This window comes from Acartia tonsa, chromosome 3, assembly GCF_053477335.1.
Source record: "Acartia tonsa isolate MP-2025a chromosome 3, ASM5347733v1, whole genome shotgun sequence".
NCBI lineage: Eukaryota > Metazoa > Arthropoda > Copepoda > Calanoida > Acartiidae > Acartia > Acartia tonsa.
In genome coordinates, this window is record NC_137262.1 from 14,609,478 (window position 1) to 14,681,566 (window position 72,089).

A 72,089-nucleotide genomic window follows, 5' to 3' on the forward strand; every position below is an offset into this window, starting at 1 on the left:
AGGAACTGGTTTAAATTAATGGATAAGCTACTGAAAATAAAACTCTATGGAACGGCCAAACAACACGAGGAATATCTCTAAGGATTTTTTTTACAAATTATAAGAGAACATATTTTTATAATTATTATTTTTTTACTACAAAACTAAGTAAAAATCATTTTATTTTACATGATTTAAATATTTTTTTTACAAATCATGAAAAAAATCAGCTCCAAATAAAGCATTATCAATTTTGTTAATATAAAAAACGTTATGTATATTGAAGATGGTATTAGTTATAGTATATGTAAAGTATGAATAAATGTGATATGTCAAACCCTGGATGAATTATTATTCTTAAAACAAGGATGACAACATCAGTAAATTCAACAAATCACTTTTGTATTGAAAAAACCCGAATAAAACAAAAATCTTGAGTAAATCTTTCGCAAAATCGACTACCAACATTTTTAGACTTTAATATAAAAATCACCATTACAGAATATAGCATATTCAATTATGACAAAAAAATCAAAATGTGTCAATATAGCTGAGGTACCAACATATTAAAAATCGTCTTAAAGTCTTTCTGCAAATGATTATGGTGTCGCTAAACTTTATAAAACACTTTATCTTCAAAAACCATGTTGCAGGAATTATCATGCAAGATTTGAAATCAATAGGATAATTTTAACTTGACCAAACGAAAAGAGTTATACGATAGGAATGGACGAACCTAGTTATAATGTATAAAAGTTTTGCTCTAAAAAACTCGAGTAAGAGAGGGAAAGAAAGAGTAGCTGAAAAATGAATAAAGATGTTTCAATCATGACAAGAAAGAAATATAAATCCATACATAGATATCAAAATGCTTAAGCTTGCAAAAAAATATATTTCAATTTCAACTTTAGATTTTTAGTTCTTAATGAAAAACTTTGAAATAATTTTATTCCTTTTCTTTTCTTATGTGTTCTAAAATCCTCACCTAAATTAATTATAAACAAGCAAAAAATTGAATTTTTACTTCCCCCCCTTGCGCTTTACTGAATTTGACAAATTTCTGTAAAGAGTTAACAAATTTTTTTTTGTATGAAACTACCGGTTACGCCCCTAGAGGCCTCTAGAAAGAAGAAAAATTGGAGGGGGAGTGGAATTTTAGAGGCGATTTTCTTGAAAGGTTAGTGGTACCTAAAATAGTTTTAAACCCTAACAGGACATATGATTAGATTTACTATAAAAGAGAACCATATCGGTCAGTGGTTAGCGAGATCCTTTAGTACACACAGACAAACACACGCCCTGTTACTTTTATATGAGGATAAAAAAACCCAGGATATTTTCAATAATTAATAATTCAAAGAAAAATCAGCAAAATATTATCATGTATATATAATGTTATATTTAATTCCACAAATTGAAATTTGTTGAGTCTTAAAGCTGGGTTTAATGGATTCTTTATGAAGAGTGAACGAACAATAACAAAATACAAATACCTCATCTACTTTCATTAGAAAGAATCAATTTTTTAATTATTCTATTTTCAATAAGTCAATTTTCTTTTATAACATTTTAACAAAGAAAACCATTGAGATTGTAATTATAGTTAACAAAGCTTTCTGAATAGGAGAAAAAAAGCCAATAGAATTCTAACAAATAAACAATAAAGTGAGTAACGTAAAACATCCACTTTAATTTTATTTTTAAAAAAGAAAGTAAAAATAATTTTTTCGAATGTGACGGTACCCTCCCTTACCTCCTGGATCTGTAATAAACTTCACTGTAAAGGAGAACCATATTGGTTAGCGAGTTCTTACGGAACAGACAGGCAGCAGCAAAACTTGTTACTTAAAATATGGATATAATCTACATAATAATAGCAAATCTAAAATCAACGTTCCCTAATTGATATTTTGTTCCACGCATATTGATGAATTTTCTTAAAATCCTCCAACCATTCATAACAGGGAAAATATAGAACAAGGAGGGAAATTCTAAACCTAAAATTGTATATATTCATATTAAAATCGTTCCTCCATTTTTTTTTTATCTTCTAGAAATGTGCTTTTGGTAGAGGGTTATAGATTTAAATTTATAAGACCAAAATATACCTTATAATATAAGATTTTTTTTCATAATTGTATAACAGCTTTTCCACTGTTTTATAGTATTTAGAAGAATATTATTGTTACAAATGAATAAAATTGCCCTTTTTTCAAACGCTATGATAAGGTCAAAATGGTTTAGATTTGAAAAAATGTTATAAATTATTCTTAAAACAACAAATTGTTAAAAGCATTTTTTTTGTTTATATAACAAAAGTATTTAACCAATTAATTAAATAGAAATATTACTTAAAAATTTGAAGAAGAAAAAAAACTGGAAATGTTTGATGTAAAAATTCATTTATGTGGAGAATAAATTATTACTGATGAGTGAACTTGATCAAAGCAACATCCAAATTATACATATCAATATTATTATTCTAAATTTTCATTCCAAGACATTTGTATATTTTCTTTTTTGATGTTTACGGGTTTTAATCTAAAATTTATGCAATATTTTTTAAATTTTTATATTAACCTTATAAGTCAAACAAGGATGATAACATCTATTGAAGGGAACTCATAAAGAAGAATCAAATCGACGGACGGACGTAGGGACTGTTGTATTATAACTCATGGATCATAAGGAATGGTGAGTCTGTTATTTGAAGCCAACCAATCAATATCTAATAAGAATATCCAAATATCCGATTCTATTTTTTAAAAAAGCTCAAAATTAAATAAAAAGTTATTGAAGATTTATATGCAAATTAAGGATTATTTATCATTTTAGTTTAGTTTAGCATGTTGAAATTTAAGGGATCTTTAAAATCATTAGTATTATAACTAAATTATGAAAATAGTTTGCTCATGAATAAAAATTGCATTTTCTTTAAACCAAACTCTAAATCACACTCTAAGAAGAAACATTAAGCAAAAATAAAAAAATAAAAAAAACACGATGGGATAATATTATATGTAAAAAGTACATAAGAAATATTATGAATAAAAGAACTCCAAGTTTAAAGAAATTAGATTAAGTACGTTGTACAAACTTAAATTTTTTATGTGAAATTTCTAAAAATTATTGACATATGAAACTTCTAAGAGTGTAGACTAGAAAATATTCAAACAAATTGATTTTAAACAGGGCATAAAAATATCATATAAACCAACGTTTTATTTTTCATTCAAAATTTTCCCCTTCTCCTCTTAAACTCATAAACCCCGGGGGAGGGGGAATTAAATGCCCCATCCCTCATTAACCCCTATATGGTTTCTGTAAATCAAATATAAAACAAGGGGGTTCATTTTATTATTATTCCCCCTCACCCGACCCCCAGAGGGCTTCAGATTATGATTTCAAGGGGGTGATAATGGAGGGGGGGGGGGGGTGGTTAATTTCAGTTAAAGATGTTTAAATTTTCAATCACGTATTGTTAGAAACGTATGAAATTGTTTGTAGCACGAGTTTTTATACAACTTTGTATATTCAATACAAAAGGGGGGTCTATGTTGGCAGTTAGTGGGTGGGTTCGGCAGCCGCAGATGCAATATGTCGACCATTAATTTGGTAAATGTCAGTTACAGCTACAGCAATCCAATAATTGCAGCGGAATTTGTAGCTACAGCCAAAAAACGTGGTTGTTAAATAACAAAAATCTACAGAAACAAATGGATGTTGAATATACGTCGATATTATGACAGGAGAAAAATTGTTGTCAATTTAGGTTGTTCACACTCATTTATTGGCCAGTTCATCCATCCAGTAGAAGGGGAGGGATGGGATAAGGGGTTCATGGGGGTTATCATTATTTTTAGCCCTATACAAGTTTCACTTTATTAGAGAACATGAAAATCGGATGTAAGATCTAAGTAAAAATATATATATCCATTTAGACTCAAGAGCCGACAGTATCGCAACTAAAATGATTCCTTTTTAAAAATCCGCAGCTAAGAATTCATAGATATAGGCGGCTGTCGAGCATTGTTTCGTGGGGTGGGGAGCAATAAAATGGGGGTGTATTATAACGTATAGTTTGTATGTATGATATAAAGAAGGACACACTTTTTGCTAGCACGAGCTTTTTTATCCCTTTGCGAGCTAAAACAATAGGTTCTAGTGGGGTCTGAGCAAAATTTTAATTATTTGTGTGTGTGTGTTTGGGTGTGTTGATAATATTTGGCGGCAATTATTAAGGGTGTGTTAAAAATGACATCAAAATTATGAAAATTGAATATATTTATTTTGATGGGCATGTCTTGCAAGCAAAGTTTGGCTACAGTGAATGCGACAAAACACAATCAAAGCATATTAAAATGCAGTTAAGTATTTTTTTACTGTTGCATGGTGGCAGATTGTCCATAAATGATGGATCTTGAGTATTGTTTATTCCTACTTCAAAAACTGAAAACCTATAAAAGTTTGCTTTCAATGCTTTTAACTTATGTTGAAAATCATAAGATGGTCGTTAAGAATAAAATTTACACCAAAATAATTTGCAATGCATAGAAAAATATTCATCTTTCATGGACTAATTTATTCTTGTTTATCCTTATTTTTAAAACCCCTGAAGTTTGGTGGTTCCATGTTAAGGAGTGGAGGTTTATATGAAGAGGATTTAGAACCTAGCACCATCTGGCCTTCCAATTTATTCAGTCCATATTCATAATTAATATTTAGCTAATACATTTATGACAAAATAAGAAAAATCATTGAAAAATCCAAGAACATTTTTATAATCTTTATAATTGTCAGGAAATTGTTTAATTACTTGGGTGCAAAATAATTCTAAAATATTCGTTTCCCTCACTCTCTAATTCTTACTTGCTTTTTATCAGCTTATACCAACAACAAAATTAATTCGAAAAAAATCATGAAATCTACACGTAATTTCAGCCATTGTTGGGGGCCAACACTTATTAAAATTGACGACCTTTCATCTGCCCCCCAAATATTATTTTAGATTTATTTCGCTTGTTGGTTATACCTTATGCCTTACTTAATATCAATAAATCATTCAAAAGAACATTAACAAATATAAATTAACAAATTATTTAATATTAAATATTATTTAGAAGTTTGAACAAAACTTCCGTACCAATCTAAACCCAAATTACTTTTGTTTGTTAAAAAGGACAAACTTTTATTTAAAGACTTGATTATAGAGATGCTTCGATTACAATGATTAACCAAATCGTCCGAGTAATCTATACTATAAAAAGGAATGGGATAATCATATTAAGCAAAATTTTAAAAGTAAAAAAAAATTACTTTTTGGCAATAATTATAGAGTTGCTACGCTGTTTAAATAATACCTTAGTATAACAGGAATTATCATGCCAAATCGATGGGACAATTCAAACATGCCTGAATCAACTAAAAGAACTATCTGTTACGGACGGACCTAGCCTAAATTTATAGAAGCTTCGCAAGCTTCTAATAATTCTAATGAAAAAAAAATATTTTTTTAGCGGATTTTTTAAATTTATGCAAACATTTAATTTAAACCTTAAATAATTTTGACAATGTATCACATCAATTATAATGTCTTTTAAATGATAAAGGCAAAAATATTAAAATTATATTTAATAAAACTTGAACAAGGATGACAACATACAAAAGTGGCAAAGCACATAAATTTGATTTTTGAATTTAATTAAAAAAACTAAACGGGATTTGCTCATATAGATGTAAAATGTATAAATGATTGATAGCAGGGATCGGAAGCCTCACGTAAGCCGCGCATAAGCCTCAGTTTTAAACCTGCTTGTGAGCAGAAAAAAAAATTTAAGAAAGAAGGATTGTCTGCTAAAGAGCCGTTTTATACATCCAGCTGAATTTTATAGTGATAAAATCACGATTTCACTGAGGCTTACACGCGGCTTACGTGAGGCTTCCGATCCCTGATTGATAGTAATGGGAATCATCACAAAAAATACCAGACGCTTTATATATAGCACTTCTGATGGACAGACGAATTAAATGAGTTGAAAAGTGGATGATAATTGGTCAGGGGAATCAATAAAAGAACTTTTAAAGTTTTATTTAAAAAAAGAACGTATCCCATCATCACAATATTTGTACAAGCGGACAGACAGACATAGAATATTAAGAAGCTGCGATACTTAATAGAGTGAGTGAGAGAGAGAGAGAGAGAGAGAGAGAGAGAGAGAGAGAGAGAGAGAGAGAGAGAGAGAGAGAGAGAGAGAGAGAGAGAGAGAGAGAGAGAGAGAGAGAGAGAGAGAGAGAGAGAGTGAGACAGAGAGAGAGAAAGAGAGGGAGCTGTCAGTTGTTTTTATTCCTATTCATCAACATTATGTTACTTGATTAGACCTTAGTTTTTAAACATTTACAGATTATTCTATAAGTTTTAGATTCCCTTCTTTTACAAGAGAATTTAGAAGTAAATTCAGCTTGGAAAGAAAATAAGTATAATTTCATAAGACATGGAATTTAAATAGTCTTATTTTTCGTTCTTTTAACTCAACAAAGCCTTTATTATAGCCTTTGTTATATCTTAGCATCTTTTTTTCTTTTTACATGTTTAGCCTTTATATGGACAAATGCATCCTTGTTTACTTGTCTAAATTTTCACCGAGGGGCAAAGAGGATCCCGCCTTACAATTTTCTCTCATGACAAAAAGCTCACACTAACCCCGGCCCAGGAAAAAAACTATCGCTGGGTTGGGAAAAAAAAGTCAGGGATGTGCATTCTTAAATTTTGCTTGCAAATATATGTATCTTTGGTAGGAGTTAAGGTTGGTGGAAAAAAATTGAAATATAGGCTTAACCAACAGTCTTCAGGTTCTGTGATTTTGAAAGCAGGTGGTTTATAGAAATAGCCTTAACAATCTCATGATTAAAATAAGCCTCCCCCAAATGGCATTACCGTAGAAAAAGAAACAATTTAATAAAATCAAATTCGACATCTGCTTACTAAAATATATACTTTTAAATTTATTTTTAACTTTAACCTTATGACTCCCTTCTCCCTTAAAAGAAGCAAATTTTATATTTGAATTAACTAGAAAAGATGATGTTTTTGGGGAGGGGCAGTGCAGGCAAAAAACAATTTCCCATATTAAGGCACTGACTTAAATATGTAAATTAGGCTCAACAAGCTTATTCTTTTACACAAAGTTAGGAGCGCAGCTACTATTAAACATACCAGAAATAGGAAGAAAATTGTTTATTTTCGCATTTTGGAAGTTGGCTTAAACTGCACCAATTAATTGCTACAAGGACTAATATAGAGCTTCCTTAGATCTAGATCAGTCAATTTGAATAAGATATCTACTACTATTTTTAAAAGTATGGCTTCAAAACTGATTAATAACTGCTGGATTAAAACCAGTTCAGAGCGATACTGAAAAATCATGTATCGTATAGAATTATAGAATATCTGCGGAAGCTTTCTATAATAGGATAATAACTATTTCTTTGCATTTTTTTGATATTACCATACTTGTTTATTCCCCTGACATAATAAACAAAAGGTTAAATTTAAAATTTAGAATTAGGCTTATTATTTTCATATTATTTTATTCAATTGTTATAATTTATTTTTGCAAAAATATTACATTCATCATGTTAAAGTGGCATGAAAAGGCAACTTTTTTTGTATTCAAATAAAAAACTTTTTATTTTCTTTTGTAATATTTTTGTTTCTTCTCTTAGGGCAAAGTATACACCCTGATTTTTTAGGAAGGCTAGCTGAGGCTGCAGATTGTTGAAGAAATGGCGGCTTAGTTGCAATGTTTCATACCAGAGGTCAGCCGTGCCTTTTTCCGCCTAACGGCTTATTACAGGGTTGCGGCTACGGTTGGCTGTGCCCGAATGCAAGGTCGTGGCTGCGGCTTTAGGTGATTGTGACTGAGGGTAACTTTAAGTACTTCCGGCTGAGAGTTCCTACGGCTGGTGGCGGCTTAGAGTAAGATTTGATGGCTGTGGCTGTTGGTGGATGAGGATGGTTGCTGCTGAGGATAGCCGCCGCTGAGTGAGGCTGATTCTTCCTCCATTTAAAATGTAGGTTAATTATCTTTTTTCTTATTCAAATAATTTTTCTATACTTCCCTCTGAATGTGTCTAACTATATTTCACTTTCCAACATCCTTATTTCTCTTTCTTACTTTCCAATTAAAGAATTCTATATCTTGCACAGATAAAGCAAAAAGTAATTTAGATTAGATGAATCTTATTCTCGTAAGCTATAATTTTAAAAAGGATAGATTTTAGACTATTGGTAGTAGAATGCGAAGCGACTGTTCTCGAAATGACACAACGAAAACTTACATTAGGGTGGGTCGATTTTGGACATTTTTTTCTGAGGCCAAAGCGGGGATCTGCACTCAATTTATATAGATATAATACACCTCTGGGTGATTTAAAATTTATCCTAAGTCTTAAAACCACTGACGACCAGACATTCAATTGTATAGCTATTTGTAAATGGGAGTCAAAAATTTTTTGAATCAGAACTATGGCTTCATGGTGCTCCCTGGAAAAATGCCTTGAGGAGCTGAGTCAGGAACTTTTGTCCGTTTAAAAAAATCTCGTTCCTAGCCTGAGAAAATCTAAAAAAAACTCTACAAATTGGACAATTCTCAATAAACCTTAAAATTTTTTGGTTTTTTAGTGATTTCTAAGGCTAGGAACGAGATATTTTGAAACGGACAAAAGTTCCTGATTCAGCTCCTCAAGGCCTTTCCAGGGAGCACCATGAAGCCATAGTTCTGATTCAAATTTTTTTTTGAATGTCGTCTTTCATACAAATAAGTAATGAATTATATTTTTAAGTGGTCGTGTTCTAAAAATCAATTTTTTAAAATTCTTTTTCGGTCAGAAATGTTTTTAAGGTTAATTTTATCTGTTGCATATCCCCGCTTTGTCTAATTCCGATATGAACCCACCCTAACTTACATGCCTCCTCTTATCTTTTCAAAATTCACCATCCTTTGGGATGCAATCCCCAAGGCTATGGACGAAGCAGCTAGTAGTTTAAAACAGCAGTTATGTTTTCATTTAACCAACAATTTGTGAGAAAGTAAGATCAAATTTTTTTAATGAAAAAATTGATTTTCCTAAATTAAGACAAAAAGTGTGTTAAAACATGGTCAAAAAACAAACATTTTATTTTTTCAGCTTGGAGGAAGATCTATCTATCTGTCCTTAACCTATTCTTGTATATGAAGAATAAAGAATAATTTTAAGGCAATTTGCCTATCCCTGACATAAAGAATATTCCTCCTCTCTTTCTGTTCTAACTGTGTTATCCAAATTATCTGCTCCTGATTCTAAAATCTTTTCAAAATGAAACAAAAGATGAATTAAGTTTGTCAAAGTTTGTCCCCCCCCCCCCTTTTATTTACTTTGATATTCTTCCCCTTATATTTTCTCTCCTATATTTCTTTCATTGTTTAAAATGCTAAATTACTGGATGTGTCTGATATTTCAAATTTTGAGTGTGAATTTTGCTAAATAAGTATATTTATCTAGCACCCCCTCCCTCTATTTTGAATTTAATGAGAAGAGTGGGCGGAATTAGTTAATTTTTTTCCTTTGCCCTTACCTGGCGGGACCTATTCTTGCGGTGCTCTAACCCTGCGGGACTACCTAGTTCCTAATATTACCTAACATGATTCAAAATAATAATAACCAATACCAAAAATTAAGTTTTGGGGGGTTAAGTGCTTATATTTATTTTCTTTCTTTAATTCATTCCACTAGAAAATTGTGTTTTAGCCTAGTTTTGTCCCTGTGTGTGTGGTTTTGTTTGTGTATGTGTGTTTGTGTGTGTGTGTTAGCGTGTGTGAGTGTTTGTGTGTGTAGTCAATTCTTTCTCATTCACAATTATTTAGTTTTCTAGCTTGGAAAAGTCTTTTGATGATAGAAATGTAAATTTTCATTCTCTTTCTCTATTAGTATTATTGTTTTTTTTTTATGATATATTAAAGTAATTATTAGAGTATTAGAGGGGGAAAAGCAGGGGCGTCCAAGCTTTTTTTTTTTTGGGGGGGGGGGGTAATTCGGTTTTTTTTGGGGGGGGTAAAATTTGCTTGGGGGGGGGGTAATTACCCCCCCTGAAATCTGTTGGCAGGGGTAAAATTTGTTTACCCCGCCCCCAAAATTTACCCCCGGGGTAAAATTTTTGGGGGGGTTAATTCAAATTTTATTAAAAATTTAGTATTAAATATGGTAATCGCCCCATTATCCCCCCCTTGGACGTCTATGGGGAAAAGGTCTTTGAAAATCAACCAATAGCGTCGTTAATATGAACACAGCCAAGTCGCTACAAAAGAGCTGTATTCAATTTTCTAGCAGACGAAAATGATTCCCAACAGAGGGATCCAGGTATAGTTATAATGGTTATACAATATACAATAAATACATCTATATTAATAATTTTATTAACTAAATAATTAAAATTTACAGAATTAGAAATAAGCAAAAAGGCACATTAAACTAATTAAAGAGGAAAGAAATACTATAAGAAAGATATAAAAATCTGTAGAGAAGCTTTGCCGCTAAACAGATATAAATGTAAGATAAATATGAAACATTTATCAAGAAATATTTACATTTTATTTGTAAATATATATGTTACAGGGGTGAATAAATACATTAGCAGCGAAGCTCACGAATTTAAATAGTTAAAAAATACAAAGGCCTAGACAAACAGATGTAAATTAGAATTTCAATTGTCAACAGATTCTTCACAGCAGAAATCAGCCTTTTACCTTTAATAACAACCGAGAAAAATAGAAATATTAAAAGGAATTTTATTGTCAGCGTTTTCTCTGGCATGACCGTTAAACTAATAGACGAACTGAGTTATGTAATGAACGAATGCTAATTGCCGAAAGGTAAAGAATCCTCAAAAAAGTTCAAAATTTTATTTTAAACAGCAGTTGAGTAGATCCCAAATTTCCATGTGGAAATGACGGACGGATGGACGGACGAGCAAAGTGAATAAGATAATAGCTTCGCTACTAATGATAATAAATGTTGGAAAAAGTGTTATTGAAATGTATTTGTAACACCTGCATTCATTTTTACACATTGCCAATCATCATATAAACATTTATCCTAACACAATGGATTAAAAAAGGATAAGAAGGGACGTCACAGGGGGAAGGGGGGGGGGGTAAAGGGATGATCACTCACCCCCACCCCCAAAATAAAAAAAAAGCTTGGACGTCCTTGCCTATATGATATAAATATAATCCCCCCCCCAAAAAAAATTCTTTGGATCTACTGCAGTTATTGCTGGTAACGAATATTGCCAAAAATCTATGAATTTTAAAGGCTGCTAGCTGCCAAACGGCTGAACGTACAGATCATACCCGCACACCATTTTAAGCGGAATAAGAAAGCCTACAAATAATCCGGAATAGCCAAAATCCAAAGATGCACAGGGAAAGCTTCACTGAAGAAAAAACGCGTAAAATAGGCCTTTTTCGTGCATTTCCTGCACTGCGAGATAATTATGCATTATTGATTTATGGCTATTCCAGATTATTTGTAGGCCTTCTTATAGCGCTTAAAACAGTGTGCGGGCATGATATGTACGTTCAGCCGTTTGGCAGCTAGCAGCCTTTAAAATTCATAGATTTTTAGCAATATTCGTTACCAGCAATATTTTACCGTGAACTGCAGTAGATCCAATTTTTAATGTTAAACTTTTTAACCCCCCCCCCCCCACAAAATAAGAAAGTTTGGACGTCCTTGGAAGCTGGTAAAAGTGTCTACTAAAAACGTCATATTTGAAGGAAAAATTACGTAAATCTGAATACTTCGGCCAAAAGTTTTTAAATATGTCCCCTTTTTAAAGAACACTTTTACCAGCTTTTTTGATATCATAATTATGCTAAGAAATGCAACATTTTAGTTTGACTGTTTCTACATATGATATTTTAAGAAGGTAATTGAATGTGTTACTAAACTCTATTAATATTAATACTATTGTTCATTAAAATTTTACACAAAGAAACATAATCTAGCCCACTGTGTGGGTTGGGATCCATTTGTTATGCACATCAAATACTTGAAACGAAAAATGATAAAATGATATTTGTGTAAGTTATATTATATCTTTGGTTGTAAGGTGTTTGAAATTTTGTGTGTTGAGATATCATCCTTCATATTCTTTTTAGGAACAAAGCTACTCTTCTGCTCACTTTATCTTAAAGAGGAAATAATATTTGCCCGGCGGTTAATACGGCTATATATTTTGTGTGTTGAGATCTCGCTGACTGAAAGGATCTACTACATGACTTATTTGGTCCACTTGGTATGTATACAATGCCTTTTGGGACATTTCTTTTTTCCGATATTATCTTCACAATGACTAACTTTGCCTGTCTGTCTTTCGGTCAATAATGCTGTTATTTTAATTCTTAATTACCAATTCTTATTTAAATAATAATTGTGATCTTTGTCACAAAGCTATCATATACAGGGAGGGAGGGCTGGGGACATTGTGCTGTTTATCACACTAGTCCCCAAAGTTTCATAATAACGTTTCCTTATTCGTCGGCCTAACAACTTTGTGGACTTTTATTGAATTTTGCACTAATTGCAATCTGTAGAATGTTAATTTTGTATAATCATTGGGGATGTACATCAATTTATCGGCTATAGTCTTATCCCTGACCATATAAGACATTTTTCAACTTTACTTAATTATATATAAAAATTTAAAAAATTGTAATAAGTAATAAAGAAAAACTACAGTATTGATTTCAAAATATACCATGAAGTTTAAAAATCAATATAAAACCATTTTAAACAATTCATTTTGGTCTTTAGTTCCGATTATGAATTTTATGAATTCATAAATAAATGTCATTTAAAGAAAAAAATATACATTAAAATCACTAAACCTATTAAGTTCAATTTAACAGATAATTTCATAAAATCTTTATAGAAATGTTTATCATAAAGTCTACAGCCTCTATGCAGTTTCTCTCTGTTCTACAGTTTATTATGAGTATCCTATACATCTTTTAGTTGTGTTCCATGTATTTTATTTATTTTTTTTTTTTACTTTTGAGAAGGAAAAGAGAGAAAAAATTTTGGAAATAAAATCTATGGGTGATATTTTTTATTGTGTGTGCGTGTGTGTGTAATATATATCCCATCAGGGTTCTAAAGGGATAAGACAATGGCCAATAAATTGATGATTCACAAAGTTACCACTTCTGTAGATTACAATTATTGGTTGAAACGTTTGGACACTCAAATTAATGAACTAACCAATATAAATTCAATAATAGTCCTTAAAGTTGTTGAGCCGACGAATGAGAAACCGTTATTGAAATACTTTGAGGACTAGTGGAATAAACTGCCTACTGTCCCCTCCCTCCCTGATATCCCATGCACACTCACTCAGCTTGCAAAGAATTTAGAGATTTCAAATTCAATAACAGGGTTAAGCCCAACCAATTTGTTATAAAGCTAGCCAGTACACACAACAACATTTAATAGAATCATAGGAGAAAGGGTGCTTATTACACATGTACAATTTTTGATCTTACCTATTCCTTACACTAAAGCAGCAGAATGTGTGTTTGTCCGAATGTTGGGCTGGAAAAATGTTGACCCGTCTGGTCAACCCTAAATAATGATTAGCTAAAAATAGTAATCTGCAGTTTTATTTTATTAAACAGGGATGACATCCTCTTTCAGGAGCGAAAACGAAAAATCGTGTATTAAGGACAAACTGAGTAACTAAACCGTTGTCCAGTGGTCACATATAAATATGTGAGTTTTTTTTGTAGTATCACCGTATGACCATAGGACCAAGATGTACAAAATTCACATTCAGTTGATAACCTGTTTTTAAAGGTTTTTTTTCTTCTACTATCAGTTTTAAGAATGTGGTCATAAATAACAAAGTTAATTAAATTAATGACAACAATGACATATTTTTTCTATATAATTGCTACATGGTATTATGCAACGCTATTTGCGCAGCCGCTAGCTATAACAATATCAAACTTCAAAAGAAGTGGACAACAAAATACTCAGAGTTTGACTACTCTATGTGTATTAGTCTGAATTACAAGTGATATTTTAGGGAATAGGACATCCATAGACCAACTTTTAAATACAATACACAGTTTAGCATCAAAATAAAAACAAATATAAAAACACTTTTTACAAAATAATTCTATACTTTGCTTAAATTGCATGTACTCGGATATGATAATGAAAAATCATTGGATTGATTGTTTGGCTTATTTGTTACATGAGATTTTTCAAATATAGTGGCACATTTTTACGTTTCTGATTGACGGTTAGATATTTTAAACTATAGAATATCTCTTCTAAAAGAATTGTCCAGTCTCCACCTATTTATTCTGTGGCTGTATATATTTATTTGGGACACATGAATTATTCATTGCAAAAGGGGTTTAAACTTTTTTCTTCGCATTTAACAGCATTCCAGACCATTTCAGTAAATAGACCAACACATAAAAAAACCCAACACAATGATGGAGTCATAAAATATCAAATAAATCTGATTTGTTATAATTGAAACTGGAACTTTGGTGAAGGGATTTAGTTTTTTTTTCCTGTCGATATTTGCTTTGTTTGAACAGTTTTGGTGTTGTTACTTAACTTTTTAGGTTATAGAAAAGCGAAGCTTTTCTATAATTAGGGTCGGTCCGTACGTCCGTCCGTCACAAACGGAAAGCTTTTTTAGTTAATTTAGGCATGTTAGAATTGTCCTATCGATTTCAAACTTTGCATGGTGATTCCTTTAGAAGTTAGGTACGATTTAGAAAGCGTAGCAACTCTATAATCATTACAAGAATGTCCGTACGTCCATTTTTAACATGTTGATTTTTTTACTTTTTTAACAACAAATTTTTTTGTGATCTAATCATCCGATTGATCTGATTTTTGGTATGTTTATTCCTGGGACAACAAAGTATAATGTTTCAAGCAAAGCAACTCTATAATCAAGTCCTAAAAATGTAAGTATGTCCATAAACATTATCCTGTATCAAGCAGTTTTTCAACCAATTTACACTTAGAATTTTGCTTCAACTCTTATACATTTATATTCTGATTATTCAGTACTAACACTATATAAGTGTTAATGTCCGTTTGTCCTACAGTTTCAGTGCTTCGCTTTTATGGATGTTGTCATCCTTGTTTAAATGTTAGTTACTCCATGACTCCACAGTTTTCCACCTTTCCCATTTTATTACTTTAATGATTAGTTTCTATCCTATAATATAAAGTATTCATTGCTTTGGTTGTGCTATTTGTTTCCTAGAAGAAGAAAGTAGTAAGGATTTTTGACTGTAGCTTAAGAGTTTTGTAACCACTAATTAAATTTAGATATGAAATTAATGAATGCTTTTACATAGGTTCGGAAGTATTTTTAGTCTATTTTTTTGGATCGTATGATGGTCTTGGGTTATTTTTCTGCCCTAACCTACCCCTTCGCCAATAGAGCCCCTAAAAGCTGGGGGCACAGCAGTTAGTTTGAATAGAAGTAATAAATTATTTTATATTTCAATGGTATTCTAATGGTGGACATAATGCCGACATGAATATCAGTCAAAAGTTTTAAAATATCAAATAATATATAGTTAACCTAAAAAACTAAATTAATTCAGTGCCATCGGGGAACGTCCTAACCCTACCTAACCATTTTCCTATTTTATTAACCTATTATATTAATATAAAATATTAGTTTCCCTTGGACAAACAAACCATAACTGACCAATAACAGATAAAGATTTATCTTCAATTAGTCTATATACGTATATATCAGGACTCGGCATCCGAGTCTTGATATATATCCAGCCTTGGCTGTCTCTGCGGCAACGGTTGGTATCGGCTGGTAGTGAAGTGGATGTTAATGTGATTGAGAGCTAATGAAGTCATTCGGCTGCTAGCAGTTTAAGCCATTTGACTGCTTTGGTGATCACTGCACGCGGCTGAGAGTTTTGCTTTTACAAACCGCTTATGTAAGTATGGCTGCGACTGCCGAGCCCTGCAATATATATCTATTGGAAATATTTGTCAATCCAAATATTGTTAACGTGCGTCTATAATATATGTATATATTTCATAGACACTGTAGAATAGTTTATATTTATGTGATATTTTAAGTAATCTAAAAAGAAGAAAAAAATAACTAAAAAAACAACCAGTTTTAAATGAATAGATCCTGAGAATTTCTACTCTTTTAAGGTTTTACCTTATCATTGCAGGAATAACTTAACACATGGTTTGAAAAAGGAAATTAAATTCTTTTACTGTGTATTAATTCATATTATAATAATAATAATCCACGAATTAAAAAAGCTTTTCATCAAGTAATATGTCTAATAATTTATTTATCTATGGGTGTTGACTAAAAGATTTGTTTGACCAGCTAATTTGGTGGAACCATTTTATTTGTCCGACTAACTTCCTAACTACAATACACCACAAATATAACTTTTAGGGATTTCCCTCAAAGTGCTTAGTGAACACAGAAACAATCCCTCTTTGTTCTTGAAAAAAAATTGAAAATAAGGGACAAAGGGTAATATTTTGCCTATGCCTATTGCCTAACCCATTACTAACCCTAAACAAAATAACCTAAAACTAACCTACATCTATCAAAATAATCAAAAACATCAAAATCTAACTCTTCCTTAATTTCAACCTATTTTACAGTAAGAGGGAGGGCATTCCTTGCTTGACTAGGGACTTTTAGGGAAACTACCTAATTTTAATTATTTATATGCCTAATACACAGCAAAATTCTAGGGTCATTCCTTCACTTGTTAATTTCAAATTTAAATTGAATTTGTTGATTTTAGTAATCGAATTTTGATTTAAAAATTTTGATTTTAATTTTAAATACATCAAGAGTTGTTAAAAACATTAAAAATATTTTTCATAACTCTTAAATAATTTGTATAATAATGCTAATTTGAATATTTAAAATTTAAATATGATATTTTATTTATGTTTGAGTTGGCTATCATAATGGACATTAAGACGAAGATTAGTTCTAAATCAATTGTAATTGTAAATTAGTAGATTTTATTAAATATCATTTCATCTATGTTATTTAACAAGAATGACATCATCCATAAAAGCAAAGTAAATTTGCTTAATTACAGTATACTGTTTAAGGATATATTACAATTACATTTTTAGAAATTGGTTCGCTTATAATATTGTTGTCCTAGTAATCAATGTTTCAAAATCCATTTGTAAAGAATAATTATATCATACAAAACATTTTTATCAAAAAGTAAAAAAATTAGCTTGTTTTAAATGGACGTGCAGACTTTCTGATAACGTTTATAGAGTTGCTACACTTTCAAAATTGTACCTTTTAGAAGAATCAGCATGTAAAGTTTCAAATCGATAGGCAGCTTTAACATCCCTAGAGTAGATATAAGAGTTCTCCGATACTGACGAACTTAGGGTAAGACACACTGACTTTAGTTATAGAAAAGCTTCACAAAGATCGAAACACAAGCGGCTGATCCTTTAGTCCTTATTTGCATTTTATAGACTGTTGGGATATTTCTATAGGTTTGTCTAAAGGTATTATATAGCTACAAGCAAAGTATGTATTTTATCAAAGTAGTGAGAAAAAAGCGTGATTTAAGTCGGACTTGTTCAATTTTAGAGTAGCTACGCGCATTGTTAGAAAATGTCCAAAATAACATTTATTTGAATTACTAAAGAATACATTTGTTTTTAAGTTGTTTCTCCGTCAAAAATCCACGAAACTTCTCTTCGAACAGCAGAACAATTTTGTATACAATATTTCCGAGGCTGCTTATATATATACAGCTTAAATGTTTATAAATTAACAAAAATCACGCAACCTTGGATAAACAAGTGAGCGTTGTATTTTGTTGTTGAATATTGTGTTGTATATATATATACCACCATAGCAACTAACAAATAAACTACGCCACACCACCGTCCACTTTTAAATACCACAAAGTGCGGGGAAAAGGCGCTACATTTAATCATTTAAATACCACGTCTCGCAAACAAACAAGCAAATATTATTTGTGATTTACAAAAACTACTAGCAATAAATCTGTACTTTTAATTTTATTGCCAAAACTATATAGTTTGAATTTTAGAAAGAAATTAAGAGTTTTAATGTTGTAATGAAATTGAGATTGTTCAGATAAAGAAGGAAAATTTAAGCAAAAACATTGAATTTATTTTAATAATCTAATATTTGTTGAAACTCAATGCTAATTAAGACAATTTCTCCAGCTTTTTGTATTTGTGAAATTTTAATTTTATTATACTTTTAAACATGATGGGACTTTTTCGTATAATATGAAAAAAAGGTTAATTTTGATTTTCCATTCAAAAAGCATTTTATATCCATGCATTTTTCTAAGCGCAGCTTCTCGAAAACTAACATTTAACCGTCAAAAGTTATTATTTTCTATGACTACTAAATGATGAAGACATTAATTGCTAAAATCAAAATTACTTCCTTAAAAAATGTCATGTAGAGTGATTGATTGACAATACATATTTCTTGTTTACTATAAAGATTTAACATTGTTGTTTAAGCTCTGATTTTCGACCAAATTGTCTGTGTTAAAAATGGTTATTAATCTTTGACTTTAGAAAAACATCAGACAATTTTACAGTTTAATTAATTATTATTTTTTATATGCTAAATCTTTAGATATTATGTTTGCAAGTAAAAATATCTAATTACATAAAAATCATTTACTTTGTTAAACTGAAGAACAATAAATACTTCAAAGTTTTGTTTAAAATAATAAGAATTTATTCTTTATTTGATGTTGTCTTTACAATTGTCATGCTTGATTATAAAATTTATTAATAAGATTTTTTATTTAATGCGTTATAATCTATTGTTCTTCTTTTTAATTGGAGGTATTTGGTTCATATTAAATTTAAAGGACATTAAATTGTCGTTAGAAAAATTTCTTAACTGTTTAGAAGAGAGAAATTAGGATTGTTAGGGGTGAGGGGGGGTGATCTAAATAATGCGATCCCTAGGGGTGGGAAATATTGCAGAAAGGCAGAAAAATTTAGAGAGAAAAGTTCCTTAGGGGGGAAGGGTTATAATCTAACCAAATATGAAGTGTCCCACACCCCTTTTTCCCCCACCCTACATATGTATTCCTCCTTTTTAGTCACCTATGCTTACATGAGAATAAAAAGTAAGCACCATGTATATATTATATATATTTATAAATATATATAAATAAATGACCCTGTACGGTTTATCGAACTTTGTAATGTATGGTGAAAGGGTTCTTATCCGTGTGTTGCAGCGTGTTGGTGCGCCTAAACCCTTGCTTCGCCCCCTGCACGTCCCGTACCCCTTTTTTGATACTACTACATACTATAAGTTGGCATATACAATATACATACATACATCTACTACTATAGTCTATGCACCAATATCATTTTTTCTTACTTTTTAGAAAGAGTAGTAGTAACCAGAAACCTACAATAGTCAGCGCGCGTTTGTGAAAATTACTCGCGCATTTATTTTTGGTTAATAAACACATACTTATGATTAGTTCTTGATAAAAAAAAACATATCTTAGACAACAATCATCAACAAACTTTTTGATAAAAGAAAACATTGTGCTATAAATAGTGATGTTAAAGTCATAGATTCACAAGAAGAAAAAAAACTTTCTGGTTGCGACTGTTTGCTTTTAGCTGTCCTTGTTATCTTAAGGTAATTCCTTGTTTATATATTTAGATAAACGTAAATAGATGTTAACCAAATCTAAAGTATTAGGGTGTCTGTCTGTATAAGTAAAGGATCCTAAGAACGTCGGATTGTTTGAAGATTTTCCTGTAAAACGTATAGAAAACAAGAAAAATCATTAATCCCCCAATTTTTAATCTTTAATGTGGAAACCAAGTTTTAAAAAATATTTGTCCCAGGTTTAATTTGCTTGGCCGATACAAAAATATATATATGATTGTACAGATTTTTAGTATGAAACAAACAAATGAAATGTTCTTTTTAAAGAAGCTTGAATACGTTTTTTCATGGTTTAGAGGACAGGGCCAAAGTAGCAGAACAGTTTGTTAACACAGATCTATAATTTTTAATATTGCCTATCTATAATCTCTAAAAAAGAACTTAGAAATTGTTTAAAAACCATTGAATGATTGAAATAACGCCGAGTCATTATGGATTTGTTTGTTAATGTAATGATTTCCAACATTTTTGGATCATGGCTTTTGCCCAAAAAGTTTTATTCACAAAATTACCATTGATTTAAAGATAAAAACAATGATTAAAGCATCCATTTGATGTTCATCAAATCAGACAGTCAGACAAACGAACATTATCAAATATAGAGTGACATATTACAGAAACAGAATGTTATTTAGTAGCAAAATAAAATCCTATATAGAACTGCTGCAAATTGCTTAAATGTAAGATGCTCTATAAAAATTGCCTTTATCTAAAAATTTGATTATAAGCTTCACTCATAACATTGTGCTTAATCGTCTTAGGAGTTTTATAACTAATTTATTAGCAGGGAATTTATTTTGTATAAAATTTCAAAGCGGTAATTTTCCTATAAACTATTCAGATTGCTTTAGTTTAATTCCAACCTTCTAGGTCATTAATCGAAGATAATTTTACAAGAGCTCCAAGGGATTTTTAAAAGAATCTAATATAGGAAATAAATCATTAATAAAAAGATTATTACGTTTTGTTTATTAGTTACTTATTATTACTTTGAGAAAAAAAAACATCAAGAAACTTTTTTGCCCAACCCAAGTTTTACAAAACACAAACAATTCTCCCTTAATCTAACAAGTCTAATTTAATAATGATTCAAAGTTACTTTGGGGTTATAACTTCGTGTCAAGGTTTTTAATTTCAAAGATTTAAATATAAAAATTAACAGGAATATACTATCATTTAGATTTAAACTTGCTTAAAAATGCATAATTATGTTGTCTATTTAATATTTATTTTTAACAAGGAATGCAATTTTTCACCGGTGGAATAATAGAAGGCAAAATAGATCATGTTTTATTCTTAAAACATATGATCTAACCTTGCTTTTAACAACCTTGATAAGAAAATATAATATAGTGTAAGTATAAGTGGAGGAAACAAGAAGTACGTGTGCTCCACAGTAATATTTATCTTCTTAATTATCTTTGATTAATCATATTATACAACAAGGGGCTGACTTACCCCACCCCCCACTTCCATCCCTACATGCTTTCTTGTTATTTTTAATTGTTTGTCTCTCTTCTACCCCATACAAATGTGGGGTATTATATTATACTATACACCCCCCCTACTGAGTTGCTTTCACCCTTTTATAGACCCAATCTACACGTTGACTTAAATTCAAGAATAAAAGGATGATATATACTTTTTATCTACTGCAAAAGGAGTAATATTTTTTTCAAACATTCTGTCCTTTAAAGAATGTAAAACTGCTTCATAAATTGGGTCAGTATTTTCAGTGAAGCATACTGCAATGCTTATATGTATACTTTTAATCTATTCCAAAAGCCACCCCCATTCCCAGTGACGCTAGAAACTTGGGGGTCTGCACTAAATGAATTCAAAAAGAATTGCAATAATTGTAAACATATTGTAGTTTTAATTTTATTACTCCAAATCTTACAAACGTTATTCCATTAAATTATCTATGTATTTTTTAATTACTTTACTACTTTTAAATCATAAAAGAAATTCTAAAATCTTTCGATGTCAATTTTAGGATAAAACTTTTTATTCTCATACTTTTATTCGTGAAAAAAAAAAGGCTTATTATATATTTTCCTTCGTAGCAAGGAAGCTAGTATATAGTTGTGAGTGAGAGAACACTTTTTTTTGCTCGCCGCACCCCCCCGGGATACTTTTCATATGGCGACCATTTTACGTCAAAATTGTGATGAAAAATGAGGGGAGGCTTCTCAAAGAAAGGGTTGAGTGTTCTTTTTTTGTATGTTCGTGTCTGTAAGGCTATCTGCTATTTGATAGCTCTACATGATATCTACATAGTTTTTGTTATTTTTCATACATAGTTTTTTTCTCTTTAATTTTGACTAAATGAAAAGTATCTTATTTTTTCCCCACCGTTTTGAAAAAAGATATTACTCGATGATAATGCTTGTAAGAGCCCTTTAAACTGTATATAGAGCTATGAAATAACACTTAAAAGCAGGCAAAATGGCTGGAGACTAGTCAGTTAACTTGGCCATAAAATGCACTGTAAACAGTCTTAATATTACTTCCTCTGACAACTGTAACAACTATATTATATCATATTATAACACATAATTACTGTTTAACAAAGATATCCTCTTCAAATTATTATATACCACCACATGCTTCTAAATTAAAAGAAACAAAGAAAAAAGGATTTTAAAAAATGTAATTATAGAAAACTGTTATTTTTTTCTGTTTATATTTGTATGACAACAATAAGTGATGTCAAAAATATATTTTCTTATGTTTATTTTACATTACATAGAAACTATAATTATTGATGATATCATATGAAAATAAATAATACTTGTCAAGTAAATAAAAGAAAGAAAAAAATTCTATTTATTTATGCAAACAATAAACACTTAAAAAGCATCTGTTTCAAAATATATTATTTCGACCTTCTTAATACATAAAAAACTGTACATAGAAAAGTAAAAAATGCAAAGAATAATATATTTTTAGGAAACTTCAAATGCTTTTAAGGCTAATATAAATGATTAAGACATTTAGAACAGGATAAATAAGGCATGCATACAATATTAATTGTTCAAGTCTCACAAACGTACACAGAGCGCGCGACAAAAGTAAAAGCACGGCATAAAATTGATGTTTTAGTTTACATTATTTAGTCTTTGATTTTCTAAATTATTTGGAAGCATTTTTGTGCCTATTCTACTTATACAAAACAAAAAATTTCTGTCTTGATCCTTTTTTTGTTGTTCATTTTTGGCCTTTTAACCTTTTTTATATCAAATAATTGATAAACAATACATGATAGAAAACAATAAGAATTTTAATTATAGAAAGTCAAAGGCTTTAGGCAATTAATTTAGTTTTTTTTAGATTTCAGGGTTTCGGATCCGCATTGATTTTATGCGGATCCGGATCCGGATCCGGATCCTCAAAATTTGGTCAGTGCGGATCCGGATCCGGATCTTTGACAATAAAAATAAAATCACCAAATTTTTCAAAAAAATTTATTCTTCAATTCGAAGTCAAAAATACTTTTAATTTTCAAGTCTGAACCTAAACCTTAAAGATTGGCTCTCATCAAGAGAATGTCTGAGATTTTATATAAATTTAGGTAGATTTTTCCATTTTTTCCGCATTTTTTGGAGTCTAAGGATCCGGATCCGGATCCGCATTTTTTTTGCGGATCCGGATCCGGATCCTTGGACTCAAAATATGCGGATCCTTGCGGATCCGGATCCGGATCCGAAACCCTGGATTTCTTTATTAATTGATTATAAATGTAGGATAAAAAAAAGTGTTAGACAGATAACATTATACATTTAAATGAAAATAAAACCTTTGGACATCACTATTCTTGTTATTTTAATATTTACATATAATAAACGAAAAAACAAATGCTGTTATTTAGTTTCTCAACTTCTTTTGTTAGTAAATATAAGTTTTATTGCATATACTATTTTACATGTAGTGTATATAATAGTAATTTAAGGTACAAGTGTTCTTTACACCATCCTGTGATTTGTATTTGTTGTAAATTATTTCTATCATTGTAAAACTGATTTTTACATTATTTCAAACACTTGCCACTGTGCCCGAAGCCAGTCAGCCAGCAAGATTTAAATTTTAGTTATTTTTGACATTTGAAATAAAATAGTGATAATTTCTGGGATATTATTAATTTATAAAGTGTATGAATTATCTCTCTTGCAAAAATTTAAGTTTTATTAAAGTAAATTAACAATTGACTATTTGGAAATAAGTGAACTAACTTATTATTTATATTTAGTTTCTTTTGGTATTTAAACACTTTCTTTATTCAATTATGATTTTTGGGAACAACCACTTTCTTTTTTGCTTATCCATATATAATTTATTTGTTAAAAGTGTTTGAATGAATGGTCCTAATTATAGGGTAAACTGTCTGAGAAATTATTGGTCAGATTGTTTGTAAAAATAGCCACAAACACAATAACAAAACAATTTAGACAATTTTTATTCTGGTTTTATCTATTCCGGAGTTATGTACATTTTATTGCCTTTAATAGAGTTAGAATTTCTTTTTTTGTTCAAAGAATTTTATTTAGCTGATTAAAGTTATCACACACAAAAGATGCTGTCTAAAATGGTGCAAAAAATGGGGAAAATTTCAAATTGATTTGACGGGGCTGTTTTCTTACGTCACAAGTGAGGGGAAAGAAAAGGGAAGGAGGAAAGAAACCCCCTAGAAAAGAGATGGGGGTATGACGTCACATGCCAAAACAATTTAAAATTTGTCCCCATTTTTTGCACCATTTTAGACAGCATCCACACAAAAGAAACAAAATTGGTCAATCCAAATTTTACAGTAATCGAATATTTAATCATACTTTTTTTTCAAAGCAAAAATAATAAATATTTATAGTTTTTATTGTGATAAATATTTGAAAATGTTTTGTCAGTGTTCTCACATGAATAAATTCAGCCATATTTGCTCTGATCTGATAGAAGTTTAATTATGTTGGCTTTACTTAACAAAATAAATAATTACAAATTTTTTTTCGATAGTTTTGTTTGAGCTATACTTTATTTTTATTGAACTTTTGTTTAAGCTAAACATTTGTGTATTTTAAGCATGAATTAAAACCAGTTTTTTTTTAACTTATCTTATCTTACAGACTTTCCTTTTGGAATGGTGATTCCTAGGACTAATAATTACAGTGTTAGAATTGAATATCAAGTTTTAATATTTAATTATATATGTTGTAATCCCCCTGTTTTCAAATGATTTAACCACAGATTTGCAAAGAATTTTTAGAGAAATTCGATCTCTAACTAAAATATTTGTTTTTAAAAAAGCAAATCAATTTTGCTACTTAGAACCCACAACCAGTAAAGCATAATAAACAAATAAAAATCTCTACCAAACTAGAGAATTACCACAGAGTCTTGTAAACTTTGGTTAAATCCAGCAACTTATATTTACAAGTTTTCCTAAGCTTACCTAGGGATAAAAGTATTAATTAACTGATTAATATTATTTTAAAAAATAATAGTAATTCAAATGTTTTCATGTATTTTTACATACCAGTTTTAACGTTGTCTTTGAATCTTTAGCCATTATATCGTTTCTTATCTAATTATCTTCTATTTTTCTGTAACATTGGAAAAATACATGGTATACAATGACGATGCCTTTATTCCTGCAGCTTTTTGTCTGATTCTTCTCCTTTTTTTTATCACCACACAAAACAAAAAGTAATTTAGCTTAAGTATTTATTTTATTATAGTTTCTGAATTTGTGGATATTGCATCTGTGCTTTTTTTTATTTGTGGTGTTATTTTGTATTTATTCATGATTAAATATCAAATATTACAAGAAACAAGGACGACAACATTTAATAAAAGGGAAACTTAGCAAATCAGACAAACAATCATCATAACCCTTTTAATATTAAAGAAATATCATATTGAAAATTATGGGAATACTACGCTAGTAGTCTAACAAGTTTAATGACTAAAGCAATGACGGACAAACGTACTGAACGCGGCCATAAATGTAGAAAAGCCTTGTTTTATAGATATAACTCTTTAACCTTTGCAGTGAACCAAACACTATTGGTAATAGATAATATGTAATTCTTAAAATGGCAGTCAAACAAAAGGACTGACATTATCTTTGCATCTTAAAGTGTATCAAGTTTATCTGTTAGGAAGACTGTACGTTTTACATATTTTCTAAAATTTTTAATTGAAATGAATTTAGTTCTTTTCAACTTTTAAAGAATAGTTATTTTTGAATCGTATTATAGACAGCTTTCTGTGGAAATCAAAAGAAAAATTATAAGATTAAAACCAGTTTTGTAAGACCTTGAGGGTTCGAAAATTAATATTCGTGGAAATTTTCTGTAATACAATGTTATTTTTTTTCTCAGTATAGTTAAGAACCGGTTCTAATCCAACGGATATTAATCGGGTTCGAAGCCATGCTGGAAAATATCTTAATCTTACAACAATCAAACTATGATTTACAAAAGTTTGATTTTCTATAAATTTCATACAGACTACCCTTTTTCATAACGACAATGTGTAGAAATATGATTGCTGTTTCAACGGTGCTAAAATGGCCTCCCGTCCCTTTTCTTCCAACCATTTCTTCCTCTCTTTTCCTTCTTTAGTTTTGTCAATGTTTGAGATTATTCACACATCTGTCTGTAGTTTATTTTAACTCTTTGAAATACAATTGATTCAATGATTTAAAATATGATGGATTCAATAAATGAGTCTAAATCTTATTTATATTTTTTAATGAATTTGTTTTCGAAACTTGCCACACATACTTTTCTATTATATAAAGTAGTAAGGTTTTTTTTGTCTGTAGCGAAGGATCTCGCTAACCTCTGAACCTAAATAATTCTCTTTTACTGTGAAACCTCTTATAGATTTAGGGATGGTTTATATCTTTATTTGGGGAGGGTATCTCCAACCTCCCAAGAGAAATAGCCATAGAATAATTACTACCCTAAATTTTTTTCACTTTCCTTTTTAAACTTAAATTTAAAAAGGTGTAGCACCTAACCCCCCCCCCCCCCTTTCCTTACTTGCCCCTAGAGGCTTCTAGAGAGAGAGAGAGAGAGAGAGAGAGGGGGGGGGGGGGTGGCGTAGCCGCTAGTTACTCATAGACTAGTCATTAGTTACAGGCACTATTTATGATTCCTTCAACTTGTATTCATTTTTTAGTAATCTCCAATTAATGCAAAAAAAAAATATTCTAAATAAAATGGCGCAATGTACTTAAAACGGCATTGTAAAGAGATTAAAAGATGCATGATTAGACATTATTAAGAGTGCTAATACATCATATCCCTCGCCTACACTTGTAACAGAGCTTTGTATGCACAAGGCATAATAATCTTGCGACTTATTACTCCCCTAAACTATTAGTGATATAATACACACGCGTGGTGTAGAATATTAACAGATGAATGAATGAAAAGTACGGCACAGTACAATTAGATATTAGATTCAAGTACACTCAGTTTTGTAATAGGATTTAATCCAGTAATTGGCAGCCGCACACGGCTTCAGATAGATAGAAAAAATAATTAGGTAGCACGACTAAAAGTCTGACTTCTAGAAGTGTTTTTTTGGTTGAAAAATATTAAAAATATAAGCGGATGCATAATGTTTGGCCAGTCGCCATTTTTGGCGATGGTGGTTCAGATGTTAAAGATTAAGGCCTTTTGGCTGCGATTTCGCAATATTAAGGAAGGGATACCGAGCCCTTATATAATTATACAAGAGTTTTGTAATTATCAGAACATCTTTTTAAACTGCTTTGTTTTCGTCTTTATACCTTCTATACAGAAAAGCAATGGCAATATGCAACCTAAATCATCAACAATTGCCAAAATAACAAGAAAAAGAGTTTTTTTTTGCTGTAAAAATATTTTGAATTTCCACCCAGTTCATGAACTACATAATTTTTAGACTCGCCTTGTTTTCTTCACTTAATTTTTCTCTTGGTCAATTTGCATGATATTGTTAGGGTTATTATTTTGTATTAAACTAAAGGGTTTTTGTTGCTGAAATGACTCACTGAATATAATGAATGAATATGAGGAATCAAATTTTGTAATATTTCCTTAATTTAATTTTACATTTAATTATTGATCTGTATTTACATTCATTTACATTGTATTAAATAATACTTTTTCGTAAAATAATTAAAATTTTCGTCACATCTCTATATCTTACATCATATTTTCCCATACCTTTCTCCCACTATTTCTATTTATAATTCCATGGATAAATCCATTGAAGAATAATCATTTTGCGTCAGACTTTTCTCCAATAAAAAAAGGTTACTTTTCACAAATCTATCATTTCAAAACTACAACTACAAAAAAATAAAAATAAACAATGTTGATAGAAAAGTGAGATGCAAAACAGTTTTCTTGCCGTTTCCATATTCCTGATAATTTTGACCAATTCAACGCCTTTCTTTCTTGAAAAAAATATCTGTTTATGCCCGAAAAAGGCTCATTCCCATTCTCATGATTGCAAAATTGTTTAATTTGAGCTGCGATACAAAATTGGTTGTTATTGGCTGTAAATGTTGTATTGTTTGTTCACAGTAAAATTTGATATTTATTCTAATGCCTTTTTTATTATCTCTTTTTACTTTTTTTTGAAGAGTTATCTGATCTGCAATTTCATTGTGGGATTAGTTACAGCTAACATTTTTATTAAAAATATTATATCCTATTTAATTTAACTCTTCTTTAAAGTAATAAGATGGTTATCTCTATGTTATAAACATTGTAAATATCAAAAGATTCGTTTAAAGAAACTTGAATTTTTAGGCCTTTTTTAAAGGTTGGCAGGAGGGGGGGGGGGGGTATTCTTGAAGGTTAGAGACGCAGCCTTTAGTTTATAGTTTAGTAATATCTCTAATTCAAATAATATTTTTAACAAACCCTTTGTCACTTCTCTACCTTCCCTAACCCCGCCCCCTCACCCTGGGGAATTCATTTAAAGGGATAAAAATGGTTCTCCCATGAGTAAATATAAAGTGTATATGAATCTAGTATTTGATATGTCTACTAGCGACTCCGCTATTTAATGGGATAGCTGGAGGGGGAACAAAATTAGACTTAACCCTTGCCAACACTTATATATAACCAAAATAGCCTAAATACATCCCAACACCTATGTAAAGCTTCCCTTAAGTGGAGAACTCCATCGATTTGGTAGTCATATGCAGTAATCTTAATCTCCAGACAAAAAAATAATACTTTATATTATAGGAAGTAAACAATAGAGTAATTGATTTGATTTAAAATTATAGTTGGTCTTACTACATTAAACAATATTTAAATAAATCCTAGATCTAAAATAAACCTGGATATATCCCCGTTAAAAAATTTGCGTCGTGCTCCCTGGTTTATTCCAATTATACCGGAAAACTCGATTAAAACAACAATAAAAACTTTTATATTCATCTCATTTAACAGGAAAATTGGGAAATATGCCATTTTTTGAGAATGTTTATCTTATCTTGGGATTTTATGCTAAAGATAGACAGAATGAGGTGTTGTTGGGGGAGTGAAAGCAGGATAGATAGATACAAATTGGGAGGATTAGAAAATCAGTTCAATTTTAGATTTAATCTTTTAAATCTTAGCTTTTAGTTTTATTTTATTTGGCCTGTTATTTACATTATTAAAACTTTATTCAACTCTTAAACTTAGTCAACTAGACACTTGAAAATTTTGCTAAATTATTTTTTTCACACCAAGCCTAGTTTTTTGTTTTTATGTCAATTAGATATTACCAAAGCATTTGTTTACAGCTCATAAAATAAATATACAGAATCAAATTTCAGTAATTATTATCTATTTTACTTGTCAACTTTGCATCATATTTTTATTTAATAACTAAAATACAAAATATAATGATGTCTATCTGACTGTCTGTTCATCTTAAGATATCGATAACCACTGAACCGACTAGGCTCTACCTTTCAGGGAACATACCCTTCGGACCTGGGATGATTTTAAGCAAATTATTCATCCCCCTAATTTAAAAAAAATATGGTTGAAACCCACTAGACAAACAAATGCCTTCTCCCCCCCCCCCCTCCCCCCTAGAGGCTAGAGGTGAAGCAACTAGTGTATAATGAAACAGTTAATATTTGTGCAATTTGTTTATTATTTACAATCAGTAATAATGGAAATTCCTTGGTATTATCATAAATTAAAATTATTGTTTTAGTCATAAACAGCAAACAATTTTTAATAGAGCTGTTAGGTTGCAATACAACTAGAGCATGTCCGTTCGTTCATTATTCGTTAACAAATGTTAGATTTAACTATAGAAATCTTTTACCATTAGTGTCTCTCTGGCTTTTATTGTGTGTTATTTGTTTGAATATTTTTTGTGAATTATTTTTAAATTTTTAACATTTTTAAAAGAGAAAACAAAAACGCGCAAAAACGTATGAAAACTTGCAATAATTAATAAGTTTTAAAGTACATATTCTATAATAGAGGAAAATTGTGTAAATTACATAATTGATCAATGGATAAATTACTAAATAGTTTTATAAATTTTGAAATTAATCACTAAGAGTCAACGGGTCAAAATCCTCGTCCTAATGTTAGGTTTGATTACATTACATTAAGTTACAAAAGGTTATATTGCAAAATTATTTTTCAGTTTCTAATTATCATTACGAAAATTTAACATTAACAACTAAACACCATTTGGGATTTTAGGTATAACTATGTATTCTTATTTATGGATTACATGTCTATTGCCAATTATGTCTTTAAAAAGTATGAACAAAATTGACAAAAGAATGTTAAAGTATTAAAGATTCAGTTATGTCAAGTAAATTCTATATATGCATATGTTTAATATTTTGTGGTTTTATTTCATCAGGACAGGGCTGTATATCATTTCTTATCAGTAAATCTTTCCTTATCTTTCCATCTATCTATTTCTTGTTTATAATTACCCCTGTAATTAGTTTATAATATAATTTAAATGATTTCATCTACATCAGTAGTTCATTATTAAGCATTATAACATGATAGTTAATTTGATTATTCTAATAAGTTATATGTATAAAGTGATTTCTAAATAATATGGATGAACAAGGTAGGGTAAAACTATCACCTTTTCATGCATTTAACAACCATTTATGGTCAAGTATATACAAATAAAATAACCACAAGATATCAGACATAAAAATTAAGGCAAAATTTGAATCCAAAATAGGGAAACGCGCAATGGCCATGCAGCGTTGAAAACTAAACTGTATCATTTATCTGTCTACGCTTTGGCAAAAAAGTTTGCGAAATTTGATGTGTTTTGTGATATATCATTTAAGTTCAACAAAAATTGATTTTATTTTACTAGAGGACTAAATTAATTGCAAATGTTTTTAGCATCAACAATTTAACTAAAGTTTTTAAAAAGGTACCCAAATATAGGAAAGGAATTTTGCAGTAAGGTATTTTGGGGACCTATTAGAGAAGAACGATCAGTTGATCTATTTACAAGATCTTAATCGACATACATACATACATACACCCATACATCCTGTTATATTATTTAAAATGATAAGCATTTGTTAAAAGTATTAGTAAAATATTGTGTGTTGAAGGGCCTGAGGGTTTAAATACTAGAAAATAAAATGATATTACAAACAAGTACTCGCCATGCAATCATTCAAATCATCATTCAAAATCTTTGAAACCCAGAAACCTTTAATTTTTTATTCCCCCCCCCCCACACACACCACCTTTATTCTGTATTTTATTTACTTGAAATCCACCCCATTCCCCCCATATTTGGTTGCCAAATAGGGAGAGGCACAAAAGAGGTCAAATAGTTTATCCCTTTACCAGAAAATTTCCTCAACTTTTTGCAATTTTTCTCGTACGGAGAGTAAACAAGCCTATAATTTGGATTGTCTGTTTCACGAAGTTTTATGTCTACCTCAAAACATGCATGTTTCAAACTATTTCATTTGTTAATTAACTTAACTTCTATTAAAGAAAAATAAATTTCCAATGTTACAAATTGTCTATAGATGATTTCTTTCGGTTTTCTAGATAACGATATATATAAGGGTCCTTCTAGGTCAACAAAACAGGAATTTATCCTATGATTTTATTTTCTTACCTGTGGACATTCTATAACACAGTACTAGTCTTTTCAGTTTGCTACAGAACTGGTTTTATTCCAGCTGAAACAAATCGGTTTCCGAGTCAAACTAAAAAAAAAACATACATGCCAAATAAAATGAAAAATCTATCGCATAAAAGTTGTTGGTTTTTATAAACCCGGATTTTGTGGGCTCTGTAGCTGAGCAATAACTTAAAAAGTATGTAAGATATAACACCATAACACTTTATCCTACTAGATACATGGGAGAGGGGGGGGGGGTGAGGGGAGTATATCATCTTGATTTTATGTAAAGAAATTTATCTGCAAAAAAACTGAGACAAAAACTTGCACGAATTAAATGTCCATGCCCCGTGGCCTAGGTAGGGGAGGAAAAAAAGAGAAAAATGTAGAAAAAGGTAGAAATTGGGGAGAGAAAGTGACACTTAAAATGACAGACAAATGTTTTTGATAAACTTATTTTTACCATTTTGATTGTGGGTTGTTATTAGGATTCCTGTGGTTTTATTTGAAGAAAAAGAATTATTTGTATGCTGTACGAGAGATGCTAAACAGTGTTTTTAGTTTTTACTGGAATCTTAATACAAATTATTATGATATGTGGTATTTGATTCTTTATGTGTTTCTCACACGCATACATGCAAACATTTACAATAAGAAATTTAAATTGAAATAATCTGAAACCAAAATTCAACGAATACTTTGTTCAATTCATGTGCTGCCATCTAACCATAAATATTAAAACAAAATTTAATATTTTCAGAAGCTGACATGATGATACCAAGCGAACTGCCGCCTGGGAGCGGCGGCATTTTACCCACATCAGCGGGCGGCGGTGGTCCTAACGGTCACCACCACTTCAGTGCCGCCGCCGGTGGAGAATTTCCCGCATTTTTTGGTCAGCATGCAGAACAGCTGTTGCGCAGTCATATGTTGACCGGCGGTGGAGGAGGACCTCCCCAGCTTAACCCTCAACAAATGAGAATTCTACAAAATCTGCAACAGTTTACTAAAAAGGTAAGAAATGAAGCAAAATTGCCTTTTTGATAATGATCCTTCCTCAAATATTTGTTGAACAATGAACACTTTTAAAAATGACCAAAAAAGCCTAAAATATTTATTCATTAAATGTATATTTTGAAATAGCTTATGCTAAATTTCAGATTTTTCTCTATAAAGCCAATTATGTTTTAAATTGTGGAAAGTCCAATGGAAAAGTATTTATCGAATCATTAAACCACAGCTTAGTGAATTTACAAACTTGCTTTAAAAAATAAAGTGCTTTTGCAAACACGCTAAAATATTTTTAATATATTATTAATTTTTATCCATTTTTCACTCTTTTCATGATCATAGTATTCTTTATCCAAAATTTCATTGGTAATTATATTTATTCATTTCAAAGTCGTGAGATGTTTGTCTGTCAGCAAGTATGTCTGTATGTGTGTCCCTTAGCAATATTTTTTGTTGTTGTGCTCTTTAGATGTTTCTTTAGGCTAGGGGCACAGCTGATAACAAAGATTAAAATACATAGTTTACAAGATTTATGTAAAATTCTGTTGATTTGTGGAAACACTAAAAATACTTGGAATATTTAAGCATTTTCCAAAGTATCTTAGACAATCTTGGCTAACAAACACACATACCAAAACTCTTTAGTTCAACTTTTATGTGCTTGCGAGGACATTTTACAGCCTTTTTATACAAATTTAAAACTTGCAATTTAAACTCTTTTTGCCATTGTTTGCGAATCATGTATAGCAAAAATATTCTTTTTTTAGGAATCAATAAAAAGTGATCATGAAGATGTAAGAAAAGATGTTCCATCCTTGATACAAGAGCTGCAACTGAACGTGCTGCAACAGACTCACCTGCTGCAGCAGCAAGGCGATAAGGCTCGAACCAGCGGTCTCCTACAACAACTGCAAAACAAACAGCAAGAGTTGACCGCGAAGCTGCAGCTGGCCCAACAGGCGCTCACACTAAATATTCTTATGCACACAAATCAATCAAAGGTGAGATTTTTTACCAAATAAGCTGAATGTCTTTATGGTGTTCAGTAAAATCTTAATAACGGATGGACATATCCAGATTTTTAGCTTTTGCTTCAAATTTTTAATTTGTCCAAACATTTGTTATTTTGAATTTATTGCAACATTTAAAAAGTAAAAGAACAAGATTTGAAGAAAGTGTACTCAAACATTGAAGGCTTGTTTACAAAATTACTGTTTTCATAATTCATAGAAAGAAAAAAAAATATTTTGTTATCTTTTCAAGTAATCAGAAATGTTGTGCAATCCTCTTTTTATCTTTCTTTCACTCTTGCTATCTATATATCTCCCATTTATTGTGTTTTGCTTTCCCTTTCTGTCCTATTCATTCTCACTTTGCCCAATTTTAAATGCTTGCTGTTAACATTTCACGAAGGGATTGTATTAATGCATTTATTCTTGCAATGTTTGTTTGTAATTTTTAACAATGATTTTGACTCACTTTTGAGTGATATGACCTTTTACCTAACTGAGGGCTTTAAGTAAAAAAGTTCTTCTAAGTAGCGTTGCTACTCTATGATTTTAATTAGCTAAAACTATGATATGGGGCCCAAATTCCACTAAATACATGTATTTTATTTCTGTAATTAAAATATAATGTTCTTGGTTACCTTATTAAAATGATTTACTTTGTACGGCCTATTAGTTGAATTTCCGTGGTATTTTAATCTCCCATACTTCTTTGCTTCACTACATATGGATGTTGTCATCCTTGTTCTTTTCCAAAGTCAAACACACGTACTGTCCCTTGACAAACACAACAATCATAAAATGGGATTGTTTAAAATGTTCCAGTTTTGTTTTTTTATGTCTTTTTTTAATTTTGCTTGTTGATGCAATCAAAATAAAAAGGCAAATAAACAAAACTTGATTCTACAAATTGCTATAAGGTGCAGTTTCTCACTTTTACTTTCTTTCCCTTTCTTTCTCGTATCTATCTTTCTCTCTCTCTCTCTCCATTTTCTTTTACTCGTCTCTTGCATTAAATGCGGATCAGTATACCATGTTTATCTGACGCAAAAGTGTGACAACAACATGCATGCGTAACTTTTAGGCATGTGTGATCTTTTACAAATATATAAATGATTAAAGACAAATAATAAAGCTTATAATGTACTTAAAATTTTAAAATTGTATTAATATTTATGGTGACTTTATAATAGAGTAACAAATAAATAATGAAGAATAAGTAAATGTACTTAATTTAAAACATGTTTGTTTTTAATGCTTAAAAATGTGACTTTGATGGCTTATCTTGATTATGTTTAGTTTACTGGTCCAATACTTAAACTGTGTTTAAATATTGGACTTTTTGAATCATGGAAAGAAAAATAGTAGCGGGTTCGTCGTATTTTTACAGTAGCGTTTCTCCTATTTCTAGCTCCTGCGGGGGGCTCTAACCCTGCGGGGCAATCATTAACATTTATCTAACTTAAAATACGACAAAAACCGCTACTTCGTTTTTTCCCCCATAATCCGACTTTTTGAATAAGACTGACCCTTTATGTTATTCCCAAAACTAGAAATTTTGAAAAATAAATTTCTTGTATCAATAAGTGATTTAGCTTTTATTGTTCTCAACATTAAGGTTAATTGTTAACCAGTTTACAAAAAAAAACTGGGTTGCACTTTTTCTTAAGGCCTGACCTTTAACACCATGGAATTGATATTGCATAGTTGCATCTGCAAATGTTGGTTTATAGTTGGTATACACAGAATAATGACAACGCATAATATTGCCAACTAGATGGATGCATTTAGTGTTTATGTAATCAAACTTAATAAATTTGGTAGGAATTTTCTAAGAGAATAAAATATCTGAAATGACTGCATTATGATTTTTACTCTTATAGCCCTTGGAGACAAGTTGCAAAGCTGCTAGAGTTAATGATAGGGAAAGTAAACTAAATGATCACAAATAATCTATTATTACCTTGTTAAGTAATAAAAAATCAGAAGTAAAAAAAACTGCAAATAGGAAAATGACGTCAAGATATTTCAGAAATGAAGATTATTGAATTTAGCATTATTGATGAAACACCAGGCATTTTTGAGCAATATAATTTGAATCTGGTTTATCAACTAAACCATCATTTACCTCCGCAACATTTTAGAAAAAATTCTCTAAGTCAGTTTTACTTTTTTTTTATCTATAGTACAAATAAAAACACATAATTGGCTTAAAAAGCAGTAAAAAAGCCTGATCTTATTTTTGGATGTATATTTCGGGAATCTACACAATAAAATATCTTGCCCACCTTTTTCATAGCCACTGAGAAAATCTTTGTATGTAACTATGTCGTATCTTAGTTATAGAGAAGCTGCACGGATAATAATGAAAAGATTATTTCTTTAATGCTTTAAAAATTATTAAAAAGAAACTGAAATTTCAAATTAGCATTTAATGTTATCATATACATATTTGGTAGTAAACGTCTTAAAAATAGCGATGAATAGGAAATTACTTTAATCATGTTGATTAGGAATATATTGCACGTTTATATTTTGCATGAATCAGCTTTTTTAAAAACAGGCAAATACTGTAATCATTGTAATCTTTAGTTTTTCGCAATTTCTTTCCTTCAAACATATATTAGTATTACATACGTCATTTGATTGTTACGAAAGTATAATTGTACATACATTTATATGTCTTCATGATTTTAAGTCTATTTCAAATTTAAGATATTATGTAAGTTAGATTCATTCAAAGAAATAATTAACTTTTGTATTTTTTAAAAATATTTTTGTTGTTGTAGAATGATGGCCGGGATAGACACAAGAGTGAGACGTACAGCAGTGACGGGAGCATGAAGGAGAACCAGGAGAACCTGCAGACAACACCGCCAACCACCAGAACCTCGCGGACCAGCTCTGACCAGGACAGCACACCCTGCAAGACAAACACCAGCACGAACATCATGGATGATATCGGGGACAAGGACGAGGATAATGAGGGGGTAGGCGAAAACTTTTTGTATTTTAAGCGGCAGTGCCAGTGGCCGGGCTGCGGGCGGGATTGCGGGTCGCCCAACTCTTGGCGCCACCACATGGAGGCTGAGCATGGGTTGAGTGAGCGGAGCACGGCACAGGCCCGCATTCAAATGCAGCTAATCAGCCAACTTGAGGTTCAGCTGAACAAAGAAAAGGCTGTTCTAGCCGCCATGATGAAACATCTTCATCCTGACACAGAAATGGACACTGGCAGGGATAGTCCGTTCAAACGTCGCCGGCTCGATTCCCCGCCTCCATCTTTACCAGCTTCACTAAAAATGTCCTCCGAATCCAGCCTCCCGCCGAGCCACCGGTCCTCGCTGCCAGATATAATGAAGCTGAGCCAACAAATGCAACAAGATTTTGTATCGCAGGGTCAGTCATTTCCCCCAGTGTCCCTACCTCAATACGCCAATCCCCTGACACATTTAATGAATCTTACCCCATCATCGCCTGCTCTGGCGCCGTTGGCAGCCCTTTCAACACCGCCCTCAATGCCACCATCTCATTTATCTCACCATAATTCACTCCGTTCTTCCCTTGGCTCGGAAAAGAGTCCCTTTTCGCCACACAGCTTGTCTGCCTCAAGCGGCGGCGGTGGTGATTCACACCGCCGTAGGATGACACATCACGACCGCGGCAATCCAAATCTTGACCCTGAAGAGGATTTGGCCAAAAATCGCGAATTTTACCGGACACAAGACGTGCGTCCGCCCTACACTTATGCAGCGCTCATCAGAGCCGCCATCTTGGAGGCGCCTTATCAACAGCTGACCCTGCATGATATTTACAGCTGGTTCACCACCACTTTCTGCTACTTCAGGCGCAATGCCGCGAGTTGGAAGGTAATGATTTATTAGATTTATGATACTTATTTACAAGTCATAGGAATTGATCAGTCTTATATAACCGTATTATGACCGCAAGATTACAGGTAATTTTAGATATATGCAAAAGCCCAAAAACTAGTCAAAAAAATGTAATTGAATAAATTTCAAAAAATGAAATGATTTATATTTTTAGAATGCTGTGCGTCACAACTTGTCCCTACACAAATGTTTCAAGCGGGTGGAGAATGTGAAGGGGGCCGTCTGGACCGTGGATGATGTTGAATATCACAAGAAAAGAAATCCCAAAGGAAACAATCAATGGACAAGGTAATGCTTGATTTTACTTGCAGAGGTGCTACTCTTTAATGTATTAACTCGTTCAACGTCTATAATACAAAGTAGAATGATGTCTGTCTCTCCGATTAAAGTTATAATTGTCATATAATTCAGTTTTAGATGTTAAAACTTTTTGGAATGGTCATTAACATAATGCTTTAGCATTAACAGTATTTTAGTAAATATAGGTTTCCAGTAGTAACACAAGATTATGTCGAGATAAACAGTAGAAAAATTATCAGTTTTTACCACGATAAAAGTATTTGTCGACAAACAGCTTCTGGGTAATATAAAGCCATCTTATTGAATATGAATTTAAATAGAATTAAATAGTATTAAAAACTTAATTCAAGAATTTAAAATTTAGAAAATTAATCATTCATAAAACCAATAAATACTTTACAACATTAAAAATATTTTCATTATCAAAAATCAAAATCAAAATCATTTATTAACCATAAGATCATACAACTACCCCCGATCTTTGGACACTCCGCCAATCGAGTTACTAGACAGTTTTATTTTACAATAATATTAACAGTTTAAATAATTTGATGGTTGAATTTATTTCCATCATAATTCATTGTACTAGATCGAATAAAATCATTTTAATTATGACAGCAAAAAAATTTAATTGCATTAAATACCATTTGTAAAACACAAGGAATTCAATTTTTTTTTCTTGAATTGACCAAGTTTAGGTTTTAATCAAATTAGCATAAGTAGGAGAGAAAAATATTTTATACTGATCTTAGTAGCAAGATACCACAATATTTTTTGAAAATCAGGGCTCGGCAGTCTTGCATAATTCGCAAATTAAACCCGTTTGTGTACCTTAAAACATAACCTGAATGGAAGAATTGTCATATTAGAAACCATTTTAGTTATCATCCAGTTGAATGCGTCCATTTCCCCAGAGCTTAAATTAGCTAATACAACGGTTGCCGAGCCCTGATATCTTTTTAAGCATGAAAACCATGGATAATATAATAAACAACATATGGATTAAATCAAAATTAAAACCAAATCTCATAAAGGCATATTGTTTAACAAAAAGGTAATATTGCAATCCCAAAACCAAATTATTTTATTTTTTCTTCCAGTTTGCAAATAAATAATGAAAATATTTGTACATGAATTGGTATTTAATTTGCAAACAAAATTATTAATTGCAAAATACATTAGTTTCTCTTTTTATTATCTACACATATTTTTATTTGGTTTGTTATTTTAATATACCATTAATACATTTATATGTATGTTTTAAATAAAAAAAATTAAAATGTACAATTAAAAGGATGTTTATCTGAGCGTGCCTGTTTAATAAGATCTCAAAAGGGGTTGGATCAATCAATTGAATTTGATAAAACGTATAAAATCGTTATTATACTACTTTAGATCATGAACAGAAACAAAAATACATCGACCTTTCATTTTAAGGCCAAATTAGTATGATATAAAATATTTAATTGTAAATATAAAAGTTTGGTGAATGAAGTTCCCGCTGATACCATTACCAAGTATTATAGACAGATAAAAATTCCAAAAATAATTTGATCACTTTTTACCTCCTCATTTAAACTATGCAACCCTTGTAAGTCTTTAGTCCATCAGGGAAAAAGTAATTAGCAATTAGGTTTTAATTAAAAGATTCATAAAGGAAACCTGACCAAATCTAAATTATAAAAAGATACTTTTTTTTCAAACAAACTTTCAAAATATTATTTCTTGATTTTTAATTTTTTTTATCTTTAGCAAACTTTAAAAACTATTAACTTACTTATATATTTTTTTTGCTATTATGAAAACATGAATAAGAAAATAATAAGAATTGAATAATTTATTTTTCAGTATGGTTTCGAAACCGATTGATATCCACAGGATTATAACCGTTTCTGATCTATACTGAAAAAAAATCATATATAACATCGTATTATAGACAATTTTCCACGAATAACTAGATAAAAATAAAAAAGAATCAATAAAGTTTAGTTGGCTCAGGCGTCCGGCCCCTCGGGGCTAACTAAACTTAAATTAATCATGTAATTTTTAATTTTATTATCCGAGGAAAGCGGTTTACAATACGTTATGATATAATATCTATTCCTTTATCCCTGAGACAAAGTCATACCACCTCAGAGCAAATCAAATTCAGATATAACAACTGTTAGCCTGTCTTAAAAACTTTAATCTAAGTTCTAAATAAAAAGATTATAACATATATTCACTTAAACGAAGATTTTTTTGTGATTAAACAAAACCAATAAATTTGTTAAAACTTATCATTTAATTTTTGCAAAAAAAGAATGTTTTTTCTTTCCCAAATTTTAAGGATTCTAAAAAATGAACCATTCTAAATATGGCCTGTGTGTGTGTGTGTGTGTGAACCCCTTTTAAAGCAACATGATCCCCATCCCCTTTATAGCTAAATGGTTATTATTTAAAATTGAAGGGTTGTATTAGCTAAATATAGTAATTCAATGAGATTAGATCATCTTGAAAGTGAGTTTATTTAGCATAATAGCCCTGGCTGCCTGCTTAATGTTTTTATATAAAGATATTTTAAAAGAAAGATTAACGTAAAATCTAATAGAATTTTCTGTAGAGGAGCTACTCTTTCGGTAAATCATGTTTGGTTCTATTATCAATTCTTCTCTCTTTTAATTCAGTAACTCTTTCACTCTCTGTTTCTCTCTGAAGTTTAGAAACTTTTAATGAGTTTGAATTGATCAATAAGAAAATATTGGTTATTTTAATTTAACATTTTTCCTTCATAATGTTGATAAACTTTTGTTTTGTTTAGTGCGTTGGAATCTCCGAGTATGCGTAGCAGTCCCTCCCTATACGAAGGTGCCTTCAGACTAGAAACAACCGCCAGACCATCAGACATGTTCTCATCCAGCCTACAGGCAACCATGATGATCGGCCATTTGAGCGGCGGCAACGGCGGAAATGGCGGCAAAGAAAACGGCGATGATGACGGCGGTAGCCCCTTGTCTTCCCCGGTTGATGATAGTTCCTATAAGATTAGAATTGGGCCGCGCGGCTCTAGCTCCCCGACATCCCATGATGATGAGGATAATGTTGGCGGGGTGCATCATAGGCACGGCGGGGAGGGTAAAATGATCGGCGGCAGTGATATGGACACAGAAGCTCAAGATTTGTCCATAATGCGCGGCGGAGTGGCGGATGAAGGCGGAGTTGATGAGGATGATGAAGGTGAAGGCGTGAAACGGGGCGGATATCCTTCCTTATCCCACCTACCCATCAGTGGATCAAAGCTTAATTTTGAAGATGAAAATTCCATGCAGTAAAACATTTTTAAGTGATACATTTTTGAACTTGGAGACAATATGGTAATTGCTCTTAATATTAATACAAAACAAACTCATTAAAAGAGTAAAAAATCCAACCGAATACGCTTTTTATCCATGTATTTTTTTTTCATATATTATGAAATAAAGACTAAATATAATAGACATAATATAGATCAATTAACTTATATGATATACATACATGTTCTGGTGATTATTATCATTTTATTCTAGTGACTTTATCTGGTGAAATTTTTATTCGGTCAAAATAGAAAAAATCTAGAATTTTTTCGCTGGTTTACAGCCGGTTCTGAACCTTAATAAAAAATATGTATTGTATGGTTTTATAGAAGATTTTTCACGGAAAACAGAATCTGGGAAAAACTTGTCTACAAAACCATACGATAAATATTTTTTTTTAAAACATTTACACAAAATATTTCTGTTTTGATTGTTTGAAAATTTTTGGCGGAACGCTCCTTTTTCTGGTGAATTAAAACTGATTCTGGTGAATATTCTATAATTACACAGTCCTTTTATTAAGTCAAACAGGCAACTTATTGTATTTTTAATTTTGATAAAAATGAGTATTTTTTATTTATGTATGTTAGAGGGTAACATAAAATTATGCATTTCTTAGTAAGTTATATGTGAGCTTTATTTTTCATATTTTTGTAATAGTATAGCATAATTGAATTATATTAGATTGTATTAGTAAAGGCCTGTCTGTTTTTGTAACTTATTACTATTTTTATCTAGTTGAAATTGATATAAAAAAGACACTATTTTTTATATGTTTATATGATATGTTTTTTATTGTTTGAACAATGTTAATCTTCCAATAAAAGTATAATGACTTTGATTAATTGATTTTTGTCTTGGGTGTTAATTAAACTAATTAATTGACAACATCCATATAAGCGAAGAATACAAATCATGAAAAGTTATCGAGATTTAGAAACCAACATTGGCAGAAAAGTTGCTTTGGTAATTTTTAAAATATTCTAGAAAATATATGTAGTTAATCCTAAACAAATCTAATTTTTCATTGGGACAAAAGGATGTTACTCAAATGAATATATGCCATCGATTTGTTGCAAATAACAAAATAAAGCTATGGTTCAGAGATGTCTAAAAAATAGATGATTCTTATAAAAAAATATAGAAAGTCAGATCCCCAATCTCTTAATTTACCAATAGGAAAACACTGGGTAACAATGATATCCGATTACTGGTTAGGTAGCGTAGATAGTGTGCGAAATTATATAACCTTACAAAAAATTTCATCTCTCATATAGGATAAAACCATTTGGGGCTAAATACATACAAAATTCTTCAACTGCCAGAAATTCCTTTCTGACATTATTTAGTCTGGTTGACCAATGACCATCTATAATAATAAATCTATCTTACAAAGTATTAGTGTATTTAATCCTCAATGAATTTTTTGGGGCAATGTTGTGATATAAAAATAAAACTCTTTATCTACTGCATTGTTTTCGTGTTTATAAACATTTTGGTTGGGTTGCAGTTTAAATTGTTTATGGCTAAATATAAAAATTGTTTCAAAACATTCTATCTCAATCAAAACTGTTCAGGGCTAAATACTTTTTTTTTACAACAGAACTTTAAAAATTCATATCAAATTTTGGCAATTTGAAGGTGGCGGAGTGTTTGTGGTCAACTTATGGAACCTTAGAAAATTAAAATGCAATCCAAATCAACATAGTAATGGGACGTATGTCTGTGTTTATTTATGAAATTATGTGAATTTGTTTCTTAAAACATCTAAAAGCTTGATTAATTTGACTTTTATTGGAGACGTTTTATTGGCACATAAAGCTTTTGAGAAATAGTTATAAATAGTTTTCTTAAAAAATTAAATTTAATTCTTAAAGAAAACGAGAGATGTGCTAAGTTACTAATTATCCCTGTGTTATTGTGTAAACAATGATGCATCTACACAGGATAGATGATTATATTTTCAAGATTTTCAAGGCCTCTCCTTCCCTCCTACCCCTCCCTGCTCATTTTGTGCAAAATATTGGTTAGCACGGGTGTGCGAATCCCTATGATTAGGTTCATAAATAACCCCCTGTGCAGCCCTCCCATTCATACCACACATAAACAAACAACCAACCTATGTTTAGTAGTGAAACTCTTGTATAAATTTTGCATATCTGTAAGTCTGACTGACCGTAGCCGAAGCTGCATAATACAACAAACTTGTATTTTCCTTAACCAGGGAGAGAGGGGACAATGGAGTGTGAATAATATTGCTTTCACTCGCAAGGTGTATAAACTTCTTCTACCATATTCGTTAGCTTTTAATAGTGTAGAGGTAAGATTGAGTTTTTGTTGATTTGTACAAAGCAATAGTGTCCAAGCATTTTACATCAACCATTTTAATCTAAACAATAGGTAATTTTGTTTATCATAATTAGAGTGGGGGTACATTAATTAAGATCCCTGTTTTAAAAGAAGATTATTTACCTTAAATCACAATAAAGGTGTTTTTTTCTCATGTAAATAATTGCTGTGCAACTCATAGCAAACTTATCCTTGTTGTATAAGATCATCTTAGCTAAACAACCTAATTTAGCTCCAAAATTAGGGTCAAGAATTTATTTACAAACAAGATAATTATTTATATTTTGATAGTTGGGAAGCTAAATAGAAAATAATAATAATTTTTGGATAATGCTGTGTCGGAGATATCTTCCTGATAAACATGCACTAGACCAATTCGAAGCTTCCCTAGAAATCCCATTAAAGAGATGTTGGTTCGAATATCTTTTTCATAATTTAGTATTTTTTAGCATACCTAGTGAAAGTACATTCAAAGTTTTTTAAAGCGAAGCTTTTCTTTTCGGTCTATTAGGTTCGGGTCGTCCGTAAGTCCGGAAAAATTTTATTTCGTTAATTCACACATGTTAGAGTTGTCCTAACCATTTCAAACTTTGCATGATATTACCTTTAACAATGTGCTAAGATTTAAGATTTAGCGTAGCAACTCTATAATCGTAACCAGAAAGTCCGTACACCCATTTAAACCTTAATGATTTTTACTTTTTTAAGAACAAAATTTTGTAAGTTACAATTATCTTATTCATCTGCTATTAGGAATATTGATTCCTTTAACAATAAAGTAAAATATTATAAGCGAAGTATCTCTGTAATTAAGCCCTAAAAATGTAAGTATGCCCTAAAACATCATTTAAGCAGTTTTGCAACAAATTTAGTTACAATTTTGTTTAGAATTATACATTTATATTTTGCTTATTCCGTTATGATACTCTACAAGTGTAAATGTTCGTTTGTCCTACCATTTTTGATCTTCATTTTTATGGACGTCATCCTTAATAAAACTATTTATTGTCGAAAAAGTGTCAAAATTAGTTTTAGAAATCCTAAAAACATATTCTAAAATTATTCAATCTTCTGTATTATTAATGATAAAATGTAACATATTAATGTATGTAAAGTACTACAAATATTGTCTAATTTTCATAAAATCCTTTTACATATTCTACAATTATTCAAATATGAACTCAATTAAATCTGTAATTTAGAGAGAGAAAGAGAAAATAGATTTGAAAATTATTGAAGAGAAATTTTAATATTCATATCCAAATTAATATTGCTTCATTGATTACAATTTTGTTCTAAATATTTTAAATTAACATTTAATTTGTTATAATTAAATTTTTAGGTTATCTGACTAACTAACTTATAGGCATTATTAAATCTTTTAGATTTTTAAGATAAGATGTTTAAAAAGTTAAATTTCAGCTTCATAATCCTAATATTGTTTTAAATAACCAAAAATTGAAGCAAATATGATGTGATTCTGATTATTGAATGAAGATACTGTTACAAATGGCCAGGATGATCAGACCATAATTTAAAAGATACCCCCCTAAGAAGAGCACTGTAAGAATCAAAGTCATATAGTTAACAAAACTAATAAAATGAGAATGAAGAATAGAGTCGGCTCAGTTTGTTATATCAAGTCAGAAGGTTTTATGGATCAAGAATAAAATCATGAATAGACGTTTTTTAAGAGCATAGGTAATCTATAAGTATTAGTTATTGGTAAAGGCGATTGTATATTATGTTTTTTCATCAAGGCACAAGGTTTGGCAAGTGCATAAGCAAAGCAACCGCAGGCATTCGATTTTTAATTTTTCATCAAGCAAAAGACGGCCGCCTTAAATCCGCAACCGTAGCTACATCTGCCAGTAAATGCTCATTTGAAGCCTAAAAAATTGCAGCTGTTAGATCTGAAATCATGAGCTGTCGAAACTGTAGAATCCTGGTCTAATTAGCTAATTAGTAATAAATATAATGAATATTACACAGTGGGATCTTTTGCCAAAAAACGGGACATTTAGAGTAGACAAAAGTAAACTTCAATAAATAAGCTTGTATTTGAAGAAATGGTGTAATTTCTTTTGCTTTAACTCGGAAATAACTTAAATTTTGCCTCTGTTAACTTCTAATGTGCATCGGTAAGTACGTCTTGCTGTTTTAGAGGAGCGAAGCTACCCTATTTTTAAAAAATCTATAAAACTTCATAACTTTAGTTAGGATAGGAATATTTTAACAAAATCAACGTCTATGTAAATATTTCTTCAATGCAAACAACGTTTGTGAACAAGAATATAGCGTCAGGTGCACCTATTTCGAGTCCCGGCATTTTTAGGTAGGTCCAGTATAAGTAAAATAGGACACTTATAAGGCATGTTTTCAAATATTTTTTTTACAGATATAAACAACAATAACATAATTTTCAAAACACTTTTGATTTTGTGTTAATACCTTTATTCTAGGTCTAGCTATCCTCATTTAAAGTTTTTATAAGAATGTAAGCATAATTACTTAAGTTACATTCTATCTCAAACGTATATTTCTCTCTCTCTCTCTGAAGCGTATATAATGTTTTTGCAATATTATAATTAATCTCCAAATTTGAATTTCTGCTGGACCAAAACCAGTTAGAACTACAAACGACTAAACGGCTGAGCCGTTAGCCGTTACTTTTTCAACTTTTTTTTCGATTTAGGGAAAATAGACCTATCAAGGATTACTCATGCAAAATTTCAGATCAAAATTCGAATTTTAAGTGCCATTTATACATTGATTACGAGATGGTTGCATTAAAAAAAAACCCCTTTTTTTCTAATATAATATTGTCAGAATCATTTTAAAAACCATCCGATAAATAGTAAATACTAAATATGATGAAGATACAAACTTCAAATATTAACGACATTCTATTGTAAAACTATGTAAAAACTAATATTTTACACATAAAAACTATATGCAGATTGTATATTAAACAGAAAAAAAGGTAATCTTGGGAAATTATAGGTTTAAAATAAGCTAATAAAAGCTTATGTGTCAAAGATAGGCAAAATATTTGCAATTGGCTTGATAATACACATACACACACACACACACACATACATACACACATATATACTACATGTGTTCATAACTGGTTATCAAATGTGAAGCTTTTCTTTAATTAAGTCTGTCCTTAATAAATAGCGCTGAATAGTCAATTTATGCATGTTGGGTATAATTTACCAATATAATATGTTATACCAATAATATGCTATTTTATTATCTTTTTATCATTATGTTATAATTCTTCTATCGAATTTATAATTTTGAAATGGTGTTTTCTAGGGCGATTAGGTACAATGATGTAAACTTCAATGTTTACTTTTGGAATTAAATGAGATATTTACATTTCTCTTAGTTAGAATTTTATCGAATTTAAAAACTGATAATCTGATGTATGTCATGTTTTTAGGTTAGTTACACCAGTAAAAGATAAAATCGCCCTTGTTTCATTTCAGGAAAGGGGGAACTGGTGATTTACTTATTTTTGGAAAAACAGGAGTGGGGGGCAGGGGGAAGGGAAGCAGTTGAAAGGCTTTTTTTTTGTTCCAAAGTAGGGTATTTATTCCATTTTTTGTGGAGTATTGAAAAATGGCACCTTTTAGGCAAATTGTGTATGTTGCAGTTGCTTTGTATGGTGGCAATTTATTTGATCTAATAGTTTTTGATAAATGTAACATGAAAATTGTCTAATACATCCATTTGTAGCGTGGCTCACAAGATTATCACTTTCCTCTGAAACTAATATTACCGGGAGGGAGGGTACATTAGACTAAAAACTAAAATTTAGCCAATGTTTATAAAATGGTTCTGTTATTCGTTTGATTGATAAGATTGACCCTTGAATGGGTGGCACAACGTAACTGTGTCAATTAATAATTTTTATCCACATTAATTTTCGACCATTGTTCTATCTCTTAAGATCCCTAAAAACATAATTCAAAAACATTTTTGGCGCCCTAGATCAAATAGTTTTAGACCATAAAATTGTGTTAAATATCTATTGTGTTGTGTATATAGTTAAATTAGGGGAAAACAGAGGAGAAAAAACGGAAGCAGTACACACAAACTATCAAAGGATATTTGGGGAGCCTATAATTTTAGATTGATTTACTATTTCGTTGGTTCTGTGTGTGTGTGTGTGTGTGTGTGTGTGTGTGTGTGTGGTTTTTACTAAACAGCTGGGGTAATTTGTAGGGCTATGATGGTTTTAAGATCAATTAAATAAACAATCAGTAAAAATAGTTAGTTTTAAGGCTACTTTGTGTCGCTTTCATGGAAACTTCTCAATGGTCCTTGCACTAAGGTAGAAATTAATGAAGAATATTCGAGGATTTTATGACAGGAAGGAAGAGGGGAAGGGGTGAATCATTATTTTAGCCCGCTGTGTGTTTAATTTTATTAGTGAACATGAAAATCTGGTTGTAGATCCAAGTAATAATAAATCAGTTACGGTTGTTCAATTTAAGAAAAAGCAAAATAAGTAATTTGCTTCACAACCCTCTTAATTTGTGTTATATTGTATTTTTTGGATTAAACCTTCTAGTAATAGATTTTATGAAGGTTGTCATTATCATACCTTTTCATACGAGCCTTTTTAGTTCTTATTTATTATCTAAAAGAAAAAATAAGTTTAGAAATAGGGTATTACTGTTTTTTATAACAGATCCCAAACATAACTTTTTCAGTTTTTTTTTAAATAAAAAACTTCTATAATATATAAAAGAAAAGATAATTATATAACCTAACTAATCCCATTTAACCAAAGTAAAACTACTTGGTGTCTTTAAAATAAAATCTCATGTTCCCCCCCCCACAAAAACTTAACCTAAAAAACAATATTTACATATATGATATTTCAATACACAATAAGAATTGAATTGTCCAATGATATGTTATAATTTATATTCTTTTTGTAAATATAATGTAGAAAAAGTTTTGGTGTTGTCCAACAAATATGAATACAACGACGCCATAAATGCAAATTATATTCAATGTTCTTTTTATTGAAGACACTCTATAAGTCACTTGTGCCTGCATAGACGTCCAAGCTTTTTTTTTTTTTTGGGGGGGGGGGGGGTAAAATGACGCGCGAAGCCAGCCGATTTTTTTTTTACCCTCCCCAAAATTTTTACCCCGGGGGTAAAATTTGCTTGGGGGAGTAATTACCCCCCCCTGAAATATGTTGGCAGGGGTAAATTTAGTTAGATTTTATTAGAGATTTTTTATTTTGGGGGGGGTAAATACCCCCTCCTAAATGGTTGGGGGTGCCTACGGCACCCCCAGGATAGGGGTAAATTTTAAATGGGGGGGGGGGTAATCGCCCCATTACCCCCCCCCCTTGGACGTCTATGTGTGCCTGTCCATCTGTCTAATGAAGTTAATCAAAACAAGGATGACAACATCCATAAAAGCGAAGCTCTGAAACGGTAGGACAAAAGGGCATTAACACTTGTAGAGTGTCAGAATATAAATGTATAAGAGTCGAAGCAAAATTGTTTGTTAATTTGTTGAAAAATTGTTTGATGCAGGAAAATAATTAAGGACATACTTACATTTCTAGGACTTTGAAATTGATAGAACAATTCTAACGTGCCTAAATTAACGAAAAAAGTTATCCAATACGGACGTACGGACAAACCAACCCTAATTATAGAAAAGCTTCGCTTTTAAAAGTATAATGTCTGTCTGTAATGTAAGGGTGAATATAATTCACTACCCTTCACTTCTCTACCACTTTACTCCCCTTTACTTCCCAGTTCTGTTTACTTTCTTACTTTTCCCCTTTTTTCTGATTGTTTTCAATGTTTTACCGTATGTTTTGACTATAATTTAAAACAGTTTGATTCCCTTGGAATTTATTACCCTTGTTTGCGTTTTAATAGCTCGCCATTAAATAACATGTACCTTAATTAGTTTTAAAGAAGAAAATATGAGATTGTTTGCAGTTTATTTTCTGGTGATATATTTTACAAAATGAATCATCATCTAATTTATGTTATGAATTATAATTATTATGACATTTGTTGTCCTTGTTTCTTTCCTATTGACCGTAGAATTGATGTACACCAAACACAATACCAGTCAAACACACTGCAAAGAACAGAAAAAAAGGGAATTCGGAGAATAAAGTCTCTGAGAATAATTTAGAGAGACACTATGCCTTGTATTTTCAATATTATATTTTACTAAAATCTATTAAAAGAGTAAAAATATAACAGTGCAATAACAAAATTAAATGACTCATTGTAATTATTTTGATTTTGATTTAAAAAAATTAAATTTTCATCGCAATAGTTTAGTTGTTTAATTTTTATTGATTAGATATTTTTAAAGACCCCGTTGACATTAAATAAAATCCTTTATTACTATACATCTAAGTACCACATCGATGTTCTATTTTTCTAGTTCTATGTTGTCGAAATGAAATTAATGGTATGGACAAGTTTATTGTCTCCGCGCTTGTAAATCTTTCTCTTTTTATCATCCTTGGCACAGAAACTAGAGTATTGAGATACTAATAATCTATTCAAGTGCAATAGAAAATATATTTCCTAGATTATTTTCTTAGACCTCAAAAGTCAAAAGATTCAAATTTAGAACAATTTAGAAGGAAGGGGTAAAGTCCCTTTCGAAAGACGCCTCTTAAGTGGCGTTTCTTCGTATTTTCACAGTAGCTTTTCTCCTATTTCTAGCCCTTGCTACAAAAGAGACTATACCCGAAAAAAGTAAGCAACTTTATTTTTAAACAGGAAGATATGAGTAGTTGTATATGAAGGAGAAAAAATTAAAGGACAAACAGGAAAAAAAGTTAAATTTATGATAATAGATTTATTTTTTTATTTTTAGTCAAATGAAAAGGATATTTAAAATCCGCCAAAAAAGTTAAAAACTTTGTTTGTTTGTATCCATGACGATCTGGTAATGCAGCTGGATTAATTTATTGAGTTTACTAATTCAGGTAAACCTTATTTATTATATGCTTTCAGTATTGCTCAACTCTTTATAGTACACATTAAACAAGGATGACAACATATATAAAATCAGAAAGAGTTAACTAGAAGTATAAAAATCTTTTGAATGTGTACTTTTTAATTGCATAATTCATATATAATATACCTTCAAACAATTATCAAGTACATAAAGAGATTCTATGATTATGACATCATAACTTATTTTTCTTAATTCTACAACATGCTCAAAATGAACGTACTGACATTATGCTTCTGACTATAGAGTTGCTATGCTTCCTAGATTTTACCTTATAATCAAAAGAATCTGCACACAAGGTTTGAAATCGATTCTAGCATCAATCAATTTATGACCTAAGTATAATAATACATATAATAACTTAGTTAAAGATTATTTTTTTTCAAATCTACAAAATACTAAAAAAACCTACAATATGTTATCACTATTTTAACCGGCAAAATTTGATAAAGCCATCATAAACCGCATAAATATAACACGGAATAAAATTTACACAATAATTTCATTGGTCTGTGTGAGTTAAAGTGATATAAAATTAGGAAATCTATTGATTATTGCTGTAAAGCCTGTGAATTTTGGCTGTAAACCAGTACCAATATATTATAGATGTATATAGGTCTGCATTGCTTTATATATTTATATACAATATACATGGATATAATTCGTCTAAATACAGTTTGTTTGTTCAGGTCCCCTTTTGTGCTGCCGATAATAGGTTTAAACATTACTAAACAAAATTTGGTACACATTTAATAATTTATTTAGATTTATCAAATGTATATTCCAAATATGTAACTCCAAGCGTAGCACTGCAATTACAAGGTAACTATATTTTTAATAAAAAATCACAGTAAACTCCTTTCTAGTACTAATATTTGGGTAAATAAAATATTTAGGTTTATTTGCAAAAAAACTTTCTAGTAGACAATTACCATTAGATGAGTTTATTTTTTATTTCCTAACATTCAAGAAAATTGGACATGACAAAATATAAAGAAGCTGCGAATGCGATAAAATCTCATGAAACAGTGACTTTGATGAACAGTCTTTGTCTGTATGTTCTGGGAGTGTAAAAGGAACTTGGTCTCGCCACAATTTATTGTTTGTATTTAGACTAAGATTTTGTATTTATAAATAATTTTCCATCTGCCCTGCCATACTGTACTTAAAGTGTACCGTATATAGGAAAATAGATTAAAATTTTTGAGTCAAACCAAAACGTTTTCATCGTCAGTTAAGCTGTCTTCTTTATTGACTTTCGAACAGTTAGATTGCTTTTCTACGCTCTTTTGGGAAGCGTCTTACTTGTTTTTAGATAACAAACAAAAACTCTTAAACGATATATTTCAGAAGGCTTGAATAAAGCGAAATACATAATCTACTGGAAAGACCTGTTTTTTTTGTGAAGTGTAGCTCTATACCTCCGCATTTTTTGAAAAAACTTCTAACATAACTAAATATGTATTAAGTATTTATACGCTAAAACTTTTGTCATTAGGGAAAGATCTTTTAACGCTACTTATCTTTGTTATTCAGAGAAGCCTTGTATTGGGTTTTGAAAGAATTTAAGCTTTTTCTAAAATACCAATTGGCAATATTTATTTAATTTGGGGCCTGGAAATTACATTTATTTTCTACTCTAAAAATAAAAATTATAGCATTGCCCTAAAAATGGGACACCATGGATTGAAAAGTATTGTTGGGTATCGATACACATACAAACACAAATATCCACACACACACACACACACACACAGACAACCAACTCCACAGGTCAGATGAACAAAATGTAAAGCCTTTTTTCCCATACATCTTGCATCAATACCCCTGAACCAACAAAATTCTATTGTTAACCCCATCCCTCAACTCCTACCCCGCCCCACATTTACTGGATAAAATGTAAATAAATAAATCCAAAATCCAATTTTTAAGTTTCCAATGAATAGGCTAGACTTTGTACACAGCCTCCTGCCTTTTTTTATATATAAATTAAAATTTTAAACGCTCAACAAATAGATTTAACCAATTTTTATGTGTCTATAAAAAATGTTGAACTATTTTAAAAGTTTTAAAAAACGTATTTTGCCTTTGTGTAAAAATTAGTCACAATAATAGTTTCCATAAAATATAGAAAAGTACCTAATTTTACTCATCAATAGGAATACACTAATAATTTTAACTATTTTAAAATTTTACGCTGCAGTGGCAAAATTAATTCTTGTTAATGCTCAAAAAAATAAGTAAACAATATTGCATTGTAACAGATTGATTTATTTTGGGAATTTTTTAGGGCTGGATAATAGCTAAAAAAACTGCCTGTCATTTTCTAATTGATAACAACATAATTTCTAAACATGGCTTAGCCCAAATATTTTACTTTATTACAGATTAAAAATGTTTTTAAATAATCTGTGTTTGATTGAAAAGAATAATACATTTTGTTTAAAAGTTTAAAGAACTTTTTGTTCTTCATATGAACTAGATGTTGGCCTGTAAAAAATCGTATAATATTTATTTTACTTGAATCTTTTAAAAAATAAAACAGAAAATCTAGTACAATACTAAAACCGACCAAAAAATGAAAAAAAAACTATAGGTTTAGTTCCATTATATTTATGTAAATATAACAACAAGCCGCTTATGTCATTGTATTTGTAGAATTGGATCTACCAAAAAAATCTCCCAAAATGATCCACTTTAGGAAGGCTTAAAAAGAGTAGACTTTACATTGATTATGGGATGTAACATACAGAAAAAGTTGAAAATCAGAGGTTTATTATTTTCTGGTAAAACAGGGTGCCAGATGGAACAATATTCTCCGGATTAAGAATAAATAAAAGTTATGAAGATAAAAGAAAGAGAAAGCTAGAGTAAAAAGTTGTAAAATGAGACAGAAAAGATTTTTTAAAAATGAAAAAATAATAAAGGCGAAAGAGCGAGATAGAAATTGAAAATATAATCATAAAGAAATAGAAAGAAAATAAATACAAAACAAGAAAATACAATGAAAAATGTGGCACTCTGCCTTTAAAGTCATGTTAAGTTGAGTAGAGGTATGGTTTACACAAGAATAGAACAAAAAAACACACAAAAAACTAAACCACAAAATGTTCACTGATTTGGAAAGAGGAAAAAAAGTCTAGTTGTTGTATATTGACAATAAATGTTTCCCTTTTTAAGTGGATTAATGCAATAAAAAGCAGATCAGTTGATGTTATTGAAATGTAAATTAGTTATTCAATTTCTCTTTTTTTCTAGAAAAAAATGTATTCTTTTTCAGTTAGCATGCTTTGGAACTTTAAAAGGACATATGATATCACTCACACTTTTTCCAAGGCAACCATAATTATATACAAGTTAGCCTGGCGTTTTGCCTTTCTTTAAAGACGAAAATTCAACCGCAACAAAATTTTAGACAATCGCAAGCCGCTGATAAGTCTGCAGCCGGCAGCCGAGCACTGATAGCAACAAATAATAAGATATACTATCATTTAGCGGATTTTCGAGGAGGTGTCGAGTTCGGTCGAGTTCTGGTCATAATAGAGACTTTAAAAATGGTACCTACAGTTGCTAAGTCTGGCGCGTGACACTAATAATGAGGGTATAGAGAATGTCTTGGTCCAACTGATTACATGCACTTCTAGACAAAGGTTATACAATTAAAAGTTTTTTTTTATGTTATCCTACAGTATCGCTTCCCATTACAGATTACGCTCTGGCTTCTCCAGGAGTTCAGGTGATCACTTGAAAGGTAGGACAGACAGACATTAACACTTGTATAGAGTCAGAACTGTATAATCAGAATATAAATCAGAATATCAATGTATTAAAGACGATGAAAAATTGTAAATAAATTTGTTGATAAACTGCTTGAAACAGGATAATGTTTATGGACATACTTACATTTTTAAGACTTGATTATAGAGTTGCTTCGCTTATAATATTGCACTTTGTTGTCCCAGGAATGAGTATACCAAAAATCAAATGAATCGGATAATTAGATCACGTAACAATTTGTTGTTAAAAAAGTAAAAAAAATCAACATGTTTAAAGTGTACGTATGGACATTCTAGGGATGATTATGGAGTTGCTACGCTTTCTAGATCGTAACTAACTACTAAAGGGAATCGCAATGCAAAGTTTGAAATCGATAGGACAATTCTAACATGCTTAAATCATCAAAAAAAGCTAACCATTTCGTAAGGACGAACGGACCGACCCTAATTATAGAAAAGCTTTGCTTTTAAAAAGAATATATAGTCAACTTATCCCAATTTCTTCTTTATATTGAATAATATTGAAAATTTATATTGAGTCTAATGTGGTCAAAGTGTTCATAAATATAATGTATTTATTTTATATATTTGTATTCCACACATTTAGAATTGCTGTTTCATTCTGGATCAAGAATATTTAGTAAAATTCGTTCATACAAACTTTTAAAATATTCTATAAATACTCCAAAATTAGGATAATGCCATTCGTCGGGAAAGGACGTTAGAATATTGCAATTAAATATTATTTTCTTGCAACAAAATATGTAGTTTAATAAAGAATACCTTTATCCTTATATAAAAGTAGCAGAATGTCATTCTGTCTATCTCTAAGGTTTCGCTAACAGCTAACCGATATCCCTCTTTAAAAAGTTTTCTAAAATGAAAAGTGGATGGTCACCGCATTGTCCACGCCCCACTTCTACTTCCTTTAAGTGCCCCCAGAGGTCTCTAACAGCTAATCCTTATAATAAAGTAACAGGATCTTTGTTTATCTTTTTTTGTATGTCTGCCTGAACTGAAGGATCTCGCTAACCGCTGAACCATAAGGGTAGCTTCCCATAGGTCCTGGGAAGATTTTTATTAAGGGGAGGGTACCACCACCCTCCCAAGAGAAATCGACTCTAGAAAAATTATCCCCCATATTTTTTTAGTTATAGTTAGCCGCTAGTTGATAATAAATCAAAAGGGTTCAAATATTATGAAAGTCAGACGTAACGAAATGTTCCATGTTTATAGTAAACTACATTTGGAACGCACATATATAGGAAGCAAAGACAGCTGCAAAAATGAAATACTAAATCAAAATGAATCAAGTCAATTTTAGATTATATTTCCTAATTTAATTTTAATAATAGGAATTACAGAAGGAAGGATAGAAGAAAGGTTAGAAGGAAGGAAACAAGGAAGGAATACGTAAGGAGGAATAGAGAGAAGGATAGAAGGAACGATAGAAGGAATGATAGAAGGAAGAATAATAGGAAGGATAGGAGGTAGGAATGAATGAAGGATATAAGGAAGTATAGAAGGAATGATAGAAGGAAGGATAATAGGAAGGATAGAAGGAAGGATAGAAGGAATGATAGAAGAAAGGATAAAAGGAAGGATGGAAGTAAGGAGAACAGGATGGGGAGAAGTAAGGCTAGAAGGAAGGATAGAATGAAAGATAGAAGGAAGAATGGAAGGAAGGATAGAGTGAAATTTAGAAGGAAGGATAGAAGGACGAATTTAAGGAAGGTCATAACAAAGAGGACATGACAAGAACAGGCAAACCTCATATATAGAAAAGCAGGTCTACTAAATACATGCCTTTTAAAATACACATAAAAATTAGTGATCATATGATACACTAGAACCAAGTAAAGAGTTAAACAGATTTTAAATAAGGAAGTGGGGAGGGGCTGGGTTGCTGCATTGACCACTCCCACGAGACACAAAGCGGGATAATATTACAAAATAGAGGCGGGTTGGAGGGGGTCAAGGTATTATATTCACGAGGACAGTTAGGATAATACGTAGCAGGGCAAAAATGATATTAAAAGTACAATAATATATAATTGTACTGATAGTAAGATTGTTATTTTTAGGCGGCAAGATGCACAATGGTAATTTGATTAATCTTCAACTCACTCTTTTTCTTACAAACTATTTGCAGTGTATTTTTTTTTGGGGAGGGGGGGGGGGGGGGCTGGGGGCGGCGGTTATAATTCATCTTATATACAATCATCCTTGGATTTCTTATTTCAAAATCACACTGAAATTTTTGAAATTTTTGAGTTTGGTATAACAATTTACATTTACAAGGGATACTTCAAGCTATAGAGTAGCAATACTTTCAAAATAAACACATAAAAGGGGTAAAAGCCAGGGGAAACAAGCAAGACATAACTTATGGGTCAAGCATTTGTATAAATACAAACATCCTTCTTCTCTACTTAAAGGAGTGCAATTTAAGAGCTGTAGCTTGGGGGTAAGGATGCGCTGGATATGCTTGGAGTGATTCCAGTGGCATTCCACCCATACAGGATTGCACCTACTTACTACATCCAAGCCCTAAGCCTTTGTAGATGTCCAAAACCATGCGGTTAGTCTTAACACTAACCACCTACATAAACTTACAGCTATTTGAAATCTTAAAGAATCAAACATAACCTATCCCACTTTATAGCTAAAAATTTTAACATTTCTAGTTTGTACAACCCAACACAAATTTATAAAAGACTCCGAAGCCATTAAATGAGTGTTACATAACTTTGTGGGCCAGTAAGTTTTCTTGTACGTTTCTGGTAATGTGTCTTAAAAAGAAAAGATAATTATATTGATCAGAACGCTAATATTTTTAACGAAGCAATCAATTTACCCTCCTATTCCTGCTGCACTGTAATTAAGGCAACTAAATTAATTTCTAATCTTTTTAGCATTTGGTTACTTTTATTTTTCAATGTGGTTTTTCCTTTTTTGATATTTCATGTTCTTGTTTATATTACAACAAAATGTTTCAGAAAATCTGGTATGAAAATATTTTTGTAAAAATTTTGTGTGAGTTTAAAGTTTTACTAGAGATAAACAAACACGGTGACCAGTGTATTTTTAAAAGCGCAGCTTTTCCATACGTCCGTCCGTACATCACGGTTAGCTCATATCGTTAATCTAGGCATGTTAGAATTGTTCTATCGATTGCAGTCTTTGCATGATGATTTCTGTAACAGTTGCACATTTTAGTAAATATACCAAATAAAAAATGTTTATAAAACTAAAAAAAATTATCAAAACAAAGATAAAACTTACTTGATGGTTATACCTTATTATTTGACTAAAAAAGTTGACTAATGCCACTAAAAGCCATGCTACTATGAAAAATGCATTATTCTTGTTTATGTTTTCCTTCAGAGTGGATTTGAATAAGATTTTCTTCTCTCTATCACCTTAACATCCATTTCTCTCTTTAACAAGGATGGAAACATCCAGTCGAACAAACGAACGTCATTACTTAAGAAAAAGAAATTTGAACAAATGAATATTTGAATGAATATGGATGTACTTACATTAAAGGACTTGATTATTAAGATGTCTCGTGTATAACATCATGCATAATCGTCCTATAAATTACTATTTTAAATATCATTTTAATTATACAATGTTGATAGTATGTGCCAAAATTTCTTAACTCAACATTTTGAGAATTAACGACAACGTACGGACAACCTTGTAGAGTTGCAAATTTTTCTAAATTTTACCAAACTACTAAAAAGATCATCTTGAAAATTTTGAAATGAAAAGAAAGTTCCAGACAAGCTAAAACAACCAGAGCTTTCCTTACGATCAGGCGGACAGACGGCTGAACCCTAATTGTAGAAATGCTTCGCTTCTAAAATTGTAGAAAATAGATTAAAATAGATTTGTTATAGTGTTGGTTTTAGTCCAAAATATTTTCAGGTTTTATTCAAAGTGTTTAAAAGGAATTACAGTTCAGCCCTTGTTTGTTTATAACCACATTTTTGTATTTTAAATACAAGGACTTTTATCGCATCGTATTATAGACAGCTTCCCGCGGATATTAACAAAATTGATTTTAAGATTTTATTTCAATATTCGTAGAAAATTTTTCAGTATGGCTGAGAACCGGTTATAATCCAGCGGATATTAAAAGGGTTCAAATCCATACAGGAAAAAAAATTTAATATGAAAACCAATAAATTTAGTTAAATACAATTTTGTCTTGAGCTTCTTAATACACAATATCAAATTTAAATTAGAAAAATATTAAAGAAAAAACAGAAATTAAAGATAATATATATTTTTGGTACACTTTATAGTTAAGCTGTAGCAAAAAATGGATAGAAAATAACAAAGAAATCTACAAAAGTGTGATATTTTCGACTTCAAAGTCAATAAACGTGTTTTCCATTGAGACTTGATGTACTGTTGACATCCACAATATATTTACATTTCTGCAGGGCTCGGCAGCCGCAGCCACCACTTTAATTAAAAAGAATATGTAGTTTAAATTGCCGATAAGAAAGTAGTGCTCGGATTTTTTCAATTGATCAACATTATCATCAACCCCAGCCACAAGAGCCGCCTTTCTTTCAACAATCCACAACCGCAGAAGAGGTACCTACAAAATTGATGGCTGTCGAACCCTGTATTTCTGGAATGACCTCTCCCTTAACCTTCTTTCTCCCTGTATTGAAGGTAAAAATCCTCTCCCTAAAAAATATTTATATTGCAAATTTAAACCCCAAAACTTTTTTGTTTTCCTTCCCTTTTTGGGCCATTTTCTTGTTTCTCCCCATTTACATTTTATTTTTTTTGTGTGTGTTTGTGTGTATTTGACAAAATTTCAGACATGTCTAATCTAGGGTTTTGAAAAGCTGTATTTGAAAGAGACAGAGAGAGATGCATTCTCAAATTTAGTTTGTGTTGTTGCGCCTGTGTGTCACAAGCCTGGAGTACGGAGATAAATATGTAAGTTGAAAAAATGACAAATTTGTAAAATGTCATATAATATAATATTGTCGTTTTCAAGAATAAAAAAAATAAAAAAAGTCTAATAGGGAGACCAAAATTAAATTGATGAGGAGAATAAAGTTAAAGTCTTCAAAATACAGCTTAAATTTGTCTTACATTATTAAGTTTTACTGACAATTATTAATAAAGGCCTCGACAGACACCAATTCTTAAACTAGGATGGAGATTTTTGAAAATACATAAGATTCTGTTTATGTAAATTACACTTTGGGTAAAAATTTAGAAATAACATTTTAACCCATATTTTAGCTTATTTCCATCTCTTTTTATCCTAATTGTAAGTCTGTATATATAAGAGAATGTATTTGTGAGTTGGGGAATGCTAGTATTCGATATATTATTACTTGGATATTGCAACAGATTTTCATAAAGTGATACTCGTAGCTGGCTGAAGAAATGATACCATCCATCCACCCCCTTTACCCCATCCCCTCCTTTCCTACTCGATCAACGAAAAGACCAATAAACGAGGTTCATGTTAGCAACCTAGATCGACAAAAACCTTTTCCCTGTCAACATATCCACGTATTTTATATCCATTATGGTAGTATGGTTAAAAACCCGCCTAATATTGGCAACTAGTTGGGCCCCGGGGCAATCATCCAGTCCCCATACACTAGGGCTTTCTACAGGGGTGCACTATAACCATTTTTTAGAAAAAAATATTTAATTTTCTGTATGATAAAATTTTATTGTTCTAGTTATGAATTATTTAATGCAAATATAATTGATAAAAAATGTTTAATGCAAAATTTTTAAATCCCCTGTTTTTTTCTGGACTGGGGTGGTTTTTTTATAACCGTTTCTTTTGTTAGTTTGCAGTTTAATCCTCCCGGCCCCTCACTCACACAAAACCATAAACTTGGACCTTCCCCCTTTTTTGCCAAGTTGTATAATTGAATACTTTTTTAACCTTTCTCCCGTCCCTCTTTCTTCATCTTTTTTTATGTAATTTTCCCTTTTTTGTCTCCTCTCTTTTTTTCTTCCAATGCACATTACCCTAAGTTTTTTATTTTGAAATAATAATTTTCCTTCTTCTTGCTTTATAACTCGTTGAAGTTTCTGCCAACAAAAATGTAAGGTATTTTACAAGATGAATAGTTTTTTTTCTTTTTAAATGTTATGAAAATTAAATAGATTTATAATTGAAGTTCAAATTTTAATGTTTTACATTTCAATGTACTGTGTTTAATTATTTATTTATACTGTTCCTAAAAGAAAGGCGCTTTAAGCCTATTTCATAAAGAAAAAGTTAGACCTTAGAAAGTTTTAGGTCGACCTTTTTTCAATGTTCTTTTTGGGTTAACCTGAAGAAAAAAATCAGGTGGCCTTTAGAAGTTTTTACATGATCTTTTTCTTATTCACTTTAAAATCGTTCAAAATCTTCCTTAAAATACCTCTCTGAAAAGAATAACTCAAGTGGTCTCGCCGTAAAAGACAAAAGATAAGAAAAATTCATTCTGGTTGGTGACAAAATTGGATTTAAAATGCAAATCGCCAATAGTACATTGACCTTTTTTTTATATCAAAGTATGCTATATGAAGTAGTTGGCAATACGTCTGTCCGTACATTAAATTAGATTTTTAAATGACCAGTACAAGATGGTTTTTTATTATAAGAGAAGTATCGTATTGGTGAGGGCAGGTTTTTGTCTATCTTTTATGTGAGAAGTTAGCATTGCTTTTGTAAACAAGTTGATAACATTTTGTTTAAATGGGCGAAGAAAATAATAAGTTATCAAATCTATATTTTTTGAAAAGCCAACTTTAAACAAGGTTATTTAGAAGCTAACTTTGGTATAAAAACTTTGGTATAAGGTAAACTAAATATTGTCGCAAAATCTCTTTACAGTACTCCTAACAAAGCCTATATGTGAATGAATTGTTGTATTTTTTTTTGTAAATATGGTATGTTAAGGGGCATTTTCTACCATATATACAAATATACTTTTAAATATCTTTTATCAGTTCTCTTACAAACTACCATGTACGAGGGTGGCACTTTTTTAGCCTCTTTAAATAAATATTCTGATTAATTTAATGAACTTATTTGAAATCATATCGAGTATGCTCATTGGCCACAGGAATTCACATAAAATTTGAAATAGTAGCCGAGTGAATAGATTTTATCTTTAAAATCAATGTCCATTATTTTATAACCGATACACTACTGGCTAAAAACATTAAGCGAAATCTTCACAAGAAATCAGCAGAATAGCGGCAAAGAAAAATATGTTTCCCAAATAGCCGTTTAAACCGACAGCCAGACTTAGTAATTAAAGCGAAGCTACGCTACTTAAAATAATCATTTGTTACTAGCAATATTTAAAGGATCCTTGGTAGCAAAATACATATATACATATGATATTGTGTATACTAGAGCAGCAGCTTCTTGGCATCAATATATTTCGGCATCTAATCCCTATATTTTGACACATGACCTTCAGATATTTGCAGTAGACAAATGATGGGTAGCTTAAGCATACACATTAGACAGAAAAAAAGAATAATCAACGATTTCAAATTTTAAATCAAGTCAATTTAGGCTGTGGCTGAAAAAAAATGTAAGAATTAGGGCTATACATCAAATCCAGCCGCTGCAGTTTATCCTTAAATTTAGCGGCTGCAGTTGTTGCAGTTCATATTTTGGGAGCCATTTTGAGGCTTAATTTTCTGAATTTGGCAGTTGGCTAACATAAATTGACAGTTGGTAAAAAACATATGCTTCCCTACTAGATTTTTTTTGGCAAAACGAATGAAATAGTCTAATTCTTTGGTCTAATGGATTTATACACGATTACACTCTAGTAGAATATAACCTTTCAAGCCATTCTTTAATCTTGGTCTTTTCTGTGTTAGTCTGTTTGTTTATGTATGTGTTTGTATGTGTATGTGTGTTTGTGTTATCATATTTCTGCACTATACACTGTGTTAGCTTTGACAAAGGTCACATATGCAACTGAAAATAATGATTGTCGTATTAGTGTTAAAAATCATGTTTGGAAAGCATTATAAAGTATTATATTTAAATGATTTGTATATAGCAAATTTATTATAATGTAATCCTGATCCTAATGTTTAAGTAATATGATGTCTGTCTGTCCGTACCAAAGGATCTCACTAACCACTGAACCGATTTCGTTCTCCTTTACAATGCAGCTTCTCATCCTGGGAAGATTATGACTATTTTGGAAGAGGTTACCTACACCATTTCTTAATTTTTCTTTTTAAATCTAAAATGGAAAATGAGGTTGGGGAGTTGCACTTAGGGGGGTAGCCGCTAATACATATTATGAATAAAAAAAGGACGTCTCATTATCTGTCTGTTTTTTTTTCGGAATATTTCAAACAGTTTCAACATAATGGCTTGGCCTTCTATAGACTTTAGGTAGACTATTCTAGGAAATATAGGTAACCTCATTTCCCCCTTAGTGATGAATCTACAAGAGGCTAGGTGTGCAGTCACTATGTCTTAACCTCTTTTCGAGGAAGCTTTGTGTTTATCAAGATCGAAATTAATTCCTTATCATTATCCCAAATTAAGCGCAAATGTCGTCTTTTTTGACTTTCCTTTCATAAAGTGACGCGGTATGGATTGTTTATATTTTGATGCGCCCACGTTCGTTACTTTTGAATGAGATATGAGTGTGTGAAGATTTCGGAGAACAAAAATTGGCCTATCATTGGTCTCATAGTGCGTGAACAACCCTAGTATACCAGGGATTTGAAACCATAAGAACTTCAGGTAGAATTTGTTAATTTTATTAAGTGGAATGGTGTATAGGACGATTATATTTAGTTTAAAAAGGCTTTAGCCAGCTAAGCATGGAACTTAATTATGATTAATATTATGTTTTAGTAATTTTTTATGTGCTTTTATTTTGCATTTAAGAATGATTTATTAAACCAAATAATTTTCCTTTAAAGCCAAAGTTTCCAAAGATTCTTAACCGTAGAGAAAAATGATTTTAAAAAGCAATTAAGATTATGTGGTTATAAAAACTGGAATTTTGTATTAATTGATTTTGTAATTTCAGGACTTTGAAATAATTTCATCAATAAATCTATAATCAAACCTGCTGTTGAAACTTGATGGTTCCTGGTATTGGGGGTTTGTATGTTCGCCAACAGATCTCGAGAACTTCCCGCTAATTCGGAAGTCACACTCAACCAAAGTGTCATGGTTGAGACACACTAGTAATTTATAAACCAACAAATATAACAAATAAGGGGGAAACATGGAATTCTAAGCGCAGTGGTTAGGAAATGCAATATCATTAAAAATGAAGACAAAAATTATTTTTTTTTATAACAAGTAAAAGACTGTCCAATTTTGTTTTGAAATAAAATCTAAATTTGGAATTTTTTGGTAAAAGATATTATGATAACAATCGAACTGTTTGAATTCTCATTTTCAGATTGTAGGACAGATTTTTTCCCTTGATATTTTATCAAAAACAGTCCTTTTAATTTCCTATGTATATAGTTAGAGAGTGGGAGGTTGAAGGAGATGTAGGGGAGGGGGGAGGGGGAGGGGGGAAGTAGGGATTTCAATTAATGATTTTTCAGCAAGATACCAACTTTACGCCATATTATACTCAAATTCGTTTTCAAGACAAATTTTTTGGACAAATTAGATTAATGAGACGAAGCTGCGTGGAAGGGAAATGCTCCGGGGAGAGGGGTAACTTCCAGGGATAGGACAATGGACAATAATTTATCCAGCCTATATCCTAAAATTAAAATTGAGTGCAATTATACCTTCTCCGTGGGCATTAGTAAGAAGAAAGAGATGCTGAAGAATTTAACCGCAGTGTTCCTCTTCCTCCCTGGACAACTTTATATGAAAAAGGAAACCTGTAGTAAATTCAGGATTAAGGGATAATTAGACATAATAAAAGTTATATATTCACTCTTTTTTTTACTTTGTTTGTCTGCATCAATTAATAAGGGTTTTTATTATAGAGAAGCTTAGTTTTTTACTTAATCGTACTAGGAATCAATATTCCAAAAAAAGTAAATATGATAAATTCACATATGAAAAATCATCAAATTTAAAATGAATATAGGTTAATTCTGGTAACGATAATAGAGTTGCTAAGCTTTTTATATTGTACTTAATTGTTTACAATTGACAGGACAATTCTAACATGCCTACGTTAGCGATGATTAAAAATGATACATTATCCCTGAAAACAACCATCTTTCTCTCTCTTTTCAGGATAACCTAACTGATTCTATATTTTGTTTAAAAATGCTCAATTTGATGGTTAAGTGGTAATAGATAGAGTATGAAGCAAAAGATTAATTTAAATCATATTGTTGGAGGTGAAGCTGCTCTATAACTAAGTTTTCTTTTTGACCATAACTCTGCAAGTAAAATAAGATTTCGTAGGCTAAAATTCTTTATGAAGATTCTCTAGATTCTCAATTATTTATAACTCATTTGGTCAGTCCGTTTGTCTCTCTGTGAGTAAATAACATAATAAATGATTTTCCAGTATTGCACTGGAAACAGATTATAGTCATAATAGCTGTCAATAATACGATACGATTAATAACTTTTATTTATTCTGCTGTTTTTCTGCGATGTGTATTTAAAATTTGATGTACGAATTGCTCCCTTCCTTTTGCTTCCAGTATTAACTTTTCATTCTATAATATGCTAATTGTGGATGTTATCATCCATGTTTTATCTCATTGAGCCTGTGAAATAGGGGTTAAGTCCAAAAAGTTCAACTTTTTTCATGTTTTTTTTGTAAAACAATGAAAGCTTTGGCATAGATAATTTGTAATATAGAAAAGGATTCTTTTTTTGTCTTAAAGGTTAGATAAACCTTGAAATGGCAACATAGTTAGAATATTGGGAATGCCTTGGTAAGTAATAAGGTAGATATGATTAGCATACCTTTAGGTCATCTAAAATTTTATATAGATAAAGATTATACAATAAAAGAGTTAGCTGTTCGCTATAAAGATTATTAAAACTATTACTTTCTAAGTATCATTTTTTTTAGTAAAATCACTTTGTTTAAGGAAATTTATGAAAAAAGCAAATAAATCTATATAAATGATGTTCTATGTAAATTACTAACATGGGTATAAAAATAGAAATTAGGAAGAAAGAGGGGGAAGTGAGTTAGAACAGGGAAATTGTGGTTTTAGTTGTTTTAATTCACTTAAGCTTATTTCCTCATTTAGTGCGGGTAGGGCAATCAATACAAACTTGGTTCCTGTTTATTTTCTCTCCAAATTAACCTTTGAATTAATTTTGTGTTTGGAAGAGTAAAATAGTTAGAGAGGGGAAAAGAGAAAAGTAAATGAAACAAGGAAAACAACATCAATAAAAATCATAGAACAATAACAAAAAATTAGAAGTGTAAATAGTGCTATAACGTTTTAAACAGACGGACAAAAAATGTCATAGAGAGGATCTCTTTGGTAAAAGGAATCTTCTCAAAAAATTCAAGTAGCAAAAAAAAAACAGGCGGACAAAGGAAGTTAAAGAGAGTAGATGATAATTAGTCAGAGCTGGATCTTTAAATCATTTTAGTGGTGATACAGATCGGGGTGCGCCGAATTTCAGTCAATCACAGCGCGATATTTCATAAAATGCTGTGCTCTCATTGGTAGAAAGTTGGCTCACCCCGATCTGGTTCACCACTAAAATGATTTAAAGATCCAGCTCAGGGGAATTTTCACAAGAAATATCATACATTTCCCCGTTTGAGAAATGAATTAGGGAAGAAACGGACAATTGAGTTATAGAGAAGCTTCGCTTAGACTTAAGGTTGTAATTTAAAAGTTGAATATTGTGACTATACAGCACTCTTTAGAGGAAGAGGGAGTAATTTATCTTTGTAGAGTCCAATCAGTTTATAAAACAAAACACTTTCAGGAATATTGATTAAGGATTTTTAGTAGCGCAGCTACTTTTTAATCACAATTGTCTGCCTGTCTGTCTGTCTGACAATCAATCCCTCAGCTATGTTAAAAATCAGACTGAAATTTTTCTTGATAAACGTTATTGAATATCTAGATATGATTACAGTTTTTTTTTTATTTCTTTACAATTAAAGTAGAAATTTAAATTTCAGGGATATGACTTCAAAGAGCGAAAAAAACCGCAGGACCAGTACAAGGCTGCACTGAGAAACAAAGCCGTTTTCAGTCGCCATTTCTTTAATTCTAAAATAAATAAAAATTGTCATATTTTATCCTGTACTAAAAAGTAATAATCTGTGTAGGTGCGTGTGTATGTCCAAACAGATCTAAAAAACGACTATACCGATCGTTATATCATTTTTAGGGATGTTTATCATCAGTCAAATGCAGGTTTTAAGATATTTTGCAGGGGTTAACATCACCGCAACTCTTTTATAAGTCAACAAAAAATGTGGTTGATTTACCCCACTATTTGATAAAATTTACAGTAAGTTAGCTTTGCTACAAAAAATACACAAAACAAAAGTTTGCCTAATTTTAATTTGGCGCCGAAATTCAAGGTTTTTAAATAATTAAGAACTCCCGCATTCTTCAAGTTTGTTTGTGTGGCCCAGGAGAATAAACCTTGACTTCTAACACAAGGATGTAAATACCCATAACAAGCCAAACAAGAAAATTTTTTTTACAAATGTATTTAGTTTAATTTTGATTAAATTTCTTAAACAAACATGTTGTTTTTCTAATTCAAACACTCAAATGAAGATACAACGAGAAATAATCTACAATCCTTTATTTCTCCATTTTTCTACCAGCCATCAGAAAACTTAATCGTCTATTGTCTTTCCCATCCTTACATCTTTAGCAATGCGACAAACTTATAACGTAAGTGTACCTAGGCATTATAGAATACAAATTGTGTGTAAACAAACTGCACTGGGCTATTGAGGCGGGCATAAGGCGCACTATAATGATACAGCAAAGCAACAGTTAATAGATTAGACCAAAAATTTATTTAGCAAAATTTAGACCTTTTTTCCAGCTAAATCATTCCCTCTCCATATACCCCCCCCCCTGCCTCTCCCCAACGGCATATCAAAAACCTACAATAAACTGATAAAAGGTAAAAATGCTAAGGCTAAGCGTATCTCCTAAATTGTATAAGCAAGTTTTTCTTACACTTTCCCCCCACCCCTCATAAATGCCTGTGCTCCTTATTCGCTTTTTCGTTGCATAGCTACTCAATAATAGCTACTCGTCTGCACATATGTGTCTGTCTGTCTTTAAATATACTATTGCCATGTTGTATACCAATTACCAACACACGGAAGTTGGAACCGTACACACACTTGCACCCGTACTGACCAATGGCGCATACACATAAATTTCCAGCGACTGTGTATTTTTCTTGACCGTTTTTCATTGTGGTCGTTAATTTTCTAAATTTACCGTATGATATTAATAGCTTTAATGTAATTATTTCTATTGTTCTATTCAATCGTTAGTACATTTCTGGGCTTTTGATTTCTGTGTTGCTGAAGGAAATGATCGTCCTTGTTTTCTTTGTCTGAGACATATTTTGCCACTCTCCCAAAAAAAAGTGTTTAAAGTTGTAAATAAAGCCCACGGCCTTTGCACAAGTTGTAAAGTGGGGGACATCCAACAAAAAAGAGTAGGTCAAAGGGATTTTATCAATTCACTATCCTCTCGCCCCACCCCCACGGGAAAAACATCTTTTTTTCGCCCCCTGAATGTCTTTCCTCTTTTTGCTAATGCAGTCACTCCCATGTAATCAATAAACAAACCCTCACCCCACCCTTCCCACACACACCTGCAAATATACCCCCCGTACCCTCCATGCGCTTTATTGCTTTGCATCCATAGGCAGAACACACACACACACACACACTCACAAACAAACAAAGCACTAAATATGACCATGCCCTTGCACTATGAGTAGCATAGAACTAGACACTAGCTAGACAACAGCTTCAAGCCCCCACCCCTCCACCAAAAGGGAATTCTTTAAAAGAGAAGACAAAGAATGGGGGTTAGTTGTTAAGGGGGGGCATCTTCCTACCCAGGGGATTTGTTTAGGGGCGACCAAGCAAATAATAATAAATACTAAAATTTTAGAACCTTAAATGTTAAACATTTCATGGGAATTTTAGATATTTTGAAGATTTTTTTTCTCAATATTTACTTTTAAACTTTATTTATTTACCTATGCTCAAAATTGTTTAATATATTTCAAACATGAGCAAATATTCATTTACTAACATTTTTTAAAAGCGAAACTTTTTTTACATATATGATTTTATTGTTCGTCAGTCCATAACAGATTGCCTTAATCGTAAATTGAGACAGGTAAGAGTCCTGCCATTTTTTTTAAACCTTGTATGAAGATTCCTATCAGAAAAGGGCATAATCTTCGTGAAAGTATGGTAACATTTAAACCATCAGAAAGTTATATTATTTTGCCACAATAATTTTGCTTAAAATTGGTATGTTCTCCTCGTTCAGCTTTTGTATATTACTATACTTGTTAAAATTATATTTCGTTTATATACTTAAAATATGCACATAAAAGATCAATAATATTAAAAGAATATGATTAATACAACATGGCAAGTAGTGATGGTGGTCAGGGATCTAAGAGGATAAGACAATGGCAGATAAATTGAAGTTCATTCCCAATGATGATACAAAAAATGATTCCTTCTGTAGATTAAAATTAGTTGTTGAAACGTATGGACACTCAACTTAATAAATCAACCCTATAGTTGTTAAGCCTACGAATAATAAACAATATTATAAAACTTTGGGGACTAGTGTAATAATTAGTCCAAAGTCCCTACCCTTTCTGAATTGTGGTGTATAATTTTGTGCTATTATGCAACATAATTATGAATGATGGTAATGGCTACAATTTGGTTTCGGGTATTTGGACCATTTATAAAATTAATTCATCTTATCTAAAAAAAAATTATTTGTTTTTTTACCTTCACAAATAACCTAACAGTGATAATTATGAGACAATTTAAGTAAAAATTGATCTGAAATATGTAAACTTATGATTATTTGCGAAAGGATTTTCTGATTTTAATTTCTTCTTTCAGGAATGCTCATATTGGTCGATGGGATGCTTGATGTCTGACACTAAAGATCTCTGGAGAAACTGGTCGTAATTGGTTGTACCTTTCAGGGAAGCTTTTTAAATGTCTTGTATAGTATAAAGTGGTAATATTTTTGTCTGTAGCTAAAGATATCGGAAAATGTAATTCCAAATTAATTGTACTTTTCAGAGAAGCTTTATAAGTATCCCGGGATTGTTTTATGCTATTTACCTGAGCTTCCACACTCTCCCCTAGTGGCGATGAGCGAAAATCAAGTATAAAATAATGTAAGAATATTTGCCTTAGAATTTTTCAAATTTAAGATGAATGTAAAAATACAAATTCAGTTTGTCCCCTAAATTTGAAACTTGTTTTTGTGAGTGATGAGATGAACAATATCAGATATGGATAAAAATCATCATTAGTGCATCGACACACACACACAAACACACACAAGCACACGCACACACACACACACACACACACACTCTCAACCTATTGACCGTTTTTCGCGCCAAATTGAATTTGTTGAATGCTGAAACTTGGAGATCGACAGCCGCATATTTTAAAGGTTTGTTGTTTGCTGCGGCTGTAGTAAAATGGTAAGTTGATGTGGCTGAACTATATTCATTCAAAGCTGGAGGCTAATAACTAATTTGGTAGCTCTAATTTTTTTAAGCACTTTGGCTTCAGTATACATAAAAAATCGAGAATTTCTGTAAAAAAAAAACAGCAGCAGAGATTGAATTTTCTGCATACAGCCGGTAATTTTTCGGCTGCGGATTGCAAGTTGTTCAACGATAGACGATCAGCGCATTAACATTATATGTATGAATGTTAGCAGCTTATTATTCATAAGTTTGATTAAATTCGCGGCTAGCGAGCCTTAGTAAATTATAATAGAATATTTTCCCATGACTGTCATTATGTACAGCTGTGTCTGTCTGTTTGGATCAAAACTTTTGAGGGAGATGGGGAGGGATTCTGTGACCATAGCCCTGAAAAGCCCCCCCCCCCCCCCCCCCACCTTTCCAAAAATACCTAACCTATTATTGCAAATATGCTTACATATGTACTCTCTCTGTGTTATGACAATAGAAAATTTAGTTCTTTTTTTCTCTCCATCTCTCTCTCAATAATTCTTTTGGATTTGAGGAAACAGGAATTTGAAAAGTCGCACCAAATATATTTTGAGCTGAGAATCTTCTCCAAAATTAAGTTTATGTGTAGAACCGTACGTTGTTCAAATGACTTTAACTTTCTTGTTCATGAAGCTATTATGACATTTAAATCAAAACATTTATTGGGTAACTTGACTTTTAGGGATTTATGGAACATAGGTATACATTTTAAAAATCTTGATTGAATGTACTAACCCTTATTGTCTAAACTTTTCCACCAATAATTTTTATCTACAGAATTGTTTTTATCGTAATTTAGTTGTACATCAATGTATTAACCATTTTGTTATCACTTTAGATCCTCTTTTGCTGTCCAATTTACTAAGTCGATTTATAGAGAATAAGCATGCTAAATGTATTATTTCTTTTCTCGTATTCATTCGAATCCGGTGGATAGAAACCGGTTCTCATCCATACGAAAAAACTATGTCTAGCATCGTATTATATCCGGCTTTCCACGAATATAAAAATGTACAATAATAATATTAAAACCAGTTTTTTAGCCCGTGCCTTCAGCATCTCGGGGCTAAAAAAACTGGTTTTAATCTTATAATTGTACATTCTATATCCGCGGAAAGCCGTTTATAATACGATGTGAGAAATAACTATTCTTTATGATATCTGATTATAGATAAAAATATCGAAGTGTAAAGACTTTGTTCTTTACATACATATTTGTCCTTGTTATCTTATTTTGCAGAGCCGTTTCTAGCCCCAGGGTCATTAACATAGGACATTTTAGTTTTAAAACAGAAGCTTTTAGAAGAAAAAGGATAAAATATTTTTTTATATTTAATTGTAAAAGCATAAACTAATTAGGGACATTAGAGGGGGAGGGGATGGCTAAAATTTTGCTATCTTCGTCAAGTTTAATGAACTTTTTTACTAAACCAACAAAGAAAAGGTTTCCGTTTAATTTCATGAAAAGAGCGTAAATAATTTTGAAAACAATTTTAGTTGTGTGTGTGTGCCTCCCCCACCCTGGGGCTGAGAAGAATTTTGCCTGCTTTTCCACTATTTAGAGTATTATACCAACCAGATTCTTATACAAACTTACACCAACAAACTTTTTGTAGAGCTGACACTGTTTTATAAACTTTTCAAAGAAAAAGAAACAGGTTATTGAAAAATAGGCATAAAATATATTTAATTGTATGATAAATGCTGAGCCAAATTTACAATAATTTTGAATATTTGATAATTAGGG

The 72,089-nt window shown here is 31.0% G+C and overlaps 1 protein-coding gene across 2 annotated transcripts; it reads left to right on the plus strand.

Annotated features, from left to right (window-relative positions):
• Positions 1 to 19,462: 19,462 nt before the first annotated feature.
• Positions 19,463 to 42,302, plus strand: LOC145313397 (uncharacterized). Of its 2 annotated transcripts, none has more exons than XM_080152766.1 (6): positions 19,463 to 19,747; positions 32,679 to 32,932; positions 33,697 to 33,930; positions 36,726 to 37,805; positions 37,984 to 38,117; positions 40,930 to 42,302. In XM_080152766.1, exons 2-6 carry the CDS (start codon positions 32,687 to 32,689, stop codon positions 41,438 to 41,440), a joined length of 2,205 nt encoding a protein of 734 aa, XP_080008892.1. In that variant the 5' UTR covers positions 19,463 to 19,747; positions 32,679 to 32,686; the 3' UTR covers positions 41,441 to 42,302. The 2 variants fall into 2 exon arrangements, with proteins under 2 accessions (XP_080008892.1, XP_080008891.1); XM_080152765.1 differs by lacking the exon at positions 19,463 to 19,747 and adding an exon at positions 30,787 to 30,883.
• The last annotated feature ends 29,787 nt before the right edge of the window (positions 42,303 to 72,089 follow it).

Excerpts from the sequence above, each read along its gene's own strand:
- LOC145313397 (XM_080152765.1), top strand. Across the intron at positions 32,933-33,696 it reads TGCAACAGTTTACTAAAAAG|GAATCAATAAAAAGTGATCA; the intron begins GTAAGAAATGAA and ends TTCTTTTTTTAG. Across the intron at positions 37,806-37,983 it reads GCAATGCCGCGAGTTGGAAG|AATGCTGTGCGTCACAACTT; the intron begins GTAATGATTTAT and ends TTATATTTTTAG.